At 36.8% G+C, this 72,089-nt stretch overlaps 1 long non-coding RNA gene and 1 other non-coding gene across 2 annotated transcripts; both read right to left on the reverse strand.

Moving 5' to 3' along the window:
• Positions 1-36,830: 36,830 nt before the first annotated feature.
• Positions 36,831-36,937, reverse strand: LOC141682178 (small nucleolar RNA R71). The gene has a single exon (XR_012559580.1). It is a non-coding gene; the product is annotated as a small nucleolar RNA R71 (small nucleolar RNA).
• A 28,449-nt stretch (positions 36,938-65,386) lies between these two features.
• LOC141677490 (uncharacterized) lies at positions 65,387-69,098 on the reverse strand. Its single transcript, XR_012557443.1, has 6 exons — positions 67,863-69,098; positions 67,527-67,786; positions 67,066-67,196; positions 66,337-66,391; positions 66,215-66,251; positions 65,387-65,714 (listed from the first exon to the last, which is right to left on the reverse strand). It is a non-coding gene; the product is annotated as an uncharacterized LOC141677490 (long non-coding RNA).
• Between the last annotated feature and the right edge of the window lie 2,991 nt (positions 69,099-72,089).

Consider the following 72,089-nt stretch of genomic DNA (forward strand, 5'->3'; position numbering starts at 1 on the left):
TAAAATCCATATTTAATCATAGGACTCCTCAAAAATTATAAAACTCATACTTATTTAAGTTTGGAATATTTCAAGAATTTTAAATTTTTTTTGAGAATTTTCAAGATTAATTTCACCCGCGCGTTGATTCGTTTAATCGATAAAAGGGGGTATAAGTGGCGTTTTAGAAATTATTTTAAAATTACAAAATTTATGATTTTGTAAACTTCGAGATATTTGAGATATTTTAAGACTATTTTCGTAATTTTCTGAATTTGTTTTAAGTGTAGCTCGGACCATTAATCTTTAAAAGCGGATATAAGTTATGCTCCAAAAATGGTTTAAAAAAAATTATGAAATTTTATTCTTATTAATCTTGAATTACTCTGGGAATTTTAAGAGTATTTTAAAATTAATTCGATGTATTTTTATTCGTAAGTATATCGCTTAAAAATTGAAATTTGGGGCATTCAGAATAAGAAATACGTGTTAAACCCTCAGAAATTGGGTTAACACGTGTTGAATTCTCAGCAATTCATTTGCTGCGTGGCCTTGCATCAGGAAACAGAGAAAATTTTTTTTTATTAATCAAAAACATCACTCTCTCTTCCTCTCTCGGTTTCAATCTCTCGTCTCTCTCAGTAAAATCTCTCCTCTCTCTCCCTCTATCTCTCCCCTCCCTCTCTGTTCCCGCTTTCTTTCCCGTTTTTCTTGCACTTTCCGGCGATTCTCCCCTGTCTCTTTCTGTTTCCATTTCTGGTTGCTTCGTTGCCACCGCCGCCGTCTATTTCCGGTGAGGCTGGATGGTTTCGATCGGTCTTGTTGGATTATATATGTATATATACCATTGTATGTATATATGTGTCTGTACTGTGTGATTATATTTGTGTGTTAGTGTGTGTTGTGTTTGTGCGGTGGTGGCCGTGTTTGGCCGCGTTGCGCCGTGGTTCCGTTTCTGTCTTCTCCTGGTTATTGTTGGGCCGAATTTGGGCCTGTTTTGTTGGGCCTCGTTTGGGCCTCTGTTGGGCTAACTTGGTGCATATTGGTTTGGGTTATGATTTTTAATTATTGATTTATTTATTTACTGCAGGAAATCTGTTGAATAATAATTTGTGATGTTAAATTCAATTTGTGCGGAAAATGATTTTAAAAATCGGTGAAATTTCGTGTGGAAACCCGGAATTATTCTGGCACCGACGAATTTTACCGCCATCCGCGATGACTTTTACGAGCGGACGGTGGACAGTGATGATATAATTCTGAGTCCTAATATTTCAAAATAAATAAATTAATTCATGAAATTATCTTTGAAACGAGAATTTGATTTTTACATTAAAGTCGAGTATGTAATTTAGTTGACGAATTGTGATTGGATTGATTGTTGGGTTGAATTGGTGGTTGGGATTGTGGTTGTTGAGAATTGGATTGTTGTTATTGAATTGACGTCGATGATGTGTCGACGGGTAGTCCGATAAACAAAGGGAACGCTGTCCGATTTCCGGGAAATTGAACTCCTTAAATACGGGAACGTATCCGATGAATTTCGGGACGTCGAGAAACTATATATATATGTGTGTGTTTTATACGAAACTTGGTTGTACGATGTGATGCGATATTTTTCCAAATCGATAACCCTGATTCCATAAAATAAAAAGTATATATATTTTCCGAAAACGAACACCAAACCAATCTTCGAGATTGTGAACCCTATTTATTGCGTGTGTTATTATGATATTCATAATTACAAGTCGGGTTTGAATATCGTTAGGTAAGAATTAGTATCGAGTATATGTCAAGCATACCTAGACATCTAACGTAGGGTATTTTGACCCTGTAGGTTATAATCGGGAACCTGAAAGTGGACGATGGACTAGAGATGACCTAGTAGTCAGTCGACAAGCTCAGTAGAGTTTCAACAGAAAAACCTGAGTGTCGAAGTCGAATCCAATGGGATGTAGTGGTTGGACGTTAAAGCCTGAGCGATAGAGTCGGCTCAGAGTTGATCAGTAATAGTTGTAAAGCTCTGTAAGGCAAGTACTTCTAAACCTTTTTCAAGATATAATGCAAATGTTTCTAAATTCTCCCGTGAAATATTGTTAAGTATTCAAAATAGCTCCGTTTTATGTTGAAAGTACTCTGAATCCTTCAGCCTTGAACCTGAGTCACATCATTTAATTTTTAAATCGTAAGCCTCATTCTTTGTGAACCATTTCTTGTTGATTTACCAGATACTAAACCACACAAATACGATACTGTTCCACAAATATATCCATCATATACCAAACACTGGAACCGACTTGTTTAAACATACAGAAACTTTTATACTCAACCATACCTTGTGACATCAAAGAACTAAAACCTTGTAAAACATTGTTCATCTAATACCCGATTCTCCTACAGGTTGGAGGCCATTTCTTTTATATACTTTGATATACCGTTTTGGTACTCATGAATTTTCACCATGCTTTCATACAAATGTTTTATTGTTATTGATTATGATCCAGTTTTATTGATTTATATTGTTTATCATATTGAACTGCTTTAGAATTGGATAGTTTTCTTTATGTGGACCAGATTCGTGGTCAGACCATATCAATGGTCAAATTAGGCCAATGTGTGCCTTGGATCCAGTAGTTAGAGCAGTGTTGTGTGCTTTTCTCGGGGTTAGTGCGTGACTGATCAGCAGCCTAACCTTGGTTTTAAAACTTAAAATGAATATCCAATTCTAATGATTAGTTAAAAAGAAACTTGATTCATCTGAATTATCTCATTTGATCATTGTTTAACCTCAGTTATCGTTACTATGACTTGCTGAGCTAGTTAGCTCACTCTTGCGAATCTTTTTATATATTCTGCAGTTAAGAAGGATATGGTTGATAGCGAGGTTTCCCAGTTCAATGTACGAACTAGGATTCCAGATTAAGTTGGATCGAGCTAGCAGGCGCTTATTGCGGTAGTGAGATAGTAAGATTGTAAAGATAATTTTATTGTCAGTTGTAAGTTAAATTAGTTGGGATTTGGTACGTTGTAATAAAAGTTAAGGTTGTGGCTTGTTTTCATACTTTAACCTGTTGCGATCCGTGGTTATGTAAAGCAGGGTCATTGCAAATACTATTTCTTATACAGGTTTTGATATGGTGTATTTGTTGTGGACCCCAAACCTCTGACCCAGGTTTGGAGGGCGCCACAAAATATATGGGAAATCTGGTAACGTTTTAGCAGGTTAAGAATTAAATGTGATGATCAATTTTCTGTTTCAGCAATCATGCTATTGTGAATGTAAACTACAATATGAACTCAAAGCAAATAACTTATTTATTCCTTCTGAAAACACAACATATTTAAAGAGAAAACTACAACCACCTATATCTAGAAATAAGGAAACCACTACTACAACTACAACTAGAATAAAGGAAACAAGCTTTTACTAAATCAACTATCGTCCACTAGCCAATAATGCTAAAGACCAGGACTCTTATTTGACTAAACTTATCATTCCCTCCCTTGAACTAGACTACATTTGCAGCTAGTTAACTCCTGAAATTTCACAAACTCCAAGCTTCTTTCTCAGCTCCCGAAATGTCTCCAATTTCAGCGGTTTGGTAAGAAAGTCCGCTAACTGATTTCTTGTTCCACAAAACTGAAGCTGCACAACTCCATCGTTCACAAGTTCCCTTAGAAAATGATAGCGCACATCAATGTGCTTGCTCCTGCCATGCATCACTGGATTCTTTGACAGCTTAATTGTTGAGCTATTGTTATAAAAAATCAGAGTACTTTCACTACCTCTATAGCCTATCTTCTTTAGTACCCTTTGCATCCATATATCTTGAAAAGTACTCCCTGCCGCTGCTACAAACTCAGCTTCTATCGTACTTAAAGTTACTATGGGTTGCTTTCGAGATGACCAAGCTATCGCAACCCCACTTAGCATAAAAACACAACCTGACGTACTTTTTCTATCCTCAATTGATCCAGCATAGTCACTATCAGTAAAGCCAATCAATACATGATTTCCTTCCTTTTTGTAAAAAATACCAAACTTTGATGTTCCTTGCAAGTAACGTAGAATTCATTTTGCAGACTCATAGTGAATTGATGTAGGTCTTGACATGTACTTGCTAAGTAAGCTAACTGCATACATTATTGTTAGGCCTCAATGATACTATAGATGGGGGTTGCATATAGTATCTACAATCAATTCGATTATAAACACAAGTATGTAATAGAAAATAAGTTTATTCAATATATCAAACTCTGTTACAGTAGGTTTAATCTACTCTCTCAGTGATGTATGATATCACTAAGAGCTGCTAGGGTTACAATGAATAATATTCTCGTGAATGATAACATATATAGTGTAAACCCTAATCTGTGTTTATATACTACACAGTTACAAGATATCTCCTAATTAATATGATATGTTTTTTCCTAAAATACATCAATCAAAGATTATCTACTGTAGTCCTTTAGCTGTACAACTCTCCAAGAATATCTTATTTTGTTTAATCCAGACCCCTCCTGTAAATCAGCCGCTTTTTATCCCTGAAGTGTATATGCACTTAAGTTCTGATGTAAGTCCTGATGGTTTAAGTTCTGATAACTTCCTGTCTTCAGTAAGTTCTGATTTCCAGTTAAGTCCTGATAGTAAGTTCTGAAACTAAACAAATTAGATTAGACATGACATCACAAATATATCTAACAATCTCCCCCAACTTGTAAATTATAAAAATATACAAGTTTATAGATTTAATGATGTCAAAAACATTTAAGTGCAAATGCAATGAGAGTTTATATGTACAACTAAATACAACTTACAGTCCATGCAGCTTTTACCAAATTCACTTAATCAGTCTGAATCTATAATGATTCCTTACAAAGTCTGATACCAGCTTGGTCTCTGCATTTCTTTTAACTTCAAGTAACTGAGCTTTGACTTGCTGCAGTTCTTCATCTTCAGTATCACCAATCTGATATATGGCAGCTCTGAGTGCCGAAATTGGATTTCTTTCAAGTCCATCTCCCAGTCTGATTACCCTTGGATGTGTAGAATCTTTATTATAGCATAAACATCTTCCTTTCAGAATTATTTCTACCTTAGCAGAATTCTTCCTCATAGGAATTTCTCTTCCATCATCCTCAGTCATTATTGGAGTATACTCTGTCATTCTTGCACCATAAATTATGAGTAAATCTCTTATTGTCTTCAGAATATATTATGACCATTTCCTGGTAACATCAGAATTTACCTCCAGTAGATAATGAATATATTGGAGCTCTTTGACAGATTTCTTCAGCACATCAGAGCCAGGTAATCTATAAGTTTTGCCATCAATCAGAAATAAGATCAATTTCTCTTTTTCTTCATAACCATCATGAGTATCCTCGCTACTTGAGCTGAAAGCACTTTGTCAAGGTGCTTCTGTGTGATCTCTTCATATGGCTTGTCAGTCAATGTGAATGGATCTCTAATATCAAATTCTATCCTAGTCTGGAATTTCTCTCTGTCAGAACCTAATCCAGAAGTGTCTCTAGCTTGCTTGGATTTTACCCCAAATGCTGCATCTGATTTGTCTTAGGCTGAACTGGAATAGACTTATTCCATAGCAGCTTCTTCTTGTTTTCTAATGTTAAGCTGTCTATATCAACTTGAGCAGTGTCAGAGGTTGATGTCTTGATAAATTGGTCAGGGTTTGCAGTTTCATCTGTAGCTTGCTGTTCTGAAATATCTTCAGGATTTATTAAGTTTTGAACTTCTTCACTCTGAACAACTTGAGCTATGTCAGAGGTTGTCTTAGATTCTTTTGTCATCCTCTTTCTCTTCAGAGTTTCAACTGTTTCATCTTCAACAACAGCATCATCAAAGACTTGAACCATATTGCACACAGGATCCATCAGAATTTGAGGAATCTTCATCTTCTGTTTCTTGACTGTCTCCCCAACTTTTCCTTTTCCCTTGTCTTTGGGATCAGTAGTAGTTTGAGATCTAGTCCTTGATCTAGGAATCTCTATGGTAGATCTTTCTCTTATCACAATCCCCTTTTCTTTTATCCTTGGTGACTTTTTAGCATCAGAAGCTTTTGACTTGGGTTTGCTCTTCTCAGCAGCAAATTTAGCTTCTTCTTCTCTTAATTCCTCTAAATCCACTCCTGGATTATCCTTAAGGAATAGTCTCTTGGCCAATTCTTCATCAACAGATTGAATTTTGGGATCTTTGTAGAAGAATGTTATTTTATTTCCTTTGAATTTCAAAGTCTGCAAAAACTTTTGTGACTCTTGGCTTCCAGCTTGGACTATCACATCAGAAGTAGTTGTCAGAACTTGATCATCAGTATTTGAAGTATCAGCAATTATGATCAACAAAGGAACATCCTGATATGTTGGCTTCTTTCCTTCCGTATTCCTCCCTTGCATAGCAGATCTATCAGAGTTCTTGTTACCAGACATTCTCTGATGAGAACTTGTCTGTTGAGTGAAAATTCTGCTCAGCTGCTTCCCTTGACTTTAACCTCTACTCTTTTCAGAGTTTCCCTGGTCATCTCCATGATAATCCTTTTTCTTCAGTGTTTGGCTTGGTGAGCATTTAGACTTAACTACCTTCTCCCCCTTTTTGGCATCATCTGTCAGGAGTAGAGAAAGAAGGAGTTCCACTGAAGATTGGATCTCATTTAACTGAGTCTGTTGAGCAGCTTGATTTTATAATGCCTCATCCAGTTTGGCCTGCTGCTTGGCTTGAGCAAGCTCAATAACATCCACTTTTTCTTGAATTGGTCTGATAAACCTCTTATTGTCTAGATCTTGCATCATGGCTAGTTTATCAGCTGTTTCCTGAAGTTTATCAACCTTTGCATGAGTCTTAGAGTGTTGACCTTGTAGAGTTCTTGTACTAAAAGCAATGACCTTTAGTTGATGCTTGAAGTCAGAACTTTTCAGCAACTCATCAGCTTTTGAAACATGTTCTGTCAGAACATGTAGGCTGGGAATAAAATCAGTATCATTCCATTTATGCATCCACTCAGCCCCTCTAAAGGTTTCCTCCCATGGAACTGGAGCAGCCTCTTCCTCAAACTGGAATAATGCCTCCTTTCTTATAGGCACTGGAGTGTTTACTGGAGATGACTCTCCAGAACTTGCTAGAATCTCCTCATCTTGAGATAACACCAAGGTGTGTGTGGCTGTAGGAGACTCTGAAGCAGTTGCAGCTTTGTCTAAATTCTGATCTTCAGTTCCAAGATCATAAATTGGTGTTTTTGGTATCTCAGCCTGTAAAATTGGAGAAGTAACAAGAGTTGGTTGTTTTGTAGTTGGAGCTTCCAGATATAGAACAGTAGGTATATTCAAATTATGAATATCTATTTCAGGACTTGTCTCTTGTTCTTCAACATCATCTGTAGCTTTGATTGGAGAATGAGGTGGAGAAATCACAGATTCTTGTACAGGTTCTGATCTGTGGACTTTAGGAATTTCAGATTCCTGAATCAGAACTTCTTCAGCTGCTGGCAGGCCTTCAATCACAATAGGTTCTGATGATATCAGAGATTCCTGATCCCCTTTCTCAGCATCTTCAGCATCCTCAGATTGAGTTTGTGCAATATGCACACCTGCTCTCATCTTCTTCAATTTTGATTTTCTAGATGGAGGGGTGACATGATCTGTATCAGAATGTGAAAACCTCTTTCTTTTTTGAATACCAGAAGCTTCAACTGCTTTCTCCTTCTAAAGAGTTAACTCTTCAGCTTCTTCTGTCACAGGTTCTGATGCAGGAACCTGGACCTGTTCTTCCTCATCTAATTCATCTCTCAGAATCAGCCTTCTCTTTCTCCTTGGTGGAGATTGAGGAACAGATTTAGCTCTTGAGGTTTTGGGTCTGGAGGATGTGTCAGATTTTACAACCGGCACCTTTTGAGAAGTACCAGAGGTTGGTTTGGTTTTGGATTTGGGTCTGGGCTGTGAAGTGCTGACAACAAGTGTTGATGTTGGTGGTTGTGAGGTAGACTGTGGTTGTTGAGTAGTGGATGGTTGTGATGGTTCTACATCAGGGAATATGGCTGTGTAAGTGCCTGGGAAAGTGTTGACTAAGAACTATTTGACATATTGGGGTATTCGGAGAGGTCTTAGTACTTTCTTCTTGTTATCAGCAGATAACAAGTCAGTAAATGCCCTTTTATGTAACTTAAAAGGTTCCATTAGGTCACTGAACACTTCTGGCTTATCAGGAAAACAATAACTATAAATTAATTGACAAAACCTAGCAAAATATACTACATTTGCATCTTCCTTCATTCTGTCACCAATATAGCCTAACACAGCAGATGCATAATCAAAATGAGTCTGATTAAGAAGTGCATACCCTATTTGTTGACTCATGATTGGAATGGAATCGAAATTGGAGCATTTGTTAGCAAAAGTCTTTGTGATGCAATCAAAGAAGAAGCTCCATTCCCTCCTGATGTAAGGCCTCTTCAACTGTCCTAGCTTGGACAAGCTTTTCTTACATCCCAAGCTTGCCATCATGTTCTGAAGAACAGATTCTCCAGGTGCTGAGTTGTAAGTGCAGTTTTCAAGCAGATGAAGAGCCTGCCTCACTGTAGTAACAGTTACCATATACTCATCTTCTCCTTATGAGAAGATGATGCTTGGAGATCCAGTTTCACCTCCATCATCATAGATTCCAGTCTTCCAGAACTTTAGCACTTATTTACCAGAGATTGCTTGAGGTTGGGTCAGAGCATACCCAATCTCACTGTGAGCCAAAAAATCCTGAACAAAGTGAAGTCCTGAAGGAACTTCATCCTTGTTCAAGATAGCAGAGTAGTTGTTTGGGACAAACTTAGCTCCATTAAAAATAACATCCTTTGGTGACATTTCTGTTGAAAAATCAAGTGAAACTTTTGTGTTTGCAAAGTGTTTGATAAAATGCCTGTAAGAGAACGTCAGAAAATAAGAGAGTAAGAAAATAAGAGAGATAGAATATAGTAAAAGAGTGGGTAAAAGATTGTATAATCTTTTATCTCTGATATTTATACTCTGTACATGGTAACGTCTCTTTTGAATTAGAACCGACAGTTTTTACACTTGGCAGCGTGTAATCAGTCAAAACATAAATAGTGGGCATCGTAAACATGCAGTAATTATTGCATACATGCACATACCAAAACCAACACGCAACCCACTAACAAATGATTATAACTATTTTTATCTCACCTAATTATTTTTTTATGAAATAACCGTTACAGTAAATACTAAAAATAAGTCAAGTAAATAAATAATGCCACGTAAGCATCAGGATTTACATCAGAACTTGACTACTATCAGAATTTAACGGTCATCAGAACATGGCTTCTGTACTCAAAAGGTGAATGACTGTGTCAGTGTTTCTTCACACAAATACTGACTGGTTTCTTCAGAGTGTAGTCATCAGAACATAATCAGAACTTGTCCTCAGAAATTATGCAAATGATACTTAACTTTTTATCAGAAACAACTTAATCACCAAAGTAATTTTCACCATTCATAAGAATTGAGAGTGTATGTATTTGCAAATGATCAGATAAAGATTAAAGTCTGATAAACTTTAGTATATCTTAAAAATAAGGCATAACTAAAAAAAATGCTTAAAATCAGTCTTTAATTGTGAAGTCTACTGTAGAATAAAGTTATGCAAGAATCCACCTCAACTGTTTGTGCTTATTTTATGCAACTTTTGATTTTTTTTGACAAGGGCTTCTCAGTGTAAATGAGTTACAACTGCCATCAGAATTAATGCTGTTATCAGAATATTTCTCCAGTAATCGGAGAATGTGAAAAGTCACCAAAAAAATAATTTGCTTTTCTAATGTATATTACTTAATACCGGCAATGCATTTGGATCTTCCCTTTCACATATTTACTCTAGATCTCAAAGGAGTACCTGATTTCAATTTTTCTTTTCTTTTATTTTCTTCAGATAAGTGAGGCTTATCAAGCATGTAGTTCATCCTTAAGATTTTTTGACATCAGAATTTGACAGATAAGAAGCAATAATCTAGTTTATGACTTAGTAATAAGATACATGAAGTAAGTTTGACTAAGATCAAAATCAGAATTTGCTTGTGTTAGTGATTTCCACATAAATAACTAATTCAAATATGGGATACATAGTTTGTTAAAGACTACTAAGTTAGCATCTAACAAAATAATCCTCATTGGATTGAATAGTCACAGAACATTCAAAACACTTTCAGAGTTTATAGAATCACATCAGATAATAAGCAGTGTTTAATATGTTATAATTTAAGCACATATTACATTGAGATAAGAAAATCTGTAAACACTGATCATAAAGTCTGATGTATGAGAATCAAAAACTAAACGAATTTTGAGAAAGAACCTGAAACCATTCCAAGTTCATTTACCAGTCTTATAAAAGTAGCTTCACATAGTGGTTTTATGAAGATATCTGTTGTTGTTGATCTGTTGGAACAAAATGCAATTCCACTGTACCTTCCATCATATGTTCCCTTAAGAAATGGTACCTAATGCTGATGTGCTTTGTTATTGAGTGTTAAACTGGATTTCCTGTCATAGCAATAACACTTTGATTATCACAGTATATAGGTATTTTAGAAAATTCTAACCCATAGTCCAGTAACTGATTCTTCATCCAAAGAATCTGTGCACAATAGCTTCCTGCATCAATATATTCTGCTTCTACAGTTGATGTGGAAATTAATTTCTATTTCTTGCTAAACCAAGAAACCAATCTGCCTCCAAGAAATTGGCAGCTTCCACTAGTGCTTTTCCTGTCTATTTTGCATCCTGCAAAATCTGCATATGAGTAACCTATTAGCTTAAAATCTGATTCCCTAGGATACCACAATCCTAGATCAGCTGTACCCTTTAGATACTTGAAAATTCTTTTCACAGCTATTAGATGAGGTTCTCTTGGATCAGCCTGAAATCTTGCACATAGACAGGTAGCATATATGATATCTGGTCTACTTGTAGTTAAATACAGTAAAGAGCCAATCATACCTCTATAGTTAGTAATATCTACTGATGCTCCAGTATCTTTATCTAACTTAGTGGCAGTGGCCATGGGAGTTGATGCAGTAGAACTATCTTGCATTCTAAATTTCTTGAGTAAGTTTCTGGTGTACTTGGTTTGACTGATAAAAGTAACTTCTTCAATTTATTTGACTTGAAGTCCCAGAAAATAACTCAACTCTCCCCTCATACTCATTTGATATCTTGACTGCATTAACTTGGAAAATCTTTCACAAAGTTTTATATTTGTAGAGCCAAAGATGATATCATCAACAAATATTTGTACCAAAAGTAAGTCCTTTCCATGGTTGAGATAAAATAGTCATGTCAATTGTGCCTCTGTGAAATCCAATTTCCAGAAGAAATTGAGCTAAAGTCCCATACCATGCTCTTGGAGCTTACTTAAGGCCATAAAGTGCTTTGTCGAGCCTGTAGACATGATTTGGAAATTTTGGATCTACAAAGCCTGGAGGTTGTTCAACATATACCTCTTCTTCCAATTCTCCACTGAGAAAAGCACTTTTCACATCCATTTGAAAGACTTTAAACTTCTTGTGAGCAGCATAAGCCAAAAAGATTCTTATGGCTTCCAATCTAGCAACTGGAGCAAATATTTCATCATAGTCAATACCATCCTGTTGAGAGTAACCTTTAGCAACCAGCCTTGTTTTGTTTCTTATAATTATGCCATTAATGTCAGTTTTATTTCTGAACACCCATTTTGTACCAACAATTGATATGTCCTTTGGTCTTGGTACTAGGGTCCAGAATTTATTTATTTCATATTCATTTAACTCTTCTTGTATTGCTTGCACCCAATCAACATCTTGAAGAGCTTCTTCCACTTTCTTTGGTTCAGTCTGAGATAGAAAGGAATGATAGAGACACTCATTTGTTGTCGCTGTTCTAGTTCTGACACCTGCTTCAGGATCTCCAATTATTAAGTCAGGTGTGTGATTTAGTCCACTTCCTTGCAGATGGAAGTTGATCTCTAGAACTGGATACTCCCCCATGATCCATGCTATCTCCATCAGCATTTCTGATGCTCCCCCTGAAGTTATGCTCTCTAAGATTCCAGAATTTGAGTTTGATCCTTCAGGAACTGAAGAATTAGAGTTTCCAGAATTATTAGAATTTGGCTCATCAGAACTTGATGAATCAGAACTTAAAGATCCAGTGACTGGTTCTGATGCTTCTTGAGAGTCTTGAGATGTGGTATGATCACCAGCTTGCTCCCCCTGAACAAGTGCATTTTCCTTTGGAGCAGTTACCACAGTTTCAATGACATCAGAATTTAACCCGTCAGAACTTACAGGATCAGGATTTAGGTCATCAGAATTTACAGAATCAGAATTTACATCTTCATTTTCAAATCTCAGCTGATTATGATCATTGAAATCTTCAAGTCCAGTAATCTTTTTATAATCAAAAGATACATTGATAGATTCCATGACAACCCTTGTTCTTAAATTATAGACTCTGAAGGCTTTTGTGGAAAGTGAATATCCAACAAAAATTCCTTCATCAGCTTTTAGATCAAATTTTGACAGCTGTTCAGGATGAGTCTTAAGAACAAAACACTTGCATCCAAATACATGAAAGTATTTCAGATTTGGCTTTTTTTTCTTCACCATCTCATATGGGGTTTTTCCATGTTTGTTTATGAGTGTAGCATTCTGTTTAAAACAAGCAGTTTGCACAGCTTCAGCCCAAAAATTGGTTGGTAGCTTTGCTTCATCAAGCATAGTTCGTGCAGCTTCAATAAGAGTCCTGTTCTTTCTTTCCACCACTCCATTCTGCTGTGGAGTTCCGAGTGCAGAAAATTCCTGCTTTATTCCTTGCTCTTTGCAGAACTCTTCCATGATTGAATTCTTGAATTCAGTGTCATTATCATTTCTTATTATTTTTAACAGAATCTTTGACTAACTTATCCAGCTGTCTGACATGATCAGTTAGAGTAGATGCAGTTTCATTCTTCTTGTGCAAGAAATACACCCAAGTGTATCTTGTGAACTCATCCACTATAACCATAACATATTTCTTCTTTGCAATAGACATGACATTTACTGGACCAAATAGATCAACATGCAGTAAGTGATAAGGCTCAAGAATTGAGGATTCAGTTTTGCTCTTGAATGAAGATTTTCTTTATTTTGCCTTTTGATATGAGTCACAAAGACCATCAGGAGCAAATATTGATTTTGGCAGTCCTCTCACAAGATCTTTCTTTACTAGCACATTTATGTTGTTGAAATTTAAATGAGAGAGTCTCTTCCAACTTTCTTCAATTGATGCTCTGCTTAACAGACATATTGCAGAACTATCAGAATTTGTTGAAAGTCTGGCTTCATATATGATACCATATCTGTAACCTTTCAGAACCACTTTTCCTGTAGAATTATTAACAACTTCACAGTGTTCTTCAAAGAAATCCACATGATAACCTCTGTCCTAGATTTGACTCACACTTAGCAGATTGTGTTTAAGTCCTGAGACAAGAGCTACTGTTTCAATTATGACATTCCCAAGATTGATATTGCCATATCCCAAAGTCTTTCCCATGTTTCCATCTCCATAAGAAAATCATGGGCCAGCTTTCTCCATAAATCTGATAGCAGGGCTTTATTTCCCGTCATATGTCCTGAATATCCACTGTCCAGAACCAAGATGTTTTTCCTGTTGCCCTGCAATCACAAAGACCACCATTGATTAGTTTTAAGGACCTAGACTTGCTTGGATCCTTTGACCTTGTTAAGTTTGTTAGCATTTGCAGCGGATTTAGTTTCAGAGATTATGCTAACATGCTTTTTATCAGACTTTATATCAGACTTTGCATCAGAATTTACACTAGAAGGAATTACACTAATTTTCTTTAAAGAAGGTTTTATTTCATAATAATCATAGTACAAACTATGATATTCCTTACAAGTATAAATAGAATGCCATAAACTACCACAATGAAAACAAGGATTTTATGGTTTAAAATTAAAAGACTGACTCTTAACTCATGATCTAGGCGGTAAAGAGTTTATATCTTTATTTTTCCTACAAAAAGAAGCAAGATGGTTAGAGTTTCCACAATTATAGCATTTCTTTCTAGGAGCATTAGGAAAATGCATATAATTATTACTTTTATTCACACCTTCCTTTCCATTCCTATTTTTCCTAGCTTCCTCTACCTTGTTCACATTTTTAATCTCTTTCAGCTTATACTTAAGCTGCTTCTTTGTCATTAAGCCAATATTTACCAAAGCTGGTTTATCCTGTTTTAATTTGTCAGAAGTCGACTTTTCTTTGACTTCTGTTTTAGAGTCTTTCATCTCTTCAGAATCAGACACAACAGTTTTTGCAACAAATTTAACAGGATTTACCTTTGGCTTTTCAATCTGTTTGATAGCAATTGGCTTAATTGGAAAAGTCCCTTTCTCACTTTTACCATCTTTATAACCTAACCCTCTTTCCAGTTTCCACTACTTAGAATATTCTGAGTTGTTCTGCCTGAGTTAGTCCAAGTCCTGATGATTTCTCTTTCTTTTTCTAATTCAGTTTTTAGATAATCATTCTGTTTAAGCAATTCATTCTTAACATACATAACATTATCTCTCTCTGTCTGAATAGTGTTCATCTTGACTAACTCTTCTTCAAGATAGCTATTTCTGTTTTTGTACTTTAGATTTTCAGATTTTAATCTTTCATTCTCTAAAGTCTGACCTCTATAGCTAATATAAATGTTTTTCAGAAATAATCTAAACTCAGTAATATCTTCTGTATCAAAAGCAAGAGTTGATAGAGGTACCTTTAGTTCAGCAGCATCAAAACTGCTATCAGCATTTGCCATTAAGGCATAGTTCACCACTTCTTCAGATTCTAAAGTGTCTGCCCAGTTTTTCTTCTTTGTGATAAGTGCCTGGCCTTTATCACCTTTTCCTTTCTTGCAATCAGGAGAGATGTGGCCTCTTTCACCATAATTGTAGCATTTGACATTTGAGTTGTCTCCTCTGTCAGACTTTCCTCCTTTGCCTTCAGTCTTTCTGAACCCTTTCTCTTCAGAACTTCCACCTATCCTGGAAAACTTCTTACCCTTTCTGAATTTCTTGTAGGCTATCTTTGTGATACCCTTCACCATAAGAGCACACAGTTGCATCATCTCTGCATCAACATCCACTTCAGATAAATTTTTAGGTTCTGAATCATCATCATCAGAATCTGATGACTCTGAATCAGACTGTATGATGAGAACCTTTCCTTTTGCCTTCCTAGAGATAATTGGCTTTTCTTCAGTCTTTAAAGAAACTGTCTTAGAATTCCCTCCATGCCTCTTCTTTCTTTGCTCCATCTCAAGTTCATGAGTCTTGAGCATCTCATAGATTTCATCAAGAGACATATCAGCAAGTTCATAGTTGTCTCTTATTGTAGTAGCTTTCAAATCCCACTTTTCAGGAAGAGCTAGTAGGAATTTCATATTTGAATCTTCTAGATCATATTCCTTATCCACTAGTGACAGATCATTCAACAGCTTTGTGAATCTATCATATGTATCAGTTAGTGACTCATCAGATTTTGAGTCAAAGTGCTCATACTCCTGTGTGAGTATTGTCTTCCTATTCTTTTTGATGGCATTGGTTCCTTGACATCTCACTTCCAATACATCCCAGATTTCTTTTGCAGTCTTGCATCCAATCACCCTGTTTGACATGACATTGTCAAGTGCACTATGAAGCAAGTGTCTTATTTTTGCATCCTTGCCTAGTTAAGAGATGTCTTCAGTGGTGAGTTCTCTCTTTTCTTTGGGAATCATCTTCTGTGGCTCATTCCTAACTACAACAGAAAGCTTTGTGGGCTTGTGTGGACCATCATAAATTCTGTCTAAATATTCTGGATCTGTAGCTTCCAGAAACATGGCCATCTTCACACTCCATACAGGGTACTCAGACACCCTAAGTATAGGAACCCTGATGGTTTCATATCTACTGGTGTTTTGAATGGGTTGAACCTTTGCAGGTTCTTGAGGGTCTTGTGTTTTTGATTGATCAGACATGATTGATAGTTTGTTTGGATCTTAACTGTTTGTAAGCTTAACTGATTGGCTCTGATACCACTTATTAGGCCTCAATGATACTATAGAAGGGGGTTGAATATAGTATCTACAATCAATTCTGTGATATCCCGTATTTTCAGAATTATTATTATTAATATTTGAATATATATATGTGCTTTTATGATTTAGAAGGAATAAAATGGTGGATATTTTATTCCTATTTGACGAGTTTGTGCTAATTAAATAGTAATGTGCTAATTGTTGAGTGTTATATCGATTCTTGTTAATATCTGAAAATATTTCCTTAAATGTATTATTTTCAAAAGTTTATTTGAAAACCGATCATTTTATTGATATCGGTAAATTGAGTTCGTTTAGTAATATTAGGGATTGGATGGATATTCTGTCTGCTATGTGTTGTATGTAATATTAACTGTGTGGGACTCAATTGTGATTGAAGATTATTTGTATTATTAATTACTGAGTCGTATCATTTTGTTTTTGTCTTTAAAAGTGATTTTATTGAAAATTTAATTTCTTAAATATTAAAATTATCTTTAAAATTATTTTTATGCCTTTATAATTACAATAATTATTTTTGAGATGTTATAAAATTTGGAAATCAATATTTCATCAATTATTTAGCCCTATATGATTTTCTGATTTCATTTATTTGTAAAATTCGTATTTAATTCCAAAATTCTTCAAAAATTACGAAACTCATATTTATTTAAGTTTGGAATATTCTGAAAATTTAAAATTATTTTGGGAATTTTTAGGATTAATTTTACCCGCGCGTTGAATCGTTTAATTGCTAAAAGCGGGTATAAATTGCCTTTCAAAAATTGTTTTAAAATTACGAAATTTATATTTTTATAAATTTCGGGATATTTGTAACATTTTAAGACTATTTTCGTGATTTTCTGAATTTGTTTTAAGTGCAGCTCGATTTGTTAAATCGTATAATGCGGGTATAGAGCGCAAGTCAAAAATATTTTAAAAATTATGAAAATTTTATTTTAGTAGTTTTCTAATTATTCTGAGAATTTTAGAATTTGTTTGGTAATTTTTCTGATTTTATTTACCGGCGCGTTTATTCGATAAGTTGAGAAATGCGGGGCAAAATAAATTTTCAGGTATAAATAAGGATATGTTGCTGTGCTCTGTTAAAAAAGAAAAAAAAAGAAAAAAAAACGTGGCAGGAGGCCACCACCCCCACCTGCCACCCCCGTGAACAACAAAACCTCCCCTCCTTTGAGCTAAACAGTTTCTCCCCATTCTGTCTCTCTGTCTCTCTCCAGTTTATATACTTTTAATTTTCAAAAATTCATATCTTCTCAACCGTCCGTCCAAATTTCAATTGGTATATATATAAACGATCAGCGCTTCGATACCTACGCATAGGTATATATATTGCAAGGTTTTGAGAAGAAAATTTGCGGGGCATATTTCCGTTATATTTTCGTTTTAATTTATTTTCAGGACATTAAAAAGGAGTATGACGGTGGTGATTACTCCACATGGCATCTCATCGTGTATATGTCTATGGCTATTAATTTCGGATTTTTCTGGAGATATTTTCCGGACATCAGATATTTTCTTTGGGGTGATCAAAATTTATTTTGGGTAACGATTCTGAAATTCCGCCTTCGTACTTTTGTATATTATAGCATGTTAGTGTTTATATATTTATTTCATAATTTTTAGAAATTGTTGGAGAAGTCACTTTTGGTTCGAGTTTTGGTTCAGGTGGCTGTGTTATTCATTTCTGGAGTGTTTATACGCGTAAATATAAAGTATTGTGTTGATTGTTGTTGGTTGTGTCGATATGATATCGACTGGCAGTCCGAGAAATAGAGGAGGTGTTATCCGATTTCCAAGAAAATATTATTTTTTTTAGTTCAGAAGATTATTATTTTTATTATTATATGAAAATAAATCCATATTATTTAGTTAATGAATTTTAATTGATTATTTAATTCGGGTTAATTATTTCTTATGATTTAAAAATTTCGAAAAATAGTTCGAGCTTTAAAATATTATTTTAAATTATTTTCCAGGCTCAATAATTCTTATAAAATTATTTTCGGGTGTTCGAGCACTATTATTTAGTTATAAAATGATTCGGAGACCCGTTTTAATTCCGAAAAATGTTCAAAAATTCATAATAAATCAACCGTTCGTCTGTTTAATACGAAACAAACGCCTCTAGACTCAGAAAAATATTCCACTTTCATTAAAAACACTTTCGAGACCCAAATCCTTTTGTTTCGAAAGGTCGCTTGTTTTACAAGTTATTCTGAGTCAAGTTTTGATCGATAAATCATATTTTTGATCCGATTTCAGTTTTAAATGTACCTAGTCGAACCTGTTGACGAACCGAGTCATATGTGATATGTGGACTATGTGCTTACGTGCTATGTGAATTAAATGCATATGTGGGTCAAGAGTCCTGTGTTTGGCTGATATAATTATGTGTGGGTTATCGTATGGGTAGCCGATAGAATTTTGATGCGTAGTTCGTCGAGTGATTATCGTTTAGACGATTAAAGTTGTATATTTTAATTATAGATGCGGATCATTCGAGTTGATCAGGACAAGGTATTGGATAAAGAATGGAATGAAATGGTATTGGATATCTGGCTTCTAGCAATCGCAGGAGCAACATATCAGTAAAGTGTTGAAAAGAAGGACGGTGATATTTTGAGACAGAATGTCATAATAGATGTGTCTTTGCGAGTGTGACTAACTGCTAAAACCCAAAGGGAAGTATTCCTATCATCACTTATTATTCAAGTGATATTTACTTTAAATCTTATCATGCAAGTATTGCTTTTCCTATTCTCAGTTCAAGATAGATAAATGTTTTATATATCGCCGAATTAAATAATTCTGTTTATGCAAGTACCCTATGCTATTCTATGTTCAGAATAGTTAAATGTTTTACTTATCAAATTACTGGATTTATAAATATTTTGGATTTTGAGAAAGATGATTTTGTTGCGAGAATTCCTGCCCAAGTGATTGGGAGAATAAAAAAATTATTTAGGATGTCGAAGGATTCGGCTCCTTTTTCAATAAAAAGGTTTTTAAGATTGGAATGCTTACTGGTTACTAGTTACTGGTTATTGGTTACAGCGTAGGTGATCGAGATATCGGTCCAGCTGTAATATCTTTCAAGGCTAGTTATGCCTTTTCTGGCGCCCTATAGGTACCGTATGTCTTCGGGATACGGGTAGTACCTATACTTACGGTATGGCTGCGGGATACCGGTGTTGTTTCGCGACTGATCATCGGGAACAACATGAAATGTTATTGGTTCCAATCTAAATTGATATCTAAATTTATTTATTGTTTTGATAATCATAGAATAATGATTTATCAACTATTTCTGTTTTGGAATAATGGTAAAATGCAGTTTTGATTTAGATTCTGATTTATGTTGATACTTACGTTGTTGTTAAATATCAAAGGTGGTATTAGTAAAGATGATTGATGTTGACTTCAATATGGGTGTTGTGAGCATCAAAGTTCGTATTGATATCTAATTTGATATGACAGCAAAATAAGTATTAATTTCAAGAGTTCGGTTTTGAGTAAAGTTTACGATTCAATCCATAATCATTGCTTCTTGTTATTGTTGTTTACGATATTTCTGTAAACACTATTTACGAGTTTTATTCTCATCAAGATTCAAAGTATTGCTGAAGCATTTCGCTCAAAAATATCAAATTGGTTTTGAATATAATTAAGGAATTAAATATGGGATTCCTTAACTAAAATTTTATGATTCAACAACTGTGATTTTAAATGTTCTGCTATAATGCAGATGTCGGTTTTATATCAAAATGACCCTATATATGTCATAATGATCTTACTGAGCATTTCTTTCGCTCATACTTGCCTTTTTTTAAATTTAACCTCCAGTGGGGATTAGCTTGTCGTTTAACCGCGTAATTCGAGGAAGCAAGAAGAAGCTCTTGGAAGGTGGTTGGTCCAGGGTTTGAGAATTAGTGTAAGTTCTTTTGTGTAAAGTTGTTTATACTATATTATATTATAGTTGTATATTTTATTTGGGCCTAGTATACTTCATTTTGAAGTTATACTAGTGGGTTTAGTTTTGAATTGGAATTTATTGAAAAGAGTTTTAAAAGAAAGTGAAAATTTATTTGTGGAATTTGGAATTCTTGTTTCTAGAACTGTAACCTTAAAAGATCTTGGGTGTAGTTTGGGGTCATTTATGATAAATATCTTCCGCTGGCATTTATTTGATTTAACAGGTTAATTTGGATTGAGGTTTCATAGTGACGACCAAATCTCTTGACCCCGAATTTGGGGGCGTTACAAATTCGATTATAAACCCAAGTATGTAACAGAAAACAAGTTTAGTCAAGATATCAAACTCTGTTATAGTAGGTTTAATCTACTCTCGCAGTGATGTATGATATCACTAAGAGTTTCTAGGGTTACAATGAATAATATTCTCGTGAATGATAACACATATAGTGTAAACCCTAATATATGTTTATATACTACATAGTTACAAGATATCTCCTAATTGAAATGATATGTTCTGTTTCCTAAAATACATCAATCAGAGATTATCTACTGTAGTCCTTTAGCTGTACAACTCTCCAAGCATATCTTCTTTTGTTTAATCCAGATCATCTCCCGTAAATCAGCCGCTTTTCATCCCTGAAGTGTATCCGCACTTAAGTTCTGATGTAAGTCCTGATGGCTTAAGTTCTGATAACTTCCTGTCTTCAGTAAGTTCTGATTTCCAGTTAAGTTCTGGTAGTAAGTTCTGAAACTAAAGCCTACCAAAACTGAGGAATCATCAAAGATATCAACTCAGAGTCGATATGAGACTATCAGAGTTCCCATATTGAGACCATCTGAATATCCCATATGGAAGGTAAGGATGACCATGTTTCTGGAAGCAACAGATCCAGAATACCTTGATAGAATCAGGGAAGGGCCTCACAAACCTACCAAGCTCGCTGTTGTAGTTGCAGGTGAAGCAGCAATGACCGTACCAAAGGAAAAGACTGATTACACTGCTGAAGATATAGCATCTATTGCTAAGGATGCCAAGGTACGTCACTTATTGCATAGTGCCATTGATAATGTAATGTCAAACAGGGTAATCAACTGCAAGACTGCTAAGGAGATATGGGATGCACTGGAGACAAGGTGTCAAGGAACTGAAACAGTTAAGAAGAACAGGAAGACAATACTCACTCAAGAGTATGAACACTTTGACTCTAGGACTAATGAGTCATTGACTGATGTATATGATAGATTTGTCAAACTCTTGAATGACTTGTCATTAGTAAATAAGGAGTATGATCTTGAAGATACAAACCTCAAATTCCTGTTAGCTCTTCCTGAATGTTGGGATTTGAAGGCAACAACAATAAGAGACAACTACAATCTTGATGAAACAACTCTTGATGAAATCTATGGAATGCTCAAGACCCATGAACTTGAGATGGAACAAAGAAGCAAGAGAAAAGGAGGAAAGTCAAGGACAGTTGCTCTCAAGGTTGAAGAGGAATCCCCCAAACCACCTTCCTCAAAGAAAGATAAGGGAATCACAAAGATTGCATACAGGAAGTTCAGGAAGGGAAAGATGTTTTCCAGGAAAGGCATAAGTTCTGATAAGAAGAATTTCAGAAGATCTGAAGGAAAAGGAGGAAAGTCTGACAGAGGAGATTACGCTAATGTTAAATGTTATAATTGTGGTGAGAAAGGCCACATATCTCCTGATTGCAAGAAGACCAAGAATGACAAAGGCAAAGCTCTTGTCACAAAGCAGAAAAGCTGGACAGACACCTCAGACTCTGAAAGTGAGGAGAACTATGCATTGATGGCAAATGCTGATAAATCAAGTTCTGAGAGCAGTTCTGAAGCTGCTGAAACAAAGGTACCTCAGACTACTTATGCTTTTCATACTGATGATATTGATGAGTTGAGAAGATATCTTAAAACCATGTTTGTTAGTTATAGAGATCAAACTTTAACATGTGAAAGATTAACTTCTGAAAATCTTGCTTTTAAGAAAAGAAATGATTTCTTAGAAAAAGAGTTAGTCATGTTTCATCAAACTCAGCAGGATAGAGATAATGCTTTTTATATTAGGGATGAAGTGCTAAAAATGAATGAATCTCTAAAAACTGAGTTAGAAAAGGAGAGAGAGATTATCAGAACTTGGACTAACTCTGGCAAAACAACTCAAAATTTGCTAAGCAGTGGAAACTGGAAAGAGGGTTTAGGCTATGGAGTAAATGAAAAAGGAACTGTAGAAATTAAGCCTGTTGATAAGCAAAAGCCGAAGTTAAAACCTGTTAAGTTTGTAACTGAAAAATCCGAAAATGAGAAATCAGAAGTTAAAAAGGAATTAGCTTCTGACAAACTAAAACAGGAAAAGACAGCTGAAGTTAACATAGGCTTAATGACGAAGAAGCAGCTTAAGCATAAGCTGAAAGATGTTAAGGATGCAAACAAGGTAAAATCACCTAGGAAAAACAGGAATGGAAAGGAAGGTGTGAATAAAAGCAATAACTATAAATCTGTTCCTGATGCTCCTAGGAAAGCATGTCATAACTGTGGAAGTTCTAACCATCTGGCTTCTTTTTGCAGGAAGAATAAGAATATTAACTCCTTATCTACAAAGTCAGGAGTTAAGAGTCAGTCTGTTAGATACAAACCACAAAATCCTTGTTTTCATTGTGGTAGTTTATGGCATTCCATTTATACTTGTAAGGAATATCATAGTTTGTACTATGATTATTATCAAATAAAACCTTCTTTAAAGAAAGTTTCTGTTGTTCCTTCTAGTATAAGGTCTGATAAGAAAACTGTTAACATAAAATCTGATGTTAAATCCGCTGCAAATGTTAACAAACCTAAAAAGGCCAAAGGATCCAAGCAAGTCTGGGTCCTTAAAACTAATAATTAGTGGTCTTTTTGATTGCAGGGCAACAGGAAAAATATTCTAGTTCTGGACAGTGGATGTTCAGGACATATGACTGGAAATAAGGCCCTGCTATCAGACTTTGTGGAGAAAGCTGGCCCAAGTGTTTCTTATGGAGATGGCAACATTGGAAAAACTTTGGGATATGGCAATATCAATCTTGGGAATGTCATTATTAAAGATGTAGCTCTGGTCTCAGGACTTAAACACAACTTACTGAGTATAAGTCAAATCTGTGACAGAGGTTATCATGTTGATTTCTTTGCAGAACATTGTGAAATAGTTAGTAAATCTAAAGGAAAAATTGTTCTGAAGGGATTCAGGCGTGGTAACATTTATGAAGCTAAGCTTTCAACAAGTTCTGATGGTTCTGCAATCTGTTTAGTGAGTAGAGCCTCAACTGAAGAAAGCTGGAATTGGCACAAGAAACTCTCTCATTTAAACTTCAACAAGATAAATGAACTGATCAAGAAAGATCTTGTGAGAGGACTGCCAAAATCAGTGTTTGTTCCTGATGGTCTTTGTGACTCATGTCAGAAGGCTAAACAAAGAAAATCTTCGTTCAAGAGCAAGACTGAATCATCAATTCTTGAGCCTTACTATCTGCTTCATGTTGATCTATTTGGTCCAGTGAATGTCATGTCTATTGCAAAGAAGAAATATGCGTTGGTCATAGTAGATGAGTTCACCAGATACACATGGGTGTATTTCTTGCACACAAAAAGTGAAACTGCATCTATCCTGATTGATCATGTCAAACATCTGGATAAATTGATCAAAGATTCTGTGAAAATTTTGAGGAGTGATAATGGCACTGAATTCAAGAATTTGATAATGGAAGAGTTCTGCAAAAATCATGGAATAAAGCAGGAATTTTCTGCTCCTGGAACTCCACAGCAAAATGGAGTTGTTGAAAGGAAGAATAGAACTCTAATTGAAGCTGCACGAACAATGCTTGAAGAAGCAAAGCTTCCAACCTATTTCTGGGCTGAAGCTGTGCAGACTGCTTGTTTTACTCAAAATGCAACACTCATTAACAAGCATGGAAAAACACCATATGAGATGGTGAAGAACAAGAAGCCAAATCTCAAATACTTTCATGTATTTGGATGTAAGTGTTTTGTTCTCAAGACTCATCCTGAACAGCTATCCAAGTTTGATCTAAAAGCTGATGAGGGAATCTTTGTAGGATATCCACTTTCTACAAAAGCCTTCAGAGTCTATAATTTGAGAACAAAAGTGGTCATGGAATCTATCAATGTCTCTTTTGATGACAAGAAGATCACTGGACTTGAAGATTGCATTGATCATAATAAGCTGAGATTTGAAAATGAAGATTCATATTCTGATACCTCAAGTCCTGACAGTCTAAGTCCTGATACTGTAAATTCTGATGGATTAAACTCTGATGTTATTGAAACTGTGGTGACTACGTCAAAGGAAGATGCACCATTGCAGGGGGAGCATACTCAAGATTTTATCACATCTCAAGAAGCATCAGAACATACATCTGGCTCGTCAAATTCTGATTCGTCAAGTTCTGATAAGCCAAGTACTGACAGTGCTGAAAATCTAAATACTGAAGGATCCAACTCAGAGAGCATAGTTTCAGGGGGAGCATCAGAAAATGAAATCGAAGACAGCATGAATTATGGGGGAGCATCCAGTTCTAGAGAAAATCTTCCATCTGCAAGGAAGTGGACAAAATCACATACACCTGATTTAATAATTGGAAATCCTGAGGCAGGTGTCAGAACTAGAACAGGTACTTCGAATGAATGTCTTTACAATTCTTTTCTCTCTCAGTCTGAGCCAAAGAAAGTGGAAGAAGCTCTTCAAGATGCTGATTGGGTGCAAGCAATGCAGGAAGAGTTGAATGAATTTGAAAGAAACAAAGTCTGGACCTTAGTGCCAAGACCCAAGAATAGATCGGTTGTTGGTACAAAGTGGGTATTCAGAAACAAAACTGACAGTGATGGCATAATTGTAAGGAACAAGGCAAGGCTGGTTGCAAAAGGATATTCTCAACAGGAGGGAATTGACTATGATGAAACATTTGCTCCAGTTGCTAGGTTAGAAGCCATAAGGATATTCATGGCTTATGCTGCTCACAAAAAGTTTACTGTCTTTCAAATGGATGTGAAAAGTGCTTTTCTCAATGGAGAATTGGAAGAGGAAGTATATGTTGAACAACCTCCAGGCTTTGTAGATTCCAAACATCCAGATTATGTCTACAGGCTTGATAAAGCACTTTATGGACTTAAGCAAGCTCCTAGAGCATGGTATGAGACTTTAGCTCAGTTTCTTCTGGAAAGTGGATTCAACAGAGGAACTATTGACAAAACATTGTTCTATCTCAACCATGGCAAGGACTTACTTTTGATCCAGATTTATGTTGATGATATCATTTTTGGGTCTCCAAATGACAAACTTTGCAAAAAGTTTGCCAATCTAATGCAGTCAAGATATCAGATGAGTATGATGGGAGAACTTAGTTATTTTCTGGGCCTTCAAGTCAAGCAGAGTGAAGAAGGAACTTTTATTTGTCAATCTAAGTACACCAGAAACTTGCTGAAAAAATTTGGAATGCAAGACTGTTCAAGTGCATCCACTCCCATGGCCACTGCAACAAAACTGGATAAGGATACTGGTAATTCAGTAGATATTACTGATTACAGAGGTATGATTGGCTCACTTCTCTATCTAACTGCTAGTAGACCAGATATCATGTTTGCTACCTGTCTTTGTGCAAGATTTCAAGCAGATCCAAGAGAACCTCACTTAACAGCTGTAAAAAGAATCTTTAAGTATCTTAAAGGAACAGCTGATCTAGGATTATGGTATCCTAGAGAATCAGATTTTAAATTAATAGGTTACTCAGATGCAGATTTTGCAGGTTGCAAAATTGACAGGAAAAGCACAAGTGGAAGCTGCCAATTTCTTGGAGGCAGATTGGTTTCTTGGTATAGCAAGAAACAAAAGTCAATTTCCACATCAACTGCAGAAGCAGAGTATATTGCTGCAGGAAGCTGCTGTGCACAGATTCTCTGGATGAAGAATCAGTTACTGGATTATGGGTTAACATATTTCAAAATCCCTATTTACTGTGATAATCAAAGTGCTATTGCTATGACAGGTAATCCAGTTCAACACTCTATGACAAAGCACATCAGCATCAGGTACCATTTCATCAGGGAACATGTGGATGAAGGTACAGTGGAATTGCATTTTGTTCCCACAGATCAACAAGTAGCAGATATCTTCACAAAACCACTGTGTGAAGCTACCTTTTCAAAATTGGTAAATGAACTTGGAATGGTTTCAGGTTCTTTCTCTAAATCTGCTTAAACTTGTTCTATGTTATCAGACTTTATGATCAGTATTTACAGAATTAATCTCTTTGTATATTCTGTGCATTAATTGATAAATGTCTTCAAGTACTGACTGTTGTCTGATATATGTGTCTAAACTCTGATAAGTGATATGTCTGTTTCAGTAATTCTTCTATCCTATGAGGATAACTGTGCTAGATACTGACCTACTAGTCTTCAATAAACAAATGATCCCATGAAAGAAGTAGTTATTTCTGTGGAAATCTTATGACACAAGCAAATTCTGATAACTGAGCTTAGTTAAGTTTACTTTGTATATCTTATTACTAAGTCACAAATTAGAATAATGCTACTCATCTGTTTAAGTTCTGATTCTAGTAAAACTGCTGAATGTACTAAGTGCTGATAAACCTCACTTATCAAAAGAAGAAGAACAATAATCAAAGAATAATATCAGGTACTCCTTTGAGATCTAGAGTAAAAATGTGAAAGGGACGACCCAAGTGCATTGCTGGTATTAAGTAAATATGCATTAGAAAAGCAAAATATTTTCTTGGTGACTTTTCACACTCTATGATTACTGGAGAAATACTCTGATAATAGCATAAATTCTAATAAACAGTCGTGACTCACTTACACTGAGAAGCCTCTGTAAAATAGAATTTCAAAAGATGCATAAAATTAGCACAAAAACAGTAGAGGTGAACTCATGCATGAACTCATTTATCAGTAGGTTTCAGGATAATGACAGATCTTTAGCAAAATTTTAATTATGACTTATTTCTAAGATGTACTGAAGTAGATCAGACTTTACTTTTTGTCTGTTATTTAGCTTAATGCACACACACATCACTCCATATGAATGATGAAATTTCTGTGGTGGTCTATGTTATTTTAGATAAACAGTCATTGTGTCACTTCTGCACAAATTCTGAGGACAAGTTCTAGTTACACGTTCTGATGATTAATTTCTGACGTTCATAACTAAGAACTTGTATGAGTATTTACTAAGATAGATATTCCTTGTTCGAGTTAAGACATTATGTTCTGATGACTGTTAAGTTCTGGTATAGGTCTAAGTTCTGATTTTTCAGTCTAACCCTTTACTTAACTTATCTGTGAGTAAAATTTGGTAACAGTCTCAGATTAATTTCGAAATGTTGAAGTGGAAGATTAATAGTCTATGGTTAAAACATAATGGCACTCGTTCTTGAACAGTTCACTCTTGTTCCATGTGCACATTCCTTTTCCAATGACTGTTATTCTTTTTCAAAGTCTAGGGAGACGAGGTAGATTTAATTCTACCTGTCTGCATTCAATATCTTCGCGTCTCCTTGCATTCTCTTGCCTATATACACAGCCACTTCACATTAGTCTTTTCATCACACTTGTATCACAAATTCAGTCTTGTTTTTCATTTACTATCACAAATGGCTGAATTTGGCTGGTTCTACAATTACGGTGATGAGACTGTGCATGTCTTTTTGAATGGAATTCCAACTCCCTACCCTATCACCAACATCCCTCACAATCTCTGGATTCAATTTCCAGAGGTTATCAAACGTGATCTGGTGGCCGTTCGAAGAGACCTTCACCTTCGTCGTATCCGTCAGCAAGAGCGAATCATACGACTCGCCATCTTGTTTGTCGAAGATAGGAAGAGGAAGATGACTTAATCTCGTCTTCTTCCTGTTCTTCTTCATCCTCAGCTTTGTCAGGCTTCTTAGCTAGGACTAAAGCTGTTGACGTTAGGATTAGAAGCTTAGGGAAAATCTTGTATTGATGTAATTTCTATTTCATTTATGTATTGACTTGATATATTAATGAAAACTGTTTTTACTTCAAGATTTTGTCTCTGAGTTATTTTATCTTGTGTTGTTAAATCCTGCTTGATATTCTGATGACCATTTAAATTTTGTCTTAAGTTCTGATTTAAGTTCTGATTCTTTGTCAGCACTTATTCATCGAAATTATCTCAGTCATTTTTAACATGATTCATTTTCAGAATATTAATGTTGCAGTGCAAAATAACCAATCAGTGATAACGGGTTAAAATTTGAATTGTTTCCCTTGATAAATGGAACAGTTTTTCCTTGAAACTCGGCAAATGGGTAAGTATTGATTACTGTTTTCTCGAGCCCAGTAACTATCCGTTATTACTGCATGTCTGACAGGTGTCCAACGGTAATATTTCTTTTGTATAAGTACAGCAGAGAGAAGATTTCTTTAATCTTTTTAATTTCTTCATCTTCTATCTCTCTTCTTACTTTTACTCTCCTTCACTTTACTATTTCCGTTGTTTTCATACAGATATTATCTCAAACACCTAACAGGCATACTTGAATTTCAATATTTTTCACATGGCACCAAAGGATTTAATCATTGATGGAGCAAAGTTTGTTCCAAACAACTATGCTGCAATTCTTGATCATGCTGACGCTCCATCTGAATTGCATTTTGTGCAAGATCTTCTTGCACATAGTGAGGTTGGGTACGCCTTAACTCAGCCTGAATTATTTTCAAGTCAACAAGTTATGTGGTTCTGGAGGACTGGAATTTTTGATGATGGTGGTAAACGAGGAACTCCCAGTATTATCTTCCAAGTGGGTGATTCTTCCTATGTAGTCACTCCTGGTACAGTACGAAGAGCATTACATCTTCCAGAAGATTGTACCTTCTCTATACCAGAGGAATCAGAACTTCGGGGGTTAATGACTGATTTGGGATATGAACAGAGTCTGACGAAACTTGGACAGTTGAAACGGGCTCATATCAGAAGAGAATGGAGTTTCTTCTTCGATTGCATCACCAAGGCTTTTGGGAACAAATGTTCTAATTATGATGCTATCCCAATTCTGAGTCAGCACATCGGACTGCTCAACCTTCTTCTTCAGCACCTACTGTGAAGCCTACATCCTCTAAGCCAAAGAGAACAAAGACTGTTCCTCAAACATCTCAGAAGAAGAGGAGGATTACTTTGAGAGATGAAACAGATTCTGAAGATCAGGTTCCTTCTTCAGAACCTATGATTTATGAAGCTGAGAAGGCAACTTCTCAGAAGGATTCTGCAATTGGGGGTTCTAGGCTTCTCAAGAGGCTTAGACGTATGACTGTTCCTGCAACTCCCAAGGAATCCAAATCAACAAGGAAGTACAAGAAACAGAGGGCACAGAGGCCAGTTTCAGATGATGAGGAGGAAGCAGCTAAGGAAGGGGATCAGGAATCTCTGATCTCACAAGACAAGGAATTTGCTCCAGTCACTTCTTCTCCATCAACTCCATTTCAGGAACCTGTATCTGACAAGGCTAATTTACCTTCTTTATCTCTTGTTGATCCAGGCACAAGTGCTGAAATTGATATTCAGAACTTGGTTGTGCCTGAAATACTTTTCTTAGAAGCTCCAACAGCAAATAATCCTTCCACAACACCTGTTACTGATGCTGTTCAAACTCCTGAGTTATCACTAACACCTTCTCTGCATCAAGATGATGATCAGATTTTAGGTGAGCATCAGGATATGGCTGTTGATCAGAACTTAGTATCAGATCAGCAATTAGAGGATGTTGAAGCCTCCATTGCTACTCATACAGTTGTCTTATCAGAAGATACTGATTCTTTAAGTTCTGATGCTGCAAATGTTGGAGATACTGGTGAAGCTGCTACAACTGTAGATGCTGATGCAGCAGGTCCTTCAGGACATACTCCTCCACTGACTCTTCCTAAGTCTGAACTGCTAAAGGAGTTTGTTATCAGGGATGCACCAGTACCTTGGAGTGAAACTCCTGCAGGACAGGAGTGGACTAAGGAATGGAACTCAGTTTCATGTGTTCCAAATGCTTTACATCTTGCTGAGCACTTGACTAAAGCTGATGAAATGTTAAATTCTGATGATTTTAAAACCCAGCTTAGAGTCACTGCATTGAGTACTAAACATCTACAAGGTCTTCATTCCAACACTCATGCAGAGCTACACAAGATTCAGGAGAACTTTATTAAACAGGAACAAGTTTGGAAACTTGATAAGAAAAAGTTCTTCCAACCTACCATTGACAGGGTTGCTTATATTGAGAAAACTCAAGAGAAGCAACAAGCTCAGATTGATCAAATTCTGACAAATCAAGTTTCTCAGCAATCGCAACTTACTGAAATCCAGACCTCAGTGGAACTACTTATCTCTCTTTTATTACCTGCTGATGCCAAAAAGGGGGAGAAGGTAATTAAGTCCAAATGCAAAACCAACAAGTCACTGCAAGGACAGGATGATGGAAAAGATGACCAAGGAAACTCTGGAATGGGTAGTGGTCATAGTCAAGGTAGAAGATTTACATCAAGACAAGCTAGTCACAGAACAAGTTCTGATACTGGGAAAAGAATAAGTTCTGCTGCTGGTAAAAGGATAAGTTCTGATGAACTTCTAGATCTTGATGAGGAAATGTCAAGACAGTTATTTCTTCAAGAAAATCCAGGGATGGACTTGGAAAGTTTAAAGGAAGAAGAAGCCAGACTTAAATAAGAGAAAGTCACATCTAAATCTGAAGCTTCTGGTAAAAAGTTACTTCCAAAACCTAAAGGCATTGTGATCAAAGAGAGGATACATACTGAAGAAACTTTGGCTAGATCACAACCACAGATAGATCCAAGATCCAAGGGTAAAGAAAAGGTTGGTGAACCTATCAAGCCTTATGTACCTCCTGAGGAAGAAGAAATTACTGATGGAAAACATAATCTTGCTCTGACTTCAAGAAAAATTCTTAAAACAACCTCTGACATGGCTCAAGTTGTTCAGAGTCAAGAAATTGTAAGTTCTGATATTCAGAAGAAGCAAGTAACCTCTGACAGTGCTCAAGTTAACTTGATATCAGAAGATAAATCTAAAAAACTCCTACCAGGATTCACTAAAGCAAAACAGACTCAATCTTTGAAGACTACTTTAAGTGGTTTTGAAGCAAGAGTAGTTACTGGAAAGGAAGCTAGAGATAAAACTGGATTGGGAAGTGCTGATGAAAGAAGAGTACACAACACTACTGATGATCCAACTTCCTTGAGTGAACCAGGTATTGGAGCAACTCCTGAGAGATTGAATCAACTAGAATCTGTACAGATGGTTTACCATACCTACTTGAAAGAATACATCATGTTGTATTTCATGACAGATGGTAGGGTTTATCATATAAGACAAAATGCCATTCCATTGAAGTATTTTGAAGAATTGGAGCATGTATTATTCTTACTTCAAGTGGATGACAGAATAACAGAGACTGCTGCAAACTACTTAAAGGAACAGATTCAGAGACAGAAAAGACTTTATTCTGTTAAGTCTGACAGCAGATATGTTCCAAAGTACAGAAATCACAATGGTGATATTGTTGATATGAAGCCTAATACTGCACAGATCAGAACATATCTTGGTATTAAGGGGCTTGAATTCAATCTAGAGTCTAACAAAGCTTATGTCATAAGACTAGATCGGGAGTTGAGAAAAGCAAAGATTAATGATCTCAGAGCTGCAATATTTCAAACTGGTGAAGATACTGCAGAGCTTAAAAATGTCAAACGGAGAATGATTGATGAACTCAGATACGCTGAGAAATGTTTGTTGAAGAATTATCTCAGAACAACTCCTGACATCAGAGAGATCGGAAAATGATGAAGCCAAGTCGAAGATCTACAACTGCTTAAATTCTGATATTTATACAGGTTGAAGTTGTTATCAGAAGTTGAATTGGTAAAAACTTTAAGGACTGTAAGTTGTAGTTATCTTGTCTATTTCTCATGCATTTGTACTTAATGTTTTTGACATCATCAAATATCTGTTAAACTTGTATATTTTGTTAATTTACAAGTTGGGGGAGATTGTTAGATATATTTGATAATGTCATGGCTAATATGTTTTATGTTTAGATTTCAGATCTTATTTGAACAGAACAAATCAGTACTTAACTGATCAGTACTTATACTGGAAGTCAGAACTTAAGGTACTGGAAGTCAGAACTTAAGGGATATCAGTACTTATGTTATCAGGAGATAGATATCAGAACTTAAGTGCTGAAGGACGATCAGATAAGGACAGTAGCTGATTAAAGTTAAGAAGATCAAGATAAACATAAGAAGAGATATGCATGAAGAAGGAATTCCGTGAAGAATGGAATACTTGGAATAGAAGATATCTGATTGATATATTTTAGGAAGCAGAATTATATTCCATATCAATTAGCGAATATCTTGTAACTGTGTAGTATATAAACACAGAAATAGAGTTTACACTAGAGGTGTTATAATTATCGAGAATATTATTTATTATAACTCTAGAAGCTCTCGTGATATTTTGTTCATCACTGAGAGATAACAGTTCCAGATTGTAACAGAGTTTATTGTTTAAATAAAGTTTGTTTTCTGTTACATAAGTTCTTGAAGTTTGATTTGATTGTAATAAACACTGTATTCACCCCCTCTACAGTGAAAGTGTGACCTAACATGCTATACAACCAAAGATTCTTAAGTGTCCAACTGAAGGCTTCTCCCCATACCAAGCTTTCTCTGGCGTTGTTTCTTTCACTGCTGCTGTTGGACATCGATTAAGAATGTAGACTGCCCAGTTTACTGCCTCTGCCTAGAATTTTCTTGGAACATTCTTCTCAATTAACAAACTCCTCACCATATTCATCACAGTTTTATTCTTTCTCTCCGCAACTCCGTTCTGCTGTGGTGTATAAGCAGCAGTTAATTATCGCTTGATCCCATTCTTCTCATAAATTCTTTGAGCTCACCTGATGTGAATTTACCTTCGCGATCTGTTCTTAGGCATTTAATAGATTTCTCCATTTCCTTTTCAACAAGAGCCTTATATAGCTTAAAGGTACCGAATGAATCTAACTTATGAGTAAGAAAATAAACCCACGTCTTTCTACTATAGTCATCAATGAAACAAATGAAGTACCTCTTTTTGCCTTCTGAAGCTGGAGAAATCGGGCCACAAATGTCAGCATGAACCAGTTCCAATTTTACCGACGCTCTCCATGTGCTTTTCTTTGGAAATACATCTCTAATCTGCTTTCCTTTCAAACAATTAGTGCACGCAACTTCATCTGCTGAGAAACTTGGCAAGTCGTTTACCATCCCCTTTTTCTGTAACGTCTTCAATCCTTGGTGACTAAGATGACCGAATCTTCTGTGCCGGAGATAAGCCACGTCTTCAGTGATTACTTGGAGACAATCCTCTTCCTTGTTTTCTTTGTTGATTGGTTTGGCTTTTGATGTCAGCACAAACATCTGATTTTCTGTCATGTTGGTTTGAAATACCAAGCCCTTTGTGTCGTGATAAATGCGACACTCATTTGATTTCATTAGTACAACCAAGCCTTTTTCTTGCAACTGTCCAACACTGAGAAGATTATTCTTCAAACCAGGCATATAGTACACATCTCGTATAATATAGTTAACCCCTTTGATACTTAAATAAACACTTCCCTTTCCGGCAACATTCATAGTTGCAGAGTTTCCCAATCTGACCACCTTGCTGAATCCTTTCTTTACATCACAGAAGAGAGATAAATCACCACACATGTGATTTCTGCACCCGGAGTCAATGTACCACACAACATCTTTATCACCTCCAAGCGTCTCAATATATGCCGTTAGCACCATCTCCTCAGATTCTTCCACACTTGCATAATTTGCTTGACACTCGTAGTGAAAATGTCCAAGCTTATGACACTTGTAACACTCAATTGTTGCCTTACTCCATGGTTGACGAACCCTACCTCTGCCTTGTCCTCGACCTCCTCGAAAACTAATTTTTCGCTGTCCTCCTCTACCATAGTTGTCTTCATGAGTTACCTTCAAGGCCTGCTCATCTTCTCCACCCATTTTAAACTTTTGCTCATGAACGAGCAGAGAACTCTGTAAGGCATCCACAAACAACTGATCTATATCCTTGGCTTCCTCAATCGAACAAACAATATAGTTCCACTTATCAGTTAGAGTTCTCAAAATCTTCTAAACGATCTTGACATCATTCACATCTTCTCCATAATTCCTCATGTCATTTGCAACTGTCATTACTCTACCAAAGTAATCAGTGATTGCTTCACCTTGCTTCATTGTCAAGGCCTCAAAATCTCGGCATAAACGATTGAGTTGAGATCTCTTTACTCGAGCATTCTACAGAATTGACTTGTCAAGTGACTGAAATAAGTAATTCTTAGCCTTCAAATCCTTCAACTTCATCTCTTCTAAGCTCGTTATTTTCGCTGGTGTTAATTCATCCCTACTAGCTGGCTCAGTATAACCCTTTTCAACAGCAACCTAATACTCCTTAGAATGAAGAAGATTCTTCATGACCATACTCCAATGATCGTAGTTACCATCAAACTTCAGAATGAAGGCTATGTTGAGTGGCATTTATGACACTTTATAACGCTCCGTGAAGCTTTAAATTGGTAATTTGTACTCGAGTTGTTAGTATTTTTAACGTGTTTTTGTAGTGTTTTTGCATTTTAGGCATTTATCTGGAATACAAGTGAATTAGCATTATTTTGATGCTAATATGGTTTTAGTTAGATGTCCAGAATAAAAACGCTCGTGAGAAGACCAACTCAAATTAGCAAGAAAAGAAGAAGTCATAAAATTCTACAAAGAGACAGCGCACCCGCGCTGTGATAGCGCGCGCCCGCGCATAAAAAACAAAAACTCGGCGCGCCCGCGCTAGGTCGGGAAAATTAAATCCTGTTTCTTTTGGAATTTTGATTCATTGGACTTCTACTCTGCATGGGCTGCTATATATATATATCTTATGTTAGTTTTTCATAACAAGATGTACCAGAGCTTAAGGAGAAGGCGTAAGAAGACCGTAGAGCACAATACAACCAAGGAGAAAAGGATCTTGTTCATACTTGTTATTCTTTATTTTAAGTTATAACTTTGGATGCTAGTTTTCTTATTCGTGAATCTATACTCTTGTTTCGTACTTGGTTTATTATTTATTCATTATAAAGACTACGTTTCTTATACCATGCTTTCATCGGAACCCACGTTCATGATGAGTCCGATTATGGGCTAATCGTTATCGTGGGGTTCTAACCATTTATTTATAGATTTCGTTAGTTAATTTGTTTCGATACTTTAGTGTGTGGTTTTTGTATGATAAACTAGTATTTGTTGTGCTTATTCGTCTTATGAGCATCACGAACTTATAAGATAGTGTGTTAATCTTTAATGAGGTAAAAGTGAATTTACGAATTTAGAACTTGCCATGCTAGCATAGGTTCATGTATTGGTTATACATGATTCATAGGTAATTTTAACCATCTTACTTGTCCTATGTAATCACAATAGATGACTTGTGCGTTAAACCGTTATGTTGTCAAATTCTCTAGACATATAGGGCCTCAATATAATTGGTGTCTATTCAGCTTCTATCTCTTTTGTGGATGTCTGGTAGTATGGTATTCGTACAACGAAAGTTGGCGTTTATCAGTTTTGTGTTATCTGATTAGTGTCATCACCATTACATGCTAAGGTTAAGAATGAAAAGGCTATTGAATGAAGTATTTAATGAAGTTGGAATCCCATGTTTGTGTCATATCGTATTCAATTCTATTTACTCTCTTAGTTAATGTTCTTTAGTATAATCTCTTAGATAATCTTAATCATAAACAACATCAATTTGTTATTTGTCTTAGCATTGGATAATAACCATACCGGTGTTACATAAATACATTGATTGAAATTAACCTAACCAATCCCTGTGGGAACGAACTAGAATTTATTCTATATTACTTGAGATCGCGTATACTTGCGTGAATATTAGCGCGTGTTTCTTGCCCTAACAAGTTTTTGGCGCCGCTGCCAGGGATTTTGGTGTTAATTTTTAGTTTATGTTTTCGTCATCATTGGTCATAAAAGTTCAGTGACTCGGACATTATTACTTACTAAATTCCTTGTCGTGTTTCAGGTACTCTAGCGAGCATGTATGCATACGCGTTCTCGGTCTCGTAAGAGAACACTGGATCAAGCTGAGGAAGAAGTTGTAATCGAGGAGAAAGTTGAAGAAGAGATCTTAATGGAGAAAGAAGAAGAAGTTCTTATTGCAATGGGAGAACCAGAAGCGAATCCAAAGGCTTTGATGGACTACTCTCAACCAAAGATCAATGATATTCAGTCTAACATTGTTCGACCAGCCATCTCGGCTAACACCTTTGAGATCAAGTCGAGCACGATTCAGATGATACATAACTTAGTTCAGTTTGGGGGTTCTCCGATAGAAGACCCCAACATGCACATTAGAGATTTTATCGAGATCTGCGATACTTTCAAGTTCAATGGAATTTTTGAAGATGCCATTAAGTTGAGGCTTTTCCCATTCTCTTTGCGGGATAAATCTAAGTGCTGGTTACATTCTCTACCACCAGGGTCTATCACCAAATGGGAGGATCTTTCTCAAAAGTTCTTAATTAAATTCTTCCCTATGGCGAAGACTGCTGCAATCAGAAATGCACTTACTCAATTTGCTCAGCAATCTGGAGAATTTTTGTGTGAGGCTTGAGATCGTTATAAGGAGATGCTTAGAAAGTGTCCTCACCATGGGATGCCTGACTGGATGATCATTAACTACTTCTATAATGGATTGGGTGCTACTTCTAGACCCATGCTTGATGCAGCATCAGGAGGAGCCTTGTGGGCTAAAAGCTATGATGAAGCTTATGAATTGATTGAACTGATGGCGGCTAATGAATACCATAATCCTACTCAGAGACTATCTCAGGGCAAGGTAGCAGGAATCCCAGAGTTAGATACAGCTATATCTATAGCTGCTCAGGTTAAGGCTTTCACGATGAAGGTGGATTCTTTGTCCAATTATGGAGTTAATCATATCACTAATGTTTGTGAGCTTTGTGTTGGTGCCCATGAGATGGAGCAGTGTGCTATTTCTAGTGAACAACTCAGTTCGTGAGCAACTTTCAGAGGTCACAGCATCCTGTGCCAGCCACCTATCACCCTAACATCGCAATCATCCTAACTTTAGCTGGAGCAACACTTAGAATACGGTTCAGCAGCCTTATCAGCAGTATCCAGCAAAGCAGTACAACCCCTTATTTTTCAGCAACCGTAATTTGCACCAAGACAACAAATCCAGCTGCAACAGTCTAATGAAAATCTGAATTGGAGGAGTTGAGACTCATGTGCAAGAGCCAAGCGGTTTCTATCAAGACCTTGTAAAATCAAATTGGGCAAATTGCCAATGCCTTGCTAAATAGTCAGCCTGGTACACTCCCTAGTGACACTGAAGTACCAGGAAAGAGGGAAACTATGGAGCAGATAAAGGCAATTACATTATTGTTTGGGAAGGTTGCAAATGCTGAACACCCTCATGTTTCGGATGAAGAAGCTATAGCTGAAGAAGAAGTGTAGAAGGAAGCAGAAGTGGAACCAAGGAAGACTACTGTTGAACACACTCCTCCTAAGGGTAATACAGGGGAGAAACAGATCTATCATCCACCTCCCTTTCCTAAGAGGCTGCAGAAGAAAAAGCTGGATAAGTAGTTTAAAAAGTTTCTGGAGGTGTTCAAGAAACTTCATATCAATATACCTTTCGCTGAAGCTCTTGAACAAATGCCTAGTTATGTGAAGTTTATGAAAGGTATACTTTCTTGGAAGGTGAAGCTTGATAACTTAGAGAAAGTTGCTCTCATGGAGGAATGCAGTGCTGTGCTGCAATAGAATTTGCCTCCGAAGCTTAAAGATCCTGGTAGCTTCACTATTCCTTGCACCATTGGAAAAGTGTCTTTTGATAAATGTTTATGTGACTTGGGAGCTAGCATCAATCTGATGCCTTTGTCAATCTTCAAGAAGTTGGACTTACCTGATCCAAAGCCTACTTATTTGACCTTGCAGTTGGCCGATCGTTCTATTACTTATCCACGAGGCATTGTTGAGGATGTTTTGGTCAAGCTGGATAAGCTCATCTTTCCTTCTGATTTTGTAATTCTTGATTTCGAGGAGGATAAGAAGATTCCCATAATTTTGGGAAGACCTTTCCTGGCTACTGGCCGGACTTTGATAGATGTGCAGAAGGGTGAGCTCACCATGTGAGTGCTGGATCAGGATGTAACTTTTAATGTGTTCAATGCCATAAAATTCCCTAAGGAAAATGAGGAGTGCTTAAAGGTGGAATTGGTCGATTCTGTGGTTACTTAAGAACTTGATCAATTGCTAAGGTCTGATGCATTAGAAAAGGCCATTTTGGAGAATTCAGATAGTGAAGATGATGAAGGTGATGAGCAGTTGCAATATCTGAATGCTTCTCCCTGGAAGAGGAAGGTGGATATGGCTTTTGAATCTCTTGGAATGGAGGAGCTGAACAAATCTCCAAAGCGCCTCAAGCCATCTATTGAGGAAGCTCCTACACTTGAGCTTAAACCATTGCCTGAACACTTACGGTATGCTTTTTTAGGTGATGCATCTACTTTGCCTGTGAGTATTGCATCTGATCTTTCAGGTAGTGATGAGGAAAAACTCTTAAAAATTTTGAGAGAGTTCAAATCGGCAATTGGATGGACGATAGCAGATATCAAGGGAATCAACCCTTCTTATTGCATGCATGAAATTCTGCTAGAGGAAGGTAGCAAGCCTACTGCTGAGCAACGGAAAAGGCTCATTCTGATCATGAAAGAAGTTATGAAGAAGGAAATTCTCAAATGGCTGGATGCAGGGATCATCTATCCCATTTCTGACAGTTCTTGGGTGAGTCCACTTCAGTGTGTACCAAAGAAATGAGGTATCACCGTTGTTGTTAATGAGAAGAATGAGCTCATTCCTACTCGAACAGTCACGAGGTGGAGAGTTTGCATGGACTATAGGAAGGTGAATAAGGCCACGAGAAAGGATCACTTCCCTCTGCCTTTTATTGATCAGATGCTTGACAGGTTGGCTGGGCATGAGTACTACTGTCTTCTAGATGGCTATTCGGGCTATAATCAGATTTGTATCACTCCAGAAGATCAGGAAAAGACTACTTTCACTTGTCCATTTGGTACTTTCGCCTTTAGAAGAGTTTCTTTTGGGTTGTATGGAGCACCGACCATATTTCAGAGATGCATGATGGCTATCTTCGCTGACATGATCGGTCAGAATGTAGAGGTATTTATGGATGATTTCTCTATGTTTGGAGATTCATTTGATGAGTGCATGCAGAATCTTGGCAACGTTCTTAAAAGGTGTGTTGAGACCAATCTGGTTCTCAACTGGGAGAAATGTCAATTTATGGTGCGACAGGGCATTATTCTTGGTCACAAGGTATCAAGTAGGGGTCTTGAGGTGGACAAAGCCAAGGTGGAGGTCATTGGAAATATTTCTCCACCAATTTCTGTTAAGGGAGTTCCCAACTTTCTTGGAAATATCTACGGCTTTGAGAAGTTTTGATCTTATTTGCTTGGGATGAAGGTGACAGTTTTCACGGATCACGCCATAATTTATTATCTCGTCTCGAAGAAGGAATCAAAGCCTAGATTGTTAGATGGGTTCTTTTACTTCAGGAGTTTAAATTAGAGATCAAGGACATAAAGGGCACTTAGAACCAAGTCGCTAATCATCTCTCTCGTTTGGAAGATCCAAGTGTAACTTCACAGGATAAGACATTGATAAATGTATCTTTTCCCGATGAGTATTTTTTTGGAGTGCAAGAGTAAGAACCGTGGTTTGTAGATATTGTGAACTACCTTGTGAGTAATATCATGCCTCCAGACTTGTCGTACACTCAAAGGAAGAAGTTTCTACATGAGGTCAAGTGGTATATGTGGGATGAGCCTTATTTGTTTAGGCAAGGAGCTAACCAAATCACCAGGAGATGTATTCCGTACAACAAAACGAGGGGGATCTTGCGAGACTGTCATTCGACTGTTTATGGAGGCCACTTAATCAAGCGTATTCTAGAGAAAGTTGTGTGTCCATCAAGGAAGGATTGGTCTTTGAAGCTTGATAAAGTTGTTTGGGCATATAGAACAGCATACAAGACTCCATTTGGAATGTCACCATTTTAGTTGGTTTATGGTAAGGGGTGTCATTTGCCTGTGGAGCTCGAGCATAAAGCGTATTGGGCTTTGAAGAAGTTGAACCTTGATTTGGATGCAGCTGGTAAGAAAAGAATGCTTCAATTGAATGAACTCGATGAATTTTGGCTTCAAGCGTATGAAAACAACAAAATATAGAAGGAGAAAGTCAAGAGGTGGCACGATAGGGGTCTAGTGCTCAAGTCATTTGTGTCGGGATAACAAGTTCTGTTATTTAACTCTCGTCTCTGTCTTTTTCCTGGAAAATTGAAGTTGATATGGTCCGGTCCGTTCATAATCAAAACTATGTTTCTGCATGGAGCTGTGGAGATTTTTGAGAATAATCTAGGCCCAGCATTTAAAATAAATGGGAAGAGGCTGAAGCACTACTATGGGGATATGACAAACCGTGAGGTGGTTAGTGCCGTTTTATTATCTACTTGATCTCGAGATTCTACGTCAAGCTAACGACGTAAACCAAGTGCTTCTTGGGAGGAACCCAAGTTTGTTGTACATTAGTAGGTAGAAGAAGCAAAAAGAAAAGAGAAAAACATAAAAAAATCAGAAAAACATAAAAAAAATCAGGGCCAACTAAAGTAGCACGGCGTGCCCGCGCTGTAGAGCGGGGCGGCTGCGCTGAAAGTCCAGAAACTGCGTACGCCCGCGCTCCCTGGCGGGGCGGCCGTACTGAAATGCCAGAAGCACGGCACGGCCACGCCAAGGTAGCGCGCGGCCGTGCTGAGTCCTTGTGTTCGAAAAAAATAGCAGAAAAGAAGAGAAAATCGGGGACTTTATTCCAAAATCAATTCCCACCCGAATTTTACTCACCCACATCCCAAATTTCCCTCTTCAAATCAAACTCATTATTCCCATTATTCTCATAATCAATTCCCAATCCATTTCCATAACTAATTCTCTCCCAATCTCCTATATATACATTCACTTATACATAAACTTCTCCATCACTTCTCAAAACTCTCAAACACACAAATATCTCTTACAAACTTCTATTCTCTCAAACTAATTCAATCTCAATAGAACAAAAAAGACAGCGAACTCAGGTAAACAGCAGCACCACCAATTCTTCGAGTGCGGGTGGTGTGAGGCCTAGGTTTTCAACTCCCGAGGCTAAGGCGGAGTATGCAAGGTTGCTTTCGAAGCCTATAGCCAAGGAGCGTGGTTTTCTGCCATCAGGGAAAGATGGTAAGTTGTTGGTGAAGATCTTGGAGATGGGCTGGGTTGCTTTTTGCGAGACACCCGCTGCTATGCCCATGAGTGTGGTACGTGAGTTTTATGTTAATGCTAAGGCAGAGAAGAATGGTTTTACGGGGGTTAGGGGGATGACTGTGGACTATAGTGCTGAGGCTATTCGTAGGGTGATTGAGTAGCCCGAGAGGAGGGAGGAGCAAGAGAACTGGAACGAGAAGACTCCATAGGAGTTTGACTTGGATTTGATTGTTACTACCCTCTGTGTACCTGAAACTCATTGGAAGTTCAAGAAGGGCACGAACGAGTATGCCACATTCCCTACTTCGTGCATGAACAGGTTTGCACGTGCATGCAATTCTTTTATTTGTGCTAACATCATGCCATCTTCTCACGTGCATGAGATTACTGTGGAGCGTACGCGTTTGTTGTGGGGTATTTTGAAGGGAGACTATGTGGATCTTGGGATGGTTATCCATCAGAGTATGTTGAGCTTTCTGCGAGGAAGTACGACGGGTTTGATACCCTATATATCTATTGTTATGAAGTTGTGTGTGGCGGTTGGAGTTCGTTGGCCCGTACATGAGCAGCTGTAACTCCCTAGTGCTCTGATTGATAGTTCGACGTTGTTGAATATGACAGAGTGGTATGGTGGGAAGTCCGATCTTAAGGGGCTTGGATATTCTTATGACCATATTCCAGGTAGAAGGCCAGCGAATCAAACTTATGCTGGTGGGACTTCGCAGGCTCGTCGAGCAGCCTGGAGAGCTCAGTTGGGAGAGGGGGTTGGTGTTGAGTGGCATTTATGACACTTTATTGTGCTCTAATAAGCTTTGGATTGATGAATTTGTACTCAAGTTTATAAGTATTTTAACGTGTTTTTTAGTGATTTTGCATTTCAGGCATTAATCTGTGAATCAGGTGAATTAGTATTGTTTTGGTGCTAATATGGTGTCTAGGTGGTGTTGGAATAAAAGCTCATTGAAGCCGGCTTGAAGCTGCAAAATAAAGAAAAAGAAAAGAAATTGTTTCTGGCAGAAGCCCAGCGTACCCGTGCTGAACAAGCGCGCGGCCGCGCCGAAGTACAGAAAGCCAGCACGCCCGCCCTGGTGAAGCGCACGGTCGCGCCATTTCGGGATAATAAAATCCTGATTCTATTACAATTCTGTTTTCTGGACTCCTGGGTTGATTGGATTGCTATATATTGATAACTCAAGATCATTTTTTAATAAGGAGACTTACCAGAGCACTAGGAGAAGACGACAAGAGACCTATAGCATAATTCAACAAAGGCGAAGACGATCTAGTTTATTCTTGTGAATCTTTGTTTTAAGTTATAATCTTGGATGCTCGTTTCTTCTTTTGTTGAACATATACTCTTGTTTGTACTTGGTTTTATTTATTCGTTATAAAGACTACGTTTTAAATACCATGCTTTCATTAGAACCCACATTGATGATGAGTCCGATTATGGGCTAATCGTTATCCAGGGGTTCTAACGGATTTATTTATGGATTTCTTTAGTTAAATTGTTTGATGCCTTAGTATGTGGTAATTGTATGATATCCTAGTATTGGTTGTGCGTATTTGTCTTATGAGTGTCGCGAAATTATAAGATAGTGTGTTAATTCTTAATGAAGCGAAAGTGAATTTAAGGATTTAGAACTTGCCATGCTAGCATAGGTTCATGTATTGTCATGCATGATTCGTAGGTAATTTTAACCATCTTACTTGCCATGTGTAATCAAGATAGATAACTTGTGCTTAAACCGTTATGTTGTCAAATTCTATAGACATATAGGGTCTCAATATAATTGGTGTATATTCAGCTTCTATCTTTTTTGTGGATGTCTGGTAGTATGGGACTCGTGCAACGAAAGTTGGCATTTATCAGTTTTGTGTTATCTCATTAATTTCATCACCATTGCATGCTAAGGTTAAGAATAATAAGGCTATTGAATGAAGTATTTACTGAAGTTAGAATCCCATGTTTGTCATACTTATTAATTCAATCAATCTTATTCTCGTAGTTATAATTATTAGTTTAATTCTTAATTATAAACAACCTCACTACGTTATCGTCTTAGCACTGAATAATAATCATACATTGTTGCTTAAGTGTGTGAATTAATTAGTTAACCAATATAGTCTATGTGGGAATGAACTAGAAAAGATTCTATACTACTTGCGAACTCGTATACTTGCATGTATTATTAGCGCGTGTTTATCGACTAACAAGTTTTTTGCGTCGCTGCCGGGGACTGCAGTATTAATTGATAGTTTATGTGCTTTCCATTAGTGGTCGTTAAAGTTCATTGACACGGACATTGTTACTTATCTGTTTCCTTGTCTTATTTCAGGTACTCTAGCGAGGGTGTATGCATACACGTTCACATACTCGTAAGAGAACACTGGATAAAGCCGAGGAAGAAGTTGCGGTAGTTTGTAAGGAAGTTTTTGAGGAAGAAAAGAAGGTAGAAGAAGAAGAGAAAGTCGAAGAACCCGTTGTAGTAGCGATGGGAGATCAAGCAGAAAATTCGAAGGCTTTGATGGACTATTCTCAGCCTATGATTAATGACATTCAGTCAAGCATCATCAGACTGGCCATCAGGGCTAACACTTTTGAGATCAAATCAAGCACAATTCAGATAATACAGAACTCAGTTCAGTTTGGGGGTTCTCCTACTTAAGACCCCAACATGCACATCTGGGATTTCATCGAGATCTGCGATACTTTCAAATTCAATGATGTGACTGAAGATGCTATCAAGCTACGCCTGTTCCCATTTTGTCTGAGGGACAAGGCTAAGTGCTGGTTACACTCTCTGCCAGCAGGATCTATCACCACTTGGGATGATCTTGCGCAAAAGTTTCTCACTTGGGGAATCTCTGTATGAAGCTTGCAATCGATATAAGGAGATGCTAAGGAAGTGCCCACACCATGGCATGCCTGATTGGATGATTATTAATTGCTTCTACAATGGATTAGGTGCTACTTCTAGACCCATGCTTGATGCAGCATCAGGAGGAGCCTTGTGGGCTAAGAGCTACGATGAAGCTTATGAACTTATTGAACTGATGGCTGCTAATGAGTACCAGAATCCTTCCCAGAGACTGACTCAGGGGAAAGTCGCAGGAATTCTAGAGTTGGACGCAGCTACTGCTACCGCTGCCCAACTTAAGGCTTTGATGATGAAGGTGGAGACTTTGGCTAATTATGGAGTAAATCAAATTACTATTATTTGTGAGCTTTGTGTTGGTGCCCATGAGACTGATCAATGCACAATTTCTAGTGAATCAGCTCAGTTTGTGAGCAATTTCCGGTGATCGCAGTAACCAGTGCCAGCCACCTATCATCCCAACAACCACAATCATCCTAATTTCAGTTGGAGCAATGCTCAGAATGCGGTTCAATAGCTTATCAGCAGTACCCAGCTAAACTGTACAACCCCCTGTTATTCAACAACCACATTATACACCTAGACAGCAACTCCAGCTGCAACAAGCCAATGAAAAATCTGAATTAGAGGAGTTGAAGCTTATGTGCAAGAGTCAAGCTGTTTCTATCAAGACCTTGGAAAATCAAATTGGGAAAATTTCCAATGCCTTGCTAAATCATCAACTTGGTACATTACCTAGTGACACCGAAGTGCCAGGAAAAAGGGAAGCTAAGGAGCAGGTAAAGGCAATCACTTTAAGGTTTGGAAAGGTTACGAATCCCGAACAAACTCAAGAGTTGACTGAAGAAGTTGGGGCTGAGAAAGAACTAGTGCAGCAGGATAAAGAAGTGGAACCAAGGGAGACTACTGTTGAACACACTCCGCCTGAGGGTAATAAAGGGGAGAAACATATCTATCCTCCATCGCCTTTTCCCAAGCGGCTGCAGAAAAAAAAGTTGGACAAGAAATTTGAGAAGTTTCTGGAGGTGTTCAAGAAACTTTATATTAACATACCTTTCGCCGAGGCTCTCGAGCAGATGCCTAGTTATGCAAAGTTAATGAAAGGTATTCTCTCTCGGAAGGTGAAGCTAGATGATTTAGAGATAGTCGCTTTCACGGAGGAATACAGTGTTGTGCTGTAACAGAAGTTATCTCCGAAGCTTAAAGATCCAGGAAGATTCACTATTTCATGTACTATTGGAAAATTGTCTTTTCACAGATGCTTATGTGACTTGGAAGCTAGCATCAATCTGATGCCTTTGTCAATTTTCAAGCAGTTGGATTTACCTGATCCCAAACTGACTTATATGACCTTGCAGTTGGCCGACCATTCTATTACATATCTGCGAGATATTGTGGAGGATGTCTTGGTCAAGGTTGATAAAATCATCTTTTCTGCTGATTTTGTAGTTCTTGATTTCGAGGAGGATAAGAAGATTTCCATAATCCTGGGTAAACCTTTCCTGGCGAATGGACGAACCTTGATAGATGTGCAAAAGGGTGAGCTCACCATGTGAATTCTAGATCAGGATGTTACTTTTAATGTGTTCAATGCTATGAAATTCCCTACTAATAATGAGGAGTGCTTAAAAGTGGAGTTGGTCGATTCGGTGGTCACCTCGGAACTTGATCAATTACTAAGGTCTGATGCCTTAGAAAAAGCCTTATTGGGGAATTCAGATAGTGAAGATGATGAAGGGGAAGAATAATTGCAATATTTAAATGCTTCTCCCTGGAAAAGGAAAATTGATTTACCTTTTGAATCTCTTGGAATGGAGGAATTGAACAAAGCTTCTAAACGCCTCAAACCTTCTATTGAGGAAGCTTCCACTCTTGACCTTAAGCCTTTACCTGAACATTTGAGGTATGCTTTTTTAGGTGATGCATCTACTCTGCATGTTATTATTGCATCTGACCTTTCAGGTAGTGATGATGAAAAGCTTTTGAGGATTCTGAGAGAGTTCAAGTCGGCAATCAGATGGACTATAGCAGATATCAAGGGAATCAGCCCTTCTTACTGTATGCATAAAATTCTGCTAGAGGAAGGAAGCAAATCTACGGTCGAGTAGCAAAGAAGACTTAATCCTATCATGAAGGAAGTAGTGAAGAAAGAAATTCTTAAGTGGCTAGATGCAGAGATCATCTACCCTATCTCTGACAGTTCATAGTTAAGCCCGGTTCAATGTGTGCCAATGAAAGGTAGAATTACCGTGGTAGCAAATGAGAAGAATGAGCTTATTCCTACAAGGACAATTACGGGGTGGAGAGTTTGCATGGACTACAGAAAGCTAAACAAAGCCACTAGGAAGGATCACTTCCCTTTGCCCTTCATTGATCAGATGCTTAACAGGTTGGCTGGTCATGAGTACTGTAATCTTCTGGATGGATATTCGGGTTACAATCAGATTTGTATTGCTCCAAAAGATCAGGAGAAAACTACCTTCACTTGTCCATTTGGTACTTTCGCCTTCAGACGAGTTTCTTTTGGTCTGTGTGGGGCGCCAACCACATTTCAGAGATGTATGATGGCCATCTTTTCTGATATGATTGGCCAGAATGTGGAGGTGTTCATGGATGACTTCTCAGTCTTTGGCAATTCTTTTGATGAATGCTTGCAAAATCTTGGACATGTTTTCAAGAGGTGTGTTGAGACCAATCTGGTTCTCAATTGGGAAAAATGTCACTTTATAGTGCAATAGGGCATCATTTTCGGGCACAAAGTTTCTAGTAAGGGTCTTGAGGTGGAAAAGGCCAAAGTGGGAGTCATTGAGAATCTTCCTCCACCCATTTCTGTTAAGGAAATTCGTAGTTTTCTTGGTCATGTGGGTCTCTACAGGCATTTCATCAAAGACTTTTTGAAAATTTCGAAGCCATTGTGTAGTCTATTAGAGAAAGATTTTCCTTTCAAGTTTGATAACGAGTGCCTTACAGCTTTTGAGATATTGAAGAAGAGTCTAATCACGGCACCGGTCATAACTGCACCTGATTGGAAAGAGCCTTTTGAGATGATGTGCGATGGAAGCGACTATGCAGTTGGAGCAGTTCTCGGGCAAAGGAAGAACAACATATTTCATGTGGTCTACTATGCTAGTAAGATCCTAAATGGTGCCCAACTGAATTATACTACTACGGAGAAAGAACTTTTGGCTATTGTCTATGGTTTTGAGAAATTTTGATCTTACCTACTTGAGACTAAGGTGATTGTTTTCACGGATCACGCCGCAATCCGATATCTCGTCTCAAAAAAGAACTCGAAGCCTAGATTGATTAGATGGGTTCTTTTGCTCCAAGAATTTGAACTAGAGATCAGGGACATAAAAGGAACTGAAAATTAAGTCGCTGATCATCTCTCGCGTTTAGAAAATCCTAATGCCACTTCATTGGATAAGACATTGATAAATGAGTCTTTTCCCGATGAGCAACAGTTTGGAGTGTAAGAAGAAGAACCGTGGTTTGTAGACATTGTGAACTACCTTGTGAGTAATATCATGCCTCCCGACTTATCTTATGCTCAAGGGAAGAGGTTTCTACATGAGGTGAAGTGGTATATGTGGGATGAGCCATTTCTTTTTCGCCAAAGAGCTGACCAAATCATCAGGAGATTTATTCCTTATAGCGAAACGGGGGGATCTTGCAAGATTTCCACTCAACGGCTTATGGAGAACATTATGGTGGGGAAAAGGCAGCAGCTCGTGTTCTTCAAGCATGTTTCTTTTGTCCAACGTTGTTTAAAGATGCTCATCAGTTCATTTTGAAATGTGATCGATGTCAACGTGTGGGTAATATGTCTAAGAGGGATGAGATGCCTCTTAATGTGCTTCTCGAGGTTGAGGTCTTCGATGTTTGGGGAATTGACTTCATGGGGCCATTTGTCTCATCTTGTAACAATCAGTATATCTTGTTGGCGGTTGATTACGTATCGAAATGGGTTGAAGTTAAGGCGTTGCCAATGAACGATGTGAAAGTTGTGCTTAATTTTCTTCACAAGCAGATATTCACAAGGTTTGGAACTCCAAGAGTCATAATTAGTGATGAAGGGTCGCATTTTTAAAATCGCAAGTTCACTGCTATGATGAAAAGGTATAATATGAATCATCGCATTGCTACGGCTTATCATCCTCAGACAAATGGTCAAGCTGAGGTATCTAACAGAGAGATCAAGCGCATTTTGGAGAAAGTGGTGTGTCCATCAATGAAGGATTGGTGTTTAAAGCTTAATGAATCTATTTGGGCGTATAAAACATCATATAAGACTCCATTGGGAATGTCGTCATTTCAGTCGGTTTATGGTAAGGGGTGTCATTTGCCTGTGGAGCTCGAGCATAAGGCATATTGGGCTTTGAAGAAGTTGAATCTGGACTTGGATGCGGCTGGAAAGAAGAGGATGCTTCAATTGAATGAACTTGACGAATTTAGACTTCAAGCTTACGAGAATAACAAAATGTACAAGGAGAAAGTCAAGAGGTGGCATGATAGGGGTCTAGTGCTCAAGTCATTTGTGCCGGGGCAACAAGTTCTTTTATTCAACTCTCGTCTCCGTCTTTTTCTTGGAAAGTTGAAATCAAGATGGTCAGGGCCGTTTATTGTCAAAACTGTGTTTCCACATGGAGCGGTAGAAATTTTTGAGAATGATCTGGGCCAAGCATTCAAGGTAAATGGTTAGAGGTTGAAGCATTATTATGGTGACATGGAAAACCGCGAGGTGGTTAGTGGTGTTTTATTATCCATTTTATCACAAGATTCTACGTCAAGCTACCGACGTAAAAGAAGCGCTTCTTGGGAGGCAACCGAAGTATGTTGTACATTAGTAGGTAGAAGAAGCAAGAAGAAAAGAAAAAACACAAAAAACCAGAAAAAGGAAAAAATTCAGGGCCAACTACAGAAGCTGGGCGTGCCCGCGCTGAACAAGCACGGGGCCGCACCATTTTTACAGTAGCCAAGCGCGCCTGCGCTCTTCAAGCGCGCGACCGTGCCGATTTTCCAGAAAGTGAGCGCGCCCGTGCTGTCCTAGCGCGCGGCCGCGCCGGGTCCTTGTTAGAAAAAAAATAAAAACGCCAGTTTTAAGGTAAAATCGGGTTTTTAACCAAAAATCAATTCCAACCCAATTTTTACTCTTCCACATCCCATAATTCCCTCTCCTAATCAATTCCCTTATTCCCACGATTCCCATAATCAATTCCCACTTTTTTTCCTTATAGAATTCATACCTCTCCACCTATAAATACATACACTTACACACAACTTCTCCACCAATTCACAACCTCTCAACACAAATTCTCTCTAAACACTTAAGTTTTTATTCTTTCTTCTTCAATCCCGATGGCACCCAAGTGACAAAAAACACAAGTTGGAAGCAGCACTACCGACTCTTCATCTGCGGGTGGTGTGAGTCCCAGGTTTTCTACTCCTGAGGCTGAGGAAGGGTACACAAGGCTTCTCTCGAAGACTATTGCTAATGAGCGAGGTTTTCTGCCATCAGGGAAGGATGGTAAGTTGTAAGAGATGATTCTCGAGATGGGATGGGTTTCTTTTTGTGAGGCACCCGCTGCTGTGCCCATGAGTATTGTGCAGGAATTCTATGCGAATGCCAAGGCGGAGAAGAATGGGTTCATGGTGGTGAGGGGGAGGACTGTAGAGGACAGTGCTGATGCTATCAGGGCAGTGATTGAGCAGCCCATAAGGAAGGTGGGTCAGGACACCTAGAACGATAAGACTCCGGAGGACTTTGATTTGGATCTCATCATTGCTACTCTCTGTGTGTCTGAGACTCATTGGAAGTTCAAGAGGGGCACTACTGATTACTCCACATTCCCTGCGTCGTACATGAACATGTTTGCACGGGCTTGGAACTTGTTTATTTATGCTAATATCATACCATCTTCGCATATACATGAGATTACTGTGGAGTGTGCTCATCTGCTGTGGGGTATTCTACAGGGTGATTACATCGACTTGGGGATGGTGATACATTAGGGGATTTTGGGATTCTTGAGAGGAGGTACTACAGGTGCTATTCTGTACGCGTCAGTTGTGATGAAGTTGTGCATGGCGGTTGGAGTTCATTGGCCAGCACATGAGCAGCTTCAGCATCCCAATGCTCCTATTGATAGTTCTACGTTGCAGAGCATGTAAGAGTGGTATGGAGGGAAGCCCAATCTTAAAGGGCTTGGTTATTCATATGATCATTTTCCAGGTGGTGTGCCTATGGAAGCAGCTACATCAGGAGGTTCTCAGCATGCCCGTAGAGCAGCTTGGAGAGCTCAATATGGAGAGGAGGCTGGTTTGTCGCAGCAGCAGCAATAGGAAGCAGTAAGAGCAGAGATGGGAGCTGATTTAAGTTCGACGCAGTATAGGCATCTCGTGAGGAGGATGGATGCGATGCAAGACATCCATAGTCGGTTTACACACGATCTCACCCAGGAACTTGGGATAGCTTTTAGAGCCACCGGTGTTGACATCCAGTGGCCAGTTTTTGGTGAGGATTCAGTGTATCCGCCTCTAGACACGCCTGACACTCCACCCGTTGAAGGTGAGGATTCTAATTCACAGTAGGTATTCTTGATTCCTTACTATTACCTTCACTGAGGACAGTGAATATTTTAAGTTTGGGGGTAGTGGTTGAAGGAATATAGTTTGTGTGAGTCTCATATAGTTTGCATGTTCAAGATAGTTTTATTTCATATAGTTGCATATTTTTCCATGTAGGTTTTTTTATTATTTTTGGTAGTTTTATGATATTTTGTTCAAGTAGTTTCATGCATTTGCATTATAACATGATCCCTTAGATAATTTTCTGATTAACTTGTGATATTGATGCTAGTGTAGTGATGTCGTATTTGGTGACGTTAAGTCTTATTAAATTGATTTGCAAGCTAGAGACAATTGTATTTCACTAAGTCTTATAGGTTGCTAGAGTGCTAAATCATAGTCATGATTTGTTTGACTATCGAGGTTTAATCGCTTGTTTATATTTGGAATTTAGGGTATTCTCTTAATAATAAAAGACATGGATATTTAACAATTGGAGAAATTGGATTTCATTCCTAGTTGTGTGTCTAGCTGTCAAATGGCTATTAGCCGGCTCATAGTTTTATGAGTAGTCTAGGGTTGAATGAGATGGAGCGAAACGCACTCATTCAGAAATTCGAGAAGAAATATAAAAAAAAGGAAAAAAAAGAGAAGAATAAGTGTTATGCATAATTGATTATGAGTGGGCTCTTTAGTACTCGAGTTATTAAGTTCTTAGGGCACTTTGTGCCTACTGACCTAAGAATTTTATACACCGGGATTTTCTAACCTAACGCTCACTACATGGATACTATTGTAAGTCTTTTTTGGACCTCACTCATTGCACGATCAAATAAGTATACTTGTGTTGTGTTATTGTAAATAAAAGCATGAATTCATAAAAAACTCTGATATAAGAATTGAAGTGTTATAAGTTATTTTGAGTCTAGCTTTTATTCTATTTATAAACTTGCGATTATTTTGATAAGTAGTGAGTCATGATTGTCGATCTTGTAGTAATAGTATATTTGTAAGCATTTGCACACACGCACGTATTTGGTTTGTAGGTTGATTTGAGAAATTTGATTGATCTTTATACGAATAATTACATTTGCTGCGGTGTTGCTTATTGGTTACACTACTAGAAAAAGTAGAATAGACATCACCTCTTAGACATCGGTTGCTTTTCTGACCGATGTAAAAGGTGTTTTCTACATCGGTTTTTGGCAACCGATGTCTTTTGTTGTTATGAACGTCAGTTTTTTAGCACAACCGATGTTATATGTCTGTTTTAAAAAAATTAATTAACGCACCTTCCCCGTTCCCCCCTTAACCAAATTATTCATTCCCTCCAAGTGTTTCCCCCCCTTATTTTTTGACTTTGTAAAATTTTCCCCCTTTTTTCACCCACATCTTCCCCCTCTTTTTTATTAAAAAAAATTAAAATTAAAATCAAAAACTGAAAATTGAAAACAAAAACAAACAAAAACATTTTATCCCTCATCACTCTCTCATCTCTCAGTTCATCACTCTCTCATCTCTCATTTTATCCCTCTCCCAGCTCTCATTTCACTTTCCTGTGTAGATTTCACCTTGCTGCTCTCATCAAGGTTGCTCTCATTTCCCTCATTGCTCTCATAGATTTGGGGGTTTCATTGCATTAAGTCAAAGTCGGAGTTGAAGTTCAACTCAGAGTTTAAGGTTGTAGTTCAAGTCGGAGATTGAAGCTAAGTTGGAGGTTAAAGCTTGAATTAGGTAAGTTTTAAACCCTAATTTCAGAATTGGGGGTTTCAATTTGAAACCCTAATTTTTTAATTTTTAATTAGTTTAAGCTTAAACTATCTGCATCTGCTTGTTTGAGTTGCTTGTTACATATTAGTTGTTTGTCATATAGCAGACCCTAATTTGCTTATGCCTGTGTCTTTGTTTATTTTATTTTGTTTAAATGATAGGATTTTTGTTGCTCTTTTCTCTATTTTCTCTAGAAAATGCATGTTATTTTCAGTTAAATAATGTAAACATTATTTTATAGTAAGGGGATGATAGACGAAATTCGCTTTTTATTCTGTATATGTTGTTACAGCATATATTTTACATATAAAATGACAGGAAGATGGTTCTGTGTAGAATTTATAGTATAATGTAAACATCTTTCATCTATTGATAGTATAATGTAAACATTAAAATGCATGCCCTGTCTTGTACTACCAAATCGATACAAGCAGATTACTGAAAAGGATAATGACATTACATTTTCAGTAATAAAAATCAACTTTGATTTTTGATGTCATACTTGGAATAAAAAAATTTATAAAAGAACACTTCACCAACACATACATATGGTGCTTATAAAGAAAATAATTACCTGGTAGAGAAGAAGGGTTACCTGGGAGGAGTTAGAAAAGCAGAAGTGGTTGGTTTGGGAATGTAATCTTTGAGCAAGTACTTAATAAACCCACTAAAAGTTCTGATTCTTGTTTGAGAAATGATAGTTAGCATGTGAATAGAGTTTTCTTGGCCTATGGAAGCTAATTCTTTATGAGCATCGGCGTCGGGTGGTGGTTAATTCTGCTCATTACAAATTATATTAATTTGCTATGTTTATTGTCTAGTGGCGTGCTCAGCTTTGTTCTGTGTTTCGTTTCATCATTTTAATCAATCAGTGTCGTGTTCTGCTTTGCCGGTAATTATACATAATAATACATATATATTACTAATTGTACGTTGTTTTTTTGAAATATTTGATATGGAAATTAGGTAGGAAATAGGTTATCCTACGAATATGGAGAAAGATTGGATTTCAAAAGAGAGGGATTCGTTGGAATATGAAGTCGGGGTTGAAAAGTTTTTGATTTACGCCGAAGAAAATTGTAAAAATCCTAAAAAAATACCTTGCCCCTGCTGTAAATGTGTTAATTTCAAAAAATTTCCGGTCAAAGTAATAAGGGGTCATCTCTACGAGAATGGTTTTAGTCTTGGGTATATTGATTGGATTTGGCATAGATCCAAGACTGGTAGGTCGTCTATTGGTAGCACAGTGCCTCCTCATGAAGAGGAGCAGAATGCAGATGCATTTAAATCAGCCTTTGAAGCTGCATTAGAAGCGGCTGCTGCATCGGAAGCGGCGGCTGCTGGTGCTTCACAAGCTGCTGTGGTTTGTGAAGCAGCATATCGTAATCCGGGGGGTAAATCAGGGGGCGATGACTACGATAAAGACTCGCATGATTTTAAGAGGTTTGTGGATGATGCTCAACAACCTTTATTTGAGGGCAGCGACTTCACAAAATTAGATTCGGTGTTAAAATTACATAACTGGAAAGCGAGATTCGGTGTGAGTGATAGCGCATTTAGCGATCTTCTCTCTACAGTTGGCTCATTCCTACCTCAGGATAATGCATTACCTGTTAACACATATGAAGCAAATAAGACTCTTTCGAATTTAGGCCTCGAGTATACAAAATTCCACGTGTGTCCCAATGAATGTGTTCTCTACAGGGGTGTAAATGAGACTGCTTCGGAGTGTCCAGAGTGCAAGCTATCTCGCTGGAAGGTGGGTAAGGATGGTAGAGAAAGGTATAAAATCCCGGCAAAAGTTATGTGGTACTTTCCGATCATCCCGAGATTTAAACGGATGTTTAAATCTTCTTCGACAGCTGAGTTGTTGACATGGCATTCCAACCAAAGAATTCATGATGGCCAGATGCGCCACCCTGCCGACTCTCCTTCTTGGCGGAATATCGATTATAGGTGGCCTGCCTTCGGAAGTGAGCCAAGAAATCTTCGACTAGCTTTGTCGGCTGATGGTATTAACCCACATAACAATGGGCTGACTAATCGGTATTCTTGTTGGCCGGTAGTATTGGTAACATATAATCTTCCTCCGTGGTTATGTATGAAGAGGAAATTTATGATGTTAACTATATTGGTCTCCGGTCCACATGAACCAGGTAACAACCTTGATGTGTTCTTACAACCGTTAGTTGATGATTTGAAAAAGCTTTGGGAAGAAGGTGAACCGAATGTATACGATGCCTTCACAAAAACTTTTTTCTCTTTAAGGGCGACTTTGTTATGGACGATTAACGATTTCCCGGCATATGGTAATTTGTCTGGCTGTGTTAACAAGGGTTATTTGGGTTGTCCAGTGTGTGGTGATGATACCGTTGCTAACTATTTACCTTATAGTAGGAAAATATGTTACCAAGGTCATCGTCGGTATTTGCCTAGGCATCATCCATACAGGAAGAAGAAGGCAGCCTTTAATGGTCAACAAGAGTTTGGACAGCCAAGGCAACCCCTTTCCGGACAAGAGGTGTTGGCACAACAAGAAAAAATTAAATTTTCTTATGGAAAGGAAGTAAAGAAGTCGAAGAAGGTGGACTGTGCTTGGAAGAAGAAGTCAGTATTTTTTGAGTTGGAATACTGGAAATTCCATCACGTTCGTCACTGCCTCGATATTATGCATATTGAGAAAAATGTGTGCGATAGTCTAGTTGGGACGTTACTGAATTTAAAACACAAGTCCAAAGATAGTGAGGCATCTCGGCTAGATATGATGGAAATGGGGGTTAGAACTGATTTAGCTCCAGAAGTAGGAGAAAAAAGAACTTATCTGCCTCCTTCTAGTTTTACTCTAACAAAAGCTGAAAAAAGAAAAGTGTTGAAATCACTCTCATCAATGAAGTTGCCATATGGGCATTCCTCAAACATCAGAAATTGTGTATCCATGGCAGATTTAAAGATATTTGGGATGAAGTCTCACGACTGCCATGTACTCCTTCAACAATTACTCTCGGTCGCAATTCGTTCTGTACTTCCGAAGAATGTTAGAGTTAGCATAATAAGACTCTGCTTCTCTTTCAATACTTTGTGCAACAAAATTGTTGACGTATCAAAACTTGATAAATTGCAAGCTGATGTGGTATTAACCTTATGTGAGCTCGAAAAAATATTTCCGCCTTCTTTTTTTGATATAATGATACATCTAATAGTACACCTGGTCAGGGAATTGCGTTTATGTGGACCAGTTTTCTATAGATGGATGTATCCATTTGAGCGTTTTAATAAAGTGTTGAAAAGTTACGTGCGAAACCGTTATTTTCCAGAAGGTTGTATAGCCGAAGCATACTTGAAAGAAGAATCTGTAGAATTTTGCGCTGAGTTTTCTAGAAATAGTTTGACAACTGCCGGACTTCCGAAGGACCAAGGTAAACTTTCTGGTCCATTATCGGCTGCAACAGTTAAATCTGTTGAAGAGAAAGAACGAGATGAGGCGTATTTACACGTCCTCTTAAACAACAGTGAAGTGTTTCCATATGTTAAGTAAGTCACTTTTCTTTTTCTTTTATTGATTAATTTTGTATAAGCATTATTTTAGTTTGTAACCAAAAAATTTATGTATTTTCAAAGGATGCATAAGGAGTTGCTTGAAAAAATTTATGAAGGAAAAAAAAGACTATTCAGTGGATGATTGGGGAGCATAATAGGCTATTTGCTGATTGGTTTGAGAACAAAGTTATGACTGAATTGAACGAGAAAGTCGAAGGTGTTTCTGAAACGATAAGGTGGCTAGCAGGAAAACCATCATTTACTGTTTTGACTTATGATGGCTATCTAGTTGACGGAATCCGATACTTCACAAAGGAGCGAGACGATGCTAGGGTTGTTCAAAATAGTGGAGTCTCGTTAGTTGCTAAGACTGTCCAAGTTTCTAGTGCTAAGGATTTAAATCCCGTAGAGAGTGATATGACATTTTACGAGAGGATTGAAGAAATATGGGAATTGGATTACCACTCATTTAAAGCCCCGTTGTTCTTGTGCAAATGGGTAGACTGTGACAGAGGCGTCAAGGCTGATGAACTTGGCTTCACACTTGTGGACCTTAGTCGACAAGGCCACAAGAATGACAAATATGTGTCCATTTATCAAGTGAAACAAGTTTTCTATGTCGAAGATCCCGTTGATTCCAACTGGTCAGTCGTATTGACCTCAACAACTAGAGACTATCACGAGATATACAATGATGATGATCTTGGAGACACAATTCTAGAAAACCCTCCATTCTGCTCTAACATCCCCATAGTTGATTCTGGTGTTGATGACGACGAAGAGTCTAATGCTGGCAATAAAAGAAAGGATGGCGAAGGAATCTGGCTGAAGAAGCGATCCAAGGATTAAAAATTTGTTGTATGATATGTATGAAATGCTAAAAATATGATATAATTACTTGGAGTTTTATTACTTGGAGTTTTATTATGAGTGTAAGTATTAGAATTTGTAGAAGCAGCTGATAAAAATATGTAAATGCTTTATGTGTTCTGCTGTATGTTGTTATACATTGAAAAGGCGATTGTGTAGTTAATTATATATCTTGCATTAGATGTGTGTTGTGCTAGAATGATTATGATAATCCTAGTATGATGATAATCTTATCTATTATTCCTACTCCTTTTGGTTAATGCAGGAAATATAGTAAAGAAAGGAAAAAAATCTAAAAAACAGTCTAAAGAATCATTGGATGAAAATCACATTGTTCCAGCGGACACCATTGTTCCAGCGGTACCAAATCCTGACCCGGTTGCTCTAGCGGACACCATTGTTCCCCAGCAGACAGCTCCACAACCCACTGAAAGTACTACACAATCTACCAAAAGCAGGACATCTGGAGCAGCACGAGGCGTTTGTGTTATGCACAAAGTGGTGATGAAGAAAGCGCGGGGAGAGAAATTGAATTTGCGATTCAATCGAGTTGAAGTTCCAGTTGGAGACGAACGACACAAACTGCAGTCCTACATAGGTATGCTGGCAAGGACAATGGTGCCAATTGACATTCCGACTTGGCCAAAGGTTGACCCTGAACTGAAACAAAAAATATGGAATGATCTTGAGGTATGTCATTTACAATCGCAATTGACATTAATCTCATGGTTTTTATTTAAAAAAATTTGCACTGTCTGAACTTGTTAAATTTGTGCTTCAGGATATGTTTGAACTGATTCCTGAAAGTCGGAAGAGGATTCTACAGTCGGCAGGCGCAAAATGGAGAAATTTTAAGGTTAAATTGACAGCGAAACATGTGATGCCTTTTGTTGGGCAGAAGAAGAAGCTACAGAAGCCACCAAAGCAATATGCTTTTGTCGGGAAGAAAGCATGGAGATGATTTGTTGCAGCTAGAGTCACAAAAGAGTGGGAGGTATGCATTACTTATATATATATATATATATTTAAATTTAGGACCATATTTTTTTTTGATTTTTTGGGAGTAGATTTAATTGTAAAAATACAGTAATCAACAAGATTTATTTTGTATACAGGAAGAGAATAAAAAACAGAGTGAAAGAGTGGGACAACGGAAATATCCATACCGAGTGTCAAGAAAAGGATACATCGGATTGGAAGAAGAAGTAAGAGTCTTATCATTTTTCTTGTAGTATTCATATTTTCAATTTTATGAATGTATCTTAATTTTTGTAGAAACGCTCGGGGAGGTTGGAGCCTGAAGAAAGGCCAGATAGGGCAATTATGTGGAAAAAAGCCCGTATGACAGAAGATGGGACTCTTGACCCAGAACTGGCAGAAAAAATTCAACAAATTGTAAGACTTATTATAATTTTTTGCTTCTTTAATTTTCCAATCATACCTAATTACTCTCATGGTTTTAACAGGATTCCTTACTCGAAAAGCAAAGAAATGGTGAATTCAAGCCGGATTGAACTAATGATGTACTCACCACTGTATTGGAAACTCCCGAGCATGCGGGAAGGGTTCGTGGGGTTGGAAACTTCATACCTCCAACATTGTACTTCGATTTACCGAAACAGACAAGAAATCACGTTACCAAAGAGCAGTTTCATAATCTTGAGTTGCAAATTGCTGAGTTGAAAGCTTTGGTTGCTGGGGGCAATCTACATTCACCAATGTCTGAAAAAGCAAGTTGTCCTGGGGTAAAAGAACAAGAACAAGAACAAAAGAACAGAAGGAAAGTTGCAAAAGATTTGATGGAAGATGAATTGATGACCGTTGAGGATAAAGATGGTGCAGATTTTGTTGTTATTATTCCTCCTCCTGGTCCACCGGGACAAAAGGTATACAATTACAGTGTATACTTGATTGATTTCTATGATAATATTGCATGTTATTAAATTGTTTGAGCCGATAGTGTCTATTTTGATTTATAATTATAAACTATAAGATCCTCGCAAATGTGAAATGGCAGTGGAGAGCATTGATAACAAGGTAGCTTTTGGTGTTGTTTTTGATGACGGAGATGGAATGAGTAGAGCGGTTCATGGAGTGCCTCTAGAACCAGGATTTGTTCGAGTTGGGGTGGACGGAAGCATCCAGGACGATGCTTTGGTGCCTGTTCCTGTGGTTGGTGAGATAGAAACCGTCCAGCAAGCCATCGGTTCTCATTTGGCATGGCCCAAAGACATGATCATATACACCTCCACTACTGGTTCCGAGGTATATAATTTAATTACAAACCAAGTGTCATTATTTTTAGGAGGTTGTACAAATTTGCACTAAAGTGAATAATACCGGTTATATGCTTAAATATTTATTTACAGAAAAGGAAAAATGCACGGAATGTGAGTGAGGTGCAAAGAATGCATAATGCATTTAATTCTGTGAAGCCAAAGGACAATGTGCCTCCTTGCTTTAGGCTTTTGTACAAATTTGCATCGACAGTGATGAAGGAAAGTGGAAATTCGATACCGGTTCCATGTGATTTTCAAATCTTTGGAATTGAAAGAACTATATATTTGCTTCATGAGAACATACTTGAATTGCTAGAGTTTAAAATGATTGGACAGTCTGCTATATCAACATACATGGCGTAAGCTTCTTTTTATACTTTTTTAGAATCTGGTCTCATTTTATATAGTAATGATCTATTTACAGAAAATGTAATTTGTATTTTTTTTATTTTTTAGGTATTTGTATTCAGTGTTTCGGGATAGGCCGGGTAGAGATTTGTCATCGATGTTTGCTTTTCTTCATCCGTCCACATACAAGTTGAATGATGAATTTAATGAATATGTTGTGCAAAGGCTGAAAGATGGAGTTCTTCGGATAAACTTTATGCCTTATAACTACAGGTATGTCTCTTTTTGTGCGTCCTATTTTAAAATATTGTATGGCCTTGATTAGTCATATAGTTGTTGGTAAATTAATTATAATGTATATAAAATTGTCGGATATGTATTTTTTAAATTACATTTTACTCACTTTAATTTGTTTATAATGAAAACAGTTTACATTGGATTTTAATTGTGTTTTGGGAATCAGAAATTTTCATCCTTAATCCATTGCCTCATCATCTTCATCCCCAGGACCTTGAAAAGGCTTTAATGCGGTAATTTTTTACTTCAATTTACAATTATATATTGAATGTAATCGGTAATTGACGGATTTGACACTGTATATTATAATTATAACATTTACAGGGCAGTGAGATCTTATAATGCTCAAGAAGGACGGGTAAACAAGAATCCCAAAATTAAAAACCTTGTTGTGAGTATTTAGTCGATTTTTTTAATTTTTCATTTTTGTAAAATATGGAATTATGATTAATCTTCGATGTCACTAATTGTCAACAATTTATTGGAATGTATAGGGATGCCCTAAACAACCAGGTGGCACAGAATGTGGATATGTGGTCATGCGATATATGAAAGATTTAATTGAGGACCAGGAGATGAAGTTGCTAGACAAGGTATATTTTTTACTTTTCTTAATTCTATGAATATTACTTTTCAGTTGGTTGAGGAATGACATAGGTTTATTTGTGTTCCAGTGGGCCTCCAAGAGTCGCAAGTCTTATACAGAGGAGGACCTTGACATCGTTCGCTATGAGATGCTTGATTATATCCAATCCATCATGTAGTTGTTGGCGACTCTAGCTTGGCGACTGGTACCTATATTGCAATCTGAAAAACACCTTTATTTTGGTTACATGTATTCAGATTGTAACTAGTAATTAGAAAAGATTATGGATGAATGTCTAGTACTTCATGTTTGGTGGTTTAGATTTGAAACTATGTAGCTAGTATGGTGGGATGATAATTTGGATGTTTGGAGATTGGGATGTTAATTTGGATGGTTGGAGATTGAATGATAGTTTGGTAAATATTGGAGCTGAATTTGGTTGTTAAATGGCAATTGCTTGGTTTTCTGGCAATTTTTTGGCATCTGTGTTTCTGATTTTTGCATGGATAAAACAGGTGATCAGACATCATTTTATACAAACCAACTGATTTTAAAACAAAGCCATTTATCATCATTTTTTTGACATAAAACTGGTGTTAATGTAATACTATAAACATCTGCTACAAAATAAAAAAATGATGTTTATCAAAGCTTGATACATCAGTTCTAGTTGACCATTGACATCAGTAAAAACCAATGTTAAAGACTACAGCAAAAAAAAACTTGAAACAAAAAACTGATGTTATTAAGCATCATAGACATCAGTTTGTCAAAAATAGACATCAGTTACCAATGAAGAACCGATGTCAAAGGTACTATTAACATCGGTTGTTTGATGAAAACTGTTGTTACTGGTACTAGTAACATCAGTTTATTGTTTAAATTGAAAGATTTTGCTTAGCTCACATATATTTAAATTGATAAAAATATCATATTATGATGATATATGAAGATTAGATATGCATGGGAAATTTAATATCAAGATATAGAAATCGGTTTTAAACTTGGAACTGATGTTTTATGCTCTATTTAACATCAGTTTAAAACCGATGTTAAATGGGGGGTCTTTAACATCACCCACGAAGACATCGGATTTTTACATACATAGACATCGGTTTTTAACCGATGTCTATTGACGTTTTTCTAGTAGTGTTAGTTTAATTACTCTGTGGGGATCATTGCATTCATATTAGTTGCATTCATGCATTTTTAATTCTTGTTCTTTGAGTCTGTTTATGCTTGAGGACAAGCAACGATTCAAGTATGGGGGTATGTTGAGTGGCATTTATGACACTTTATTATGCTCTAATAAGCTCTGGATTGATGCATTTATACTCAAGTTTGTAAGTATTTTAACGTGTTTTCCGGTAATTTTGCATTTCAGGCATTAATCTGTGAATCAGGTGAATTAGCCTTATTTTGGTGCTAATATGGCGTCTAGGTGGTGTTGAAATAAAAGCTCGTTGAAGCCGGCTCGAAGCTGCAAGATAAAGAAAAGGAAAAGAAATTGTTTCTGGCAGAAGCCCGGCGCGCCCGCGCTTAACAAGCGCGCGGCCGCGCCGAAGTACAGAAAGCTAGCGCGCCTGCGCTGGTGAAGCGTGCGGCCGCGCCTTTACCAGAGCACAATTTTGTTTTCTGGACTCCTAGGTTGATTGGACTGCTATATATATTGATAACTGTAATATCCCGTAATTTTTAGAATTAGATTAATAATAGAATAATAGAATTAAAAGTATTAAAATTAGATAATTACTAGAATTTAAAATAGAATTAGTTCATTGGGCCTAAAATTTGGATCAGATTCTAATATGGATAATTTATAGGTTAAGATATAGGGTTTTGTATCGTTATAAATACACCCTATTCGTCTTCCTCATTTTTATTCTTAAAATTCGTAGGCCTTTTTCTCACAAAAATCAGCAGTCTTGTAAAATTCGTAGAAAATTCGTCGTAAGTCAGAATTCAGTGATTCTGGACTTTTCGGAAAGATCTTTTCGTTCTCTACAACTTTTTTGTTTCGTGTTTTTCAAGAAAACGTCGTTTAGAGGGTCAAAAAGTCTATATTCAGATATGGTCAGATTTTGAGGTAAGATTTCGATCGATCTTGCTAGTGTTTTCAGAATTGTGTGTTATGTGTATATATTTGATTATCAAAATATGGGCTAAGTGATGACATATTTGAAAATATTATGTGTTATAGTATACATATTGTTGTATATGTGTTGTGTCAAGATGATAATTTTGAGATCTTTGATTTGTGTCATGGTTTGTGAAAATATCGAATAAGAACTTAGGGCCGTAGTCACCGGATTGTAGTGACAGTTTTATGAAAATTTAGGACCGTTATCACCGGGTTGTAGTGGTCTTGGCATGGATTATGGATTTTGAATTATTGTTGTTTATGTGTTATGTGCGTTGTGTGTATTGAAAAAGAATAAGAATATGCATCGAAAGTGTTTGTTTCGTATATCGTATCGTATAGATTATTGTATTTTATTATATGTGTATGTGTTACTTGGCCTACTAGTTGGATCAATTGGTTTCTTGCTGGGCTGTTTAGCTCATTACTTACGATTTCAGGTCTCGTCTGAGATTCAAGTTGGATATCATTGAAGTTCAAGGTCTTAGAATTGAAGTATATTGACTTTTGGACTTCCGCTTTTAGCTGCGCGTTCATTTAATCGCTTTTGTAATAGAATTTTGTATTAATAAGTGTATTTTGTATTAGTTTCAGTTTAGATTTAATGGTCCGGAAGTGCGGGCTGTTACCATAACTCAAGATCGTTTTTTAATAAGGAGACTTACCAGAGCACAAGGAGAAGACGACAAGAGACCTATAGCACAATTCAACAAAGTCGAAGATGATCTAGTTTATTCTTGTGAATCTTTGTTTTAAGTTATAATTTTGGATGCTCGTTTCTTGTTTTGTTGAACCTATACTCTTGTTTGTACTTGGTTTCATTTATTCGTTATAAAGACTACGTTTTATATACCATGCTTTCATTGGAACCCACGTTGATGATGAGTCCGATTATGGGCTAATCGTTATCATGGGATTCTAACGGATTTATTTATGGATTTCTTTAGTTAAATTGTTTGATGCCTTAGTATGTGGTGATTGTATGATATCCTAGTATTGGTTGTGCGTATTCGTCTTATGAGCGTCGTGAACTTATAAGATAGTGTATTAATTCTTAATGAAGCGGATGTGAATTTAAGGATTTAGAACTTGCCATGCTAGCATAGGTTCATGTATTGTCATGCATGATTCGTAGGTAATTTTAACCATCTTACTTGCCCTGTGTAATCAAGATAGATAACTTGTGCTTAAACTGTTATATTGTCAAATTCTATAGACATATAGGGTCTCAATATAATTGGTGTCTATTAAGCTTCTATCTCTTTTGTGGATGTCTGGTAGTATGGTACTCGTGCAACAAAAGTTGGCGTTTATCAGTTTTGTGTTATCTGATTAGTGTCATCACCATTGCATTCCAAGGTTAAGAACAATAAGTCTATTGAATGAAGTATTTAATGAAGTTAGAATTCCATGTTTGTCATACTTATTAATTCAATCAAACTTATTCTCGTTGTTATAATTATTAGTTTAATTCTTAGTTATAAACAACCTCACAGCGTTATCGTCTTAGCATTGAATAATAATCATACATTGTTGCTTAAGTGTGTGAATTAATTAGTTAACCAATACAGTCTCTGTGGAAATGCACTAGAAAAGATTTTATACTACTTGCGAACTCGTATACTTGCGTGTATTATTAGCGCGTGTTTAGCGACTAACATTCGGTCCTTCGGGATTGCAACAGCAGTAGCGGTAGGAGGAATCACAGGGTAGTGCTGGTTTGAGTACGACGCATTATAGGCGTTTAGCTAGGAGGATGGATGCGATGCATGATATCCATAGCAGGTTTGCATATGACCTCACCCAGCACTACAAGAAACAGGTCAAAAGACATCGGTTGTAAACCGATGTTAAAAGTTTTTAAAAGCGATATCTTTGCATGTGTAGAGAAAGGTCCAGAGTTTTAGACATCGATTTTAGACCGGTGTCTAAGATACCAGTAGACAACAGTTCTAACTTAGAAACTGATGTGTTTTTTCTAATATATTACATTTTAACACATGAACACGAGTTCAATAATAGTTTATCTTTTAATTTCTATCAATTTAAGCATATGACACACAAAGAAATAAAAGACAAAGACAACATTTATAAAAATTAGGACGTTGTAAATAAGTATTTTTAACATCGGTTATTTTATGAACTGATGTAAATTATAATATTAGACATCAGTTATGCAAGCTTGTATTTAAGATAACTTTTGAACTGTTGTTAAAGATGTAATTTAACATCGGTCATCTTATATTAAACTGATATTTTGTTCGTAAGAAACATCAATTACTATGTAATAAGCTGATGTCAACCTCTATAGGACATCAGTGATTTGTTATATTTGATTGGTATATGAATCCTGTTCTTACATACATATAAACCAAAACTATATCACAATAGCCAATTTTATTTTCATCAACAAACATCTAATACCACCAGTTTTCTAACATTTTATACCACCAGTTTTTTAACATCCAACCATCCAATATATTAGCACAAGTTTACATCCAAACATCCACCAAAATACAAACATCAACATAATGACCATAATTACACATAATTGGCTTTTACTAAAATACAAACATCTAATTACAAACTTTAAGTCTGCAATTAGTGCAAAGGCTCCAACTTTATAATTGGCTTTTACTGTACAAGTGGATGATGGGGGTATGAAACTCTGATGAGGATCAAGGGCCAATATTAGTAATTCTTCACCACAGAAAACTCCTGGATAAAGATTCTTATAGTTAAAAGATGGAATTAGAAAGCCAGCAGAAATATCCAGACTCCCCTGCAGCTGTTGGTGGTTTCTCTTCTGGATTAGGACCCTGAAATTAAACCACACCAAGAATAAAATTTCATTTTCTGGGTCAAGACTGGAGCGATCATCTAATTAACATGAATTTAACTATGTATGTGAGAACACAGCCTTAACATAACTATGCTTAAGGAATTCTTTGAACTGACATAGGACATCTACTCTAATAAAGTCCAAGGCAAGCTGATGTGTTGTTTACAATAGCCAACTGTACAAAATTTAAGTACACCCAAATCTTTGTGTTTATGGTTATATATAATCTTGTACAAGTGCTCCACCCAAATCCATAATTTCTTTTTTCATGTTAAGAGTTATACCAAAAACTGTGACACATTTATAACATCCCACTACTTGCGTGGTATAAACTTGGCTGACCTTACTACAAGGTCAACAAGTGGCATTTATTACAATATCAATTTATAATTCATATTCCTAATCGAATGAAATAAAAACATATTATGACTGAATATAAATATGTTGAACAAACACAGGGACACGTATATAAAGTACCTGATAACTCTGTCACCTTGAAAGATTTTTCCATAGTCTGCAGCCGTGAGAATGACAACTGTATTAGCAACAAATAGTTACAAACATAATATCAGGTACCTCAACAAATAAATGGTACATGCCTGAGACTGGTAATTCCATATGTACACAATGCCGGGTTACAAACTTTCCAGAATCCTATAAAAATTGACACACATAAAATCACAAGGATCAAGGACCAACTTATATAACATTTATATTAATATAACTGGATTACATAATATCTTCCTCAATGTCCAAGTAAAATAATTCAACCTTTACTTAGTAGCAAAAGACGGACGCAAAATCAGAAAACAATATACAAGAATATAATAGATATTGCAGTTAATCAGATAACACATACAACTTATATATGTACACAGGGATTAATTTAGTAGCAAAAGACATCTAAACGTCCTTATCTATTAAAACTGAAAATAGTATATAATAGTATAACAAACAATGCAAAGAATTCAAGAAAACATGCAGGTTAATAATAAAAATAGATAAACAGCTTGAATAAGACTATAACCGACATACAACTTAAATGTGTACACATGAATTCATTTATTTGCAGAAGACATTCATACATCCAAATATATTTTTCCAAAAATAATATATTAACATATAACAGATGATGCAAAGAATTGTAGAAAACAGACAACTTAAAACCTACGTAAAACTGATAACAATAATTACAGAAACAAATTCGATAACACAGGCAACTCAATAAATAAACTGAAAACTCTACCTACCAAAAGACAACTCAAACAAACATGAAACGCAATAAATTCGATAACGATAACACGAAAACATGAATAATGACAAATTACCATGGCTCAGTAGGATGTAGATTGACAGACTTAGCCTTACGTGCAAGCTTCTCCAATCACAGCTTCTCTCATGGCATCTGTTTTCTTCTCAGGCCACTGGAAATGCAAATTAGTACTGCTCGCTCATCAGCCTGTAAATATTAAAGGCGCATGTGGAAACATTACTAAAAGTGTAATCTATAACATAAAATTGATTAACAACAAACAAAGAATATTGCAGCTGACTAGTTTGAGTACTATAGTGATATACGCTTGTTGATGTGTTTATGGTTGTTTTTTGCTGAGCTAGTCATGATGGCAACAAGGCTCACACACTATTTTGCATACAATTTGAAGTACAAGAACTCTCTAGTCTTGCAAAAAAATTACAACAATGTAAAACTCGTGTCCCAGATCTACTATATTCACAATATTAATGAGAACATACCAACTTGAAAGATTGACATATACAGATGTTATACCTGAAGATCTCTTATCAGACCTTCCAATAATGTCCGTCCACAATACATAAGCATTGTAGTCGTAAGATATTCAATAATGTATGAACCTCGATTCCCCACAGAGCTGCTTGAAATGCATATTTTGTATCTTCACAAAGGTCGAGTACATTGGGAGGGTAAATTTCAATAACTTGTGATTCCATTAATTTACTTTTCATATAGGTAAAACATAGTCCTTTCTTTACATAAGTTGATTGAACAAGAAGCTCCAGTACCATGATCTACATGATGAATAAAAAATTCAAAATATGGATATAAGGGGGAAGTGAGAATCACAGAAAGAACAGCTTAACTAACCAGTTGCAGAAATTTGGAGACATCTTGTGTAGCGTTCTTGTTTGGAGTAAGATATCTGTAATGACATATTAAATAATTAGTCGAGATTAATCTGTAGCTCTTCCAGAGTAGTGGCCTGGTTCTAGTGAATTTCTAATCTGCTGACAGAAGTTTATACCCACGAATGCGATTTTTTAATATGTACAAGGTCCCAAGATGACAATATTAGTGGGATACATTGGACCTTTATTCTAATTGATTGCTTGCCTTCTCTTTGATTGTTTCAGTTGTAATGGTACCTCATGGAATCCAATTTAGGACAAGCTATGCATAGATCATTTTTATCAAGCAAATATATAAAACGAGATCAGTTATAATAACCAGAATGCTCCCATAGCAAAGTCTTAAACAAAAAATATCATCGATCAAAAACGCACTTATCTTAAATGACAATTAACAATTCAATCATCAACCACATTAATCTTGATTCTTCAAATAACATTCAAATAAAACATCCATAACACAACATTTAATCAAAAAAATACAACTAGATCATTTATAATATGCAAAAATGTTCGAAAAACCCAAGACTAAAAAACGGAAATCCATAACCAAGTAATACAGTAAAATCAATTGATAAATCCATCAAATTCAATTTAAATCATAATCATCAAATTTTCAACTAGCATTCAATTAAACATACATAACACAAAAGGTAATAAAACAAGAAATACAAGTAGATCAATTTAACAACCAAAATGTTCAAAAAAACCGATAAAATCATCATCGAATTATATCTCAATCACTCCGAATTCTTCAATTTCTCAACACGTTGATTCAGCTCCTCAATATTCACAACCAATCGCGTAACCGAAAACAAAAGCCAGTAAAATAATAACGCCGACGCAATCAACAGCGCATTATGCTGACTCTTCATAATCAATTTATGGTGCCTAAGTACTCAGTCGGCGTGCACGACTCAGACAATTCACAACTCGGCCGAGTCTCGTATTTCCAGTAAAATAAGAAATACAAGCAACACCAAATTCCATGTTAACTTAATTGAAATTAGGATTTATATATTTGGGGTTGTGTAGTGAAAATATGAGTAAAATTAGGGTTAAAAGTTGAATAGGGATAGAGATGTGTGAGAGAGAAAATGAGAGAGGGGCTGATTGAAGTGAGAGAGAAAGAGAGCGGGGTAAGGGAGAAGGGGGATATAATTGGGGCGGGGGAAATTAGAATTTGGGGAAGAGTGGGATATATTTGGGGTTGGTGGGAAATTAGAATTTGGGGAAGGGGAAACTTTTGTTGTAATAATTAACGGGGAAGTATCAATGTATTTACTAAGCCATTTTTTTAAAAAAATAAAGATTAGACAACGCTTATGTTTTAAACCGATGTATATATACCCTTTAACATCGTTTAAAAAGCAAGCGATGTTAAAAATCGTGTTAACATCGGTGGCTTTTCAGACCGATGTTAAAAGGGTGATGTCTTTTACTCTGTTTCTTGTAGTGCAGGTATTGGGGACTGCATTTAGAGCCACACGAGTTGACATCCAATGGCCAGTATTCGGTGAGGATTCCGTGTATGCGCCTCCAGACACTCCTGACACTCCACCCCTTGAGGGTGATGACCCTAGTTCTAATTAGGTATGCCTGATTCCTTGCTATTACCTTCACTGAGGACAATGAATATTTTAAGTTTGGGGGTAGTAGTTAAGGATTATGTGTTTTGTGTGAGTCGCATATAGTTTGCATGTTCATAATAGCTTAGTTCATATAGTTGCATATTTGCCATGTAGTAGTTATTTTTATTTTTTGTAGTTTTTATGATAGTTTGTTGCATATAGTTTCATGCATTTGCATAATAACATGATCCCTTAGATGATTTTACCGATTGATTTGTGATATTGATGCTAGTGTAGTGATGTCGTGCTGAGTGATGTTAAGTCTTATTGAGTTGATTTGCATGTTAGAGACAATTGTATGTCACTAAGTCTTATAGGTTGCTTAAGTGCTAGATCATGGTCATGATTTATTTGTTTGTCGAAGTTTAATCGCTTGTTTATATTTAGAATTTAGGATATTCTCTTAATGATAAAAATAACATGGATATTTAAAAATTGGAGAACATTGGATTTCATTGCTAGTTGTTGTGGCTAGGTGTCAAATGGCTAGTTGACGGCTCATTTTATATGAGTAGTCTAGGGTCGAACGAGATGGAGCGAAACACACTCGTTCAGAAATTTGAAAAAGAAAAAAAAAAAGAAAAAAAATATATGTGTTTATGCATAATTGATCATGAGTGGGCTCTTTAATGTTATTAAGTTCTTAGGGGACTTTGTGCCTAGTGACCTACGGCTTTTTATAGTCTGGGATCCACTAACCTAACGCTCGCTACATGGGTATTACTATATAAATCTTTTGTGGACCTCACTCATTGCACGGTCAAATAAGCATATTTGTGTTGTTTCTATGATGTGAATAAAAGCGTGAATCCTTGTAAAACTCTGATATAAGAATTGAAGTGTTATAAGTTATTTTGAGTTTAGCTTTTATTCTATTTATAACCTTGCGATTGCTTTGATGAGTAGTGAGTCATGATTATTGATCTAGTCTCGATAAGTATATCTGTAAGCATTTGCACACACGCACGTGTCTGGCTTGTAAGTTTATTTGTGGGGCTTGATTGATCTTTGTGCGAATAACTGCATTTGCTGAGATGTTGCTTGTTGATTGGTTTAGTTATTCTATGGGGATCATTGCATTCATATATTTGCATTCATGCATTTTTATTTCTTGTTCTTTGAGTCTGTTTATGCTTGAGGACAAACATCGGTTCAAGTTTGGGGGTATGCTGAGTGGCATTTATGACACTTTATAACGCTCAGTGAAGCTTTGAATTGGTATTTTATACTCGAGTTGTTAGTGTTTTTAACGTGTTTTTGTACTGTTTTTGCATTTCAGGCATTTATCAGGAATATAGGTGAATTAGCATTGTTTTGATGCTAATATGGTGTTAGGATGATGTCCAGAATAAAAGCTCATGAGAAGACCAACTCAAATCAGCAAGAAAAGAAGAAGTCGGAAAATTCTACAGAGAGCCAGCGCGCCCGCGCTGTGATAGCGCGCGCCCGCACCCAAAGAACAGAAACTCAGCGCGCCCGCGCTGGTCAAGCGCGCGGCCGTGCTAGGTCGGGAAAATTAAATCCTGTTTCTTCTGGAATTTTGATTCGTTGGAATTCTACTCTACATGGGCTGCTATATATACATATCTTATGTTCATTTTTCATAACAAGACGTACCGGAGCTTAAGGAGAAGGCGTAAGAAGACCGTAGAGCACAATTCAACCAAGGCGAAGAGGATCTAGTTCATACTTGTGATTCTTTGTTTTAAATTGTAACTTTGGATGCTAGTTTTCTTATTCGTGAACCTATACTCTTGTTTCTGTTGGGAACCACGGACTTAGGGTGTTACTACGTTTTACGATAAAGATTACGAAAAGAGGATTACCTTGTTAATGGTTGATTCCACGCTCTTCTATTGTATTCCCAAATTCCCTTGAGCGAAATGTGGCCTCTGTCTTCTCAAGTTATCCTCTCTTCTTGCTCCTTGGTGGCTACAATATGTTTTCACACACTTGCCAAGCAAGAAGAGAATAAGAATATATATAGGCTACAATAGGGACCATGGATAATTAGGTTGGGCCTTCTAATTACATCTTAAGCCTAGCCCAATGTAATTAAATATTAATTCAATCCACTAAAGAATTAATATTTGCACTACCTTTCCTAATACCGTAATTTAATTAATTCGGTTCCAATATTACTTGCTTATTAAATTCCCCATGTTTAAAATATCATATGTCCATTAATTAATAAATTACTGATAATTTATTTAATTAATATCTTTTATCCTTGATCATCCACTCAACCTTTATTTAATTATGCCAGAATAAATTCCACCTGTAGGGTTTCACATAATTAAATCTTTTTGAGCTTTCAAGGGGACATCATTACCCCGAATATTATCAGGACATGGATTCCTTCAATAAATAATATCCACCATGTATATAATTCCATCACCCAAAATATAATGATATAATTCAAAAGAATTATTTCATATATAAATCAAAGCATGTAAATAATATACACGTGTCAATTACTATTTCCGGATTAAGAACCTAAGCATTAATAATAACATAGAATCTTAGTTCTCCTTCTTAATCAGTATTAAGGGAAC

Source organism: Apium graveolens, chromosome 8 (genome assembly GCF_009905375.1).
Source record: "Apium graveolens cultivar Ventura chromosome 8, ASM990537v1, whole genome shotgun sequence".
Taxonomy (NCBI): Eukaryota; Viridiplantae; Streptophyta; class Magnoliopsida; order Apiales; family Apiaceae; genus Apium; species Apium graveolens.